This window comes from Melanaphis sacchari, unplaced genomic scaffold (genome assembly GCF_002803265.2).
Source record: "Melanaphis sacchari strain LSU unplaced genomic scaffold, SCAv2.0 Contig36_pilon_pilon, whole genome shotgun sequence".
Classification (NCBI taxonomy): Eukaryota; Metazoa; Arthropoda; class Insecta; order Hemiptera; family Aphididae; genus Melanaphis; species Melanaphis sacchari.
Genome location: NW_020271232.1, coordinates 2,610,938 through 2,683,026, shown reverse-complemented (window position 1 = coordinate 2,683,026; position 72,089 = coordinate 2,610,938). Strand labels below are relative to the sequence as shown.

General features: G+C 27.1%; 6 protein-coding genes, 1 long non-coding RNA gene and 1 pseudogene across 8 annotated transcripts in view; 3 read left to right on the top strand and 5 right to left on the bottom strand.

Annotated features, from left to right (window-relative positions):
- The window catches only part of LOC112597036, a 16,969-nt pseudogene extending 10,200 nt beyond the window's left edge, over positions 1-6,769 (top strand).
- Positions 6,770-10,279: 3,510 nt separating this feature from the next.
- Positions 10,280-25,597, top strand: LOC112596923 (synaptosomal-associated protein 25-like). Its single transcript, XM_025342795.1, has 7 exons — positions 10,280-10,881; positions 11,002-11,043; positions 17,593-17,641; positions 18,512-18,629; positions 23,580-23,705; positions 23,775-23,919; positions 24,729-25,597. The coding sequence occupies exons 1-7, from the start codon at positions 10,816-10,818 to the stop codon at positions 24,789-24,791; spliced, it is 609 nt and encodes a 202-aa protein (XP_025198580.1). The 5' UTR covers positions 10,280-10,815; the 3' UTR covers positions 24,792-25,597.
- Positions 25,598-34,048: 8,451 nt separating this feature from the next.
- Positions 34,049-42,624, top strand: LOC112596976 (the record flags this gene model as incomplete). The annotated part of the gene is given in 11 exon segments (XM_025342868.1): positions 34,049-34,374; positions 34,454-34,522; positions 37,102-38,569; positions 38,765-39,370; positions 39,455-39,578; positions 39,660-39,745; positions 39,803-40,054; positions 41,640-41,862; positions 41,939-42,150; positions 42,223-42,608; positions 42,610-42,624. Coding segments are annotated over 9 exon segments (3,348 nt in total), but the record flags the coding sequence as incomplete, so codon positions are not given.
- A 1,731-nt stretch (positions 42,625-44,355) lies between these two features.
- On the bottom strand, positions 44,356-46,640 carry LOC112596929 (alpha-tubulin N-acetyltransferase 1-like). The gene is made up of 8 exons (XM_025342805.1): positions 46,546-46,640; positions 46,103-46,249; positions 45,760-45,928; positions 45,496-45,640; positions 45,127-45,160; positions 44,985-45,057; positions 44,855-44,916; positions 44,356-44,788 (listed from the first exon to the last, which is right to left on the bottom strand). Exons 1-8 carry the CDS (start codon positions 46,638-46,640, stop codon positions 44,668-44,670), a joined length of 846 nt encoding a protein of 281 aa, XP_025198590.1. The 3' UTR covers positions 44,356-44,667.
- Positions 46,641-51,341: 4,701 nt separating this feature from the next.
- LOC112596994 lies at positions 51,342-52,803 on the bottom strand. The gene is made up of 4 exons (XM_025342893.1): positions 52,706-52,803; positions 52,022-52,088; positions 51,535-51,590; positions 51,342-51,462 (listed from the first exon to the last, which is right to left on the bottom strand). The coding sequence occupies exons 1-4, from the start codon at positions 52,801-52,803 to the stop codon at positions 51,342-51,344; spliced, it is 342 nt and encodes a 113-aa protein (XP_025198678.1).
- Positions 52,804-55,287: 2,484 nt separating this feature from the next.
- LOC112596993 (alpha-tubulin N-acetyltransferase 1-like) lies at positions 55,288-59,124 on the bottom strand. Of its 2 annotated transcripts, none has more exons than XM_025342891.1 (8): positions 58,271-59,124; positions 56,420-56,566; positions 56,160-56,361; positions 55,927-56,071; positions 55,824-55,860; positions 55,679-55,751; positions 55,543-55,604; positions 55,288-55,470 (listed from the first exon to the last, which is right to left on the bottom strand). In XM_025342891.1, the coding sequence occupies exons 1-8, from the start codon at positions 58,363-58,365 to the stop codon at positions 55,350-55,352; spliced, it is 882 nt and encodes a 293-aa protein (XP_025198676.1). In that variant the 5' UTR covers positions 58,366-59,124; the 3' UTR covers positions 55,288-55,349. The 2 variants fall into 2 exon arrangements, with proteins under 2 accessions (XP_025198676.1, XP_025198677.1); XM_025342892.1 differs by having other exon boundaries at positions 55,350-55,470; positions 56,160-56,328; positions 58,271-58,365.
- Positions 59,125-63,960: 4,836 nt separating this feature from the next.
- LOC112596985 lies at positions 63,961-65,514 on the bottom strand. The gene is made up of 4 exons (XM_025342877.1): positions 65,216-65,514; positions 64,341-64,413; positions 64,215-64,273; positions 63,961-64,151 (listed from the first exon to the last, which is right to left on the bottom strand). Exons 1-4 carry the CDS (start codon positions 65,239-65,241, stop codon positions 64,034-64,036), a joined length of 276 nt encoding a protein of 91 aa, XP_025198662.1. The 5' UTR covers positions 65,242-65,514; the 3' UTR covers positions 63,961-64,033.
- A 4,367-nt stretch (positions 65,515-69,881) lies between these two features.
- The window catches only part of LOC112596986, a 2,824-nt gene continuing 616 nt past the window's right edge, over positions 69,882-72,089 (bottom strand). Inside the window, exons 2-4 of the long non-coding RNA XR_003114815.1 lie at positions 71,341-71,476; positions 70,167-70,236; positions 69,882-70,104 (exon numbers count right to left, since the gene is read on the bottom strand). This is a non-coding gene — a long non-coding RNA (uncharacterized LOC112596986). The remainder of the gene's footprint in view (positions 70,105-70,166; positions 70,237-71,340; positions 71,477-72,089) is intronic.

Below are 72,089 nucleotides of genomic sequence, written 5' to 3'. Positions count from 1 at the left end.
TGGTATGTTTTATCGCAGTCACCCTAATATATATCAATTTATCGAGGCCATAAATGAAGTACAGACTGGTAGCTATACTAAAATGAACTATACTGCTGTAAGAAATTTAAAACGAGCCAAAAGAACTGTCGAAAAAGAGGATATTATTAGTAAACAAATGTTGCAATATTCAAATGGTGAAATCAGTAGATTATCATTTATACATGCTGTTTCAAAAAAATTTTTGCCACAAAAACTATAAAAATGAAAAAGTGGTGAAGGGAAATATTTGTGTCCGCAACTTACGTGATTTTTATTTAAAAAAAACTTTGTACGCAACTAGTACTATGATAACGAAAAACGTGTCCGCAATTGTTATGTTACAATATTGACCTGAATAATTTCGTCCGCAACTAGTATGCGTCCGATAAAATATTATTCCGGCATTTAGGTATTTTTCTGTCTATTTTTGATTTGTCGATGTAATAGGATAATAGGTTATATCTTGTAGTAGGTATTCGATTAAGTCATATCATATCTAATAAGTAATTACTAAATAACTTCAAAACTAAAATATAATACATTACATAATAAATATTTTTGTAATATTACGTGATGTGAGGAATTAACATAATTTACACTCGTAAGTTGGCGTCACTGAATAAAACAAATTATTTTAATCAGTATCAAAAAGTTCTAACTTATTCAATAATATATTTTTTTAGAATGAAAAGATTCTAATTTAATAAATAATTTTTATTTTCAGAATGAAAAAGTTCTACACGTATAACCTTTTAATTCTAAAACTATATCTTAGTTTTTTTATTATCAACTTAATCAATAATTGCGGTAAAATAAAATTTCAAGTTAAGTAGTGTTTTTTGGAACTTTATTGATACTGTATAAAATGTTCGTAATTTAGTATTTACGATGAAAAAAGTTATTCCATTTATAACTTAAAAAACGTTCCCCCCGAACAATTACAACGTTAGAACCTTTTAATTCTGAGCGACGACTTCTTATCAAGTCACAACTATTATCACGATAATTGGATCGACAAGTTAGACGTAGTTTCGTATATTATATAGGTACAGTATACACTATATTGAAGTTCAAGTGGAGTCCGACGAATGTTTATAGTCAGATTGAAATAGTATCGGTAATAACCGATATAGTATATTACATTATGTGTATAGTATACTTACAGTAGTAAATCTATTTGTTTTTTAAACGATCGTAACCGGTTAACTGCACGTGGACACATCGTACGTACTACAAATGGATTATAAGTTTTAAGTTTCCGTCTAGTAGCTGTAGTATAAATCTCAGTGAACCATCGTCAAAAATGTCCGATGACTGTTTTATTTGACATGACTACAGAATGGAATCGCAGTTTATGCGAATCAAGTGATACTTGAATAATATATATAAGTTTAAATATAGGTACTTGCACCCTATTGATCACTTATAGTGACGCGTATGAAAAAAGTTTTAAAAAATTGTAACTCATCTCCATCACACATAAATATATAATAATAATATTACACGCTGTACTGTACATGTTCTAACCACCATTGTAATTTAGTGATCGAAGTGTCACTATATGCCAAAATATATTTTTCGTATTATTAGCTATGACCACGTCATGTATACTAAACTGATGGTGTAAACGAGTGGAAAATCATAATCTTCCGTCTCTGAAATGACGTCTTTCTTTATGATAACTGTAACTAAGTTTTACGATTCAACTGTTTTAAGCATTCCCCCCCCCCCCACTAGAAAATCATATATTTGAAAATGTACCTTACATCATATTAATAAACTGTATATAATATACATTAACATATATTCAAAGGATTGACAATTTAAGTAGTAGATGAAATGAACAATTTTAACTGTGCGGTCTCATCGAGATTGGTTTGTGTGTCACGTATAGAATAGAAATTTGAATATAGAATGACGGCAAGATATCGATCAAATTAGTGACGTTAAAGTTGTACCAATATAGTCCAAGTGTCCAATGTACATTATATATTATATCATGACGTTTCTGTTGTACGTGCGTAGACTAACGTCAGTTTTCAATAAAATTAAATGTCATGTATCACTGTATTTGTGTGTCTCCCTACACCACATACCATTAGTATTTATTACAAGAAAAGTATACATTATAAGTTTTTTATATAAATACTTATTGCCTATAATAGATATTTATAAAATCATGTATTGAAATTGTTAGTAATTATTAGAAGAAAAATAGTTTATTATAACTATAATAGTTCATTTCACCACAATAGGTTCATTATGGTAATAAAAAAGTATTATAATATAATGTGTAATTCATAACACATAAGTTCCTTAAAATGCATATTATGATGAACCTTTAATATTTATTAGTGGTAATATAAAAAATTATGAAAGTTGCATATGTATTTTCAACAGACTTAGATAAAATACCTTTAAAAAGTATTTAATAAGTAGGTACTCAAATATTTGTAAAAATAGTATTTCGAATGAAGTATTTACACAAATATTAAATTATTCAAATAATTGATAATTTGTGTTGTACATATAATTATTATATGTATGTTAATTAATAAACTTTAGTGTGAAAACCTTTCAATTGTGCCTCAATCTATTATAATTTACTAATAATGAAAACTGATAATAAAGAAAAATATTTTTCAAATACTATATTAGCTGTCTTACTAAAATGTTATCAAAATATTTGTTACCTTTTTACGATGTTAAATAGAAAAAATATTTAACGTTTAAAACTTAATAAATATCTATGTATAAATATAATATTAATATATAGAATTAAAAAAATAACATTTTCTTTTTTGATTATTTTTTTTTTTTAATGATTTTCATTTTAAGGCTTGTTAAATTAATAAATCCAAAAGATATGTACTTTAAATAAAATTCTTACTATCCAAGTCTAATTTTCAAAAAATACCTTTTTTGATTTAAAAACAATTGAAAAATTAAACAATTGTTATTTATACTCATTAAACATTACATTAATCGTAGCTTAAAATTATCAAAAACATACATGAAATATATTATACATTAATATTATGTCAATTAATATTATGCGCGTACCTTTTTGTACTTACACGTATGACATCTTGTATTATTAATTTTTTTTAGACTTTGATGTTAGTAGTCAGTATGTTCTCGACAAATGCAATGCACCTTGTTTGAAAATGTTATTATGCGGTGATATGTGTTCTGGTACATGTGGAAAATGTAAACAAGGTCGACTGCACGTACCGTGTGAAAAAATATGTAACAAAATCAATCCTTGTAATCACTCGTGAGTGTCACTGCACAATACATGATATTTATACAATAAATATTTACATATCAATCATAAAAAATTATGATTTCAAGATAACTAAATAATCGACCATTGTCCTTTTTTTCTGATTTTTATTTATACATAGATGCCATTATCCATGTAAAGAAGCGTGTCCTCCGTGCGGAAGTAAATGTGCTTACACTTGTATCCGTTCTAAATGTCCACTTCCGTGTAGTGCCCCGTGCGTACCGTGTCAGGTATGGTAAATGAAGTTCTTCTCAATATATTTTCATACCTATACTCTTTTTCAACAGCAATAATAAATACACGTATTGTTCTGTTTTACAATATTATACAGTATTCAAACTAAATATAATAAAATTAATTTTTCCATACAATTTTTTTTTGCTTTATTTCATCACACATAGTACGGTTGGCTACCGTCGTGTTTTCTCATATTTTGCGCGTCAACTTGATCTAAATGACATTGTATAATGTATAAAATATCCTAAGCAGAGGGAAATACCGTTATTTGGATATACGAGTAGGTACCAACTATCCTATTTATATAGATGTTAAATATATATCTTTGATAATATAATAATACAAAAATTCATCAAAAATTGTTGATTTATTATTATTATTCTTTACCAGGAATCATGTTTTTGGAAGTGTAAACATTTTAAGTGCACTAAAGTATGCGGTGATAATTGTAATCGACCGTCTTGCTACGAACCGTGTCCAGAAAAGCTGAAATGTAAACACGAGTGCATTGGATTTTGTGGTGAAAAATGCCCTCCTCTTTGTCGCAATTGTCGCATATGTGATGAGGCCAAAGTAACAAATATTTTATTTGGATATAAAGACGAACCAAACGCAAGGTATATACAATAATATATATTATAATATTCACCACACGTATAATATAGTATATACTAACCACGACATCGACTGTATTATATATTATGAGACATAGCCCTTTTCCGCCAAAAATATTAAAGATAAGATTCCCGTTCCCGCTAAATATTAATAATACGAGTATATCATGTATAAACGTAATAACCACCTGTGTATCTATACAAAAATAAAACAATATTCTAATTATTACATGATTGCATATCGCGTGTACATTATGATTATATTTAAATATTTTAAAATGTCATAAAAATATAATAGAAGTAATAACAATTAAATTATAAATTTAAAAAAAAAATACATAAATGATCATAGACTCAACAATTTAATTTTAACAATGTGAACTAAATTTACTATAAAATTTTTTATTGCTGAATAATATCTATTATTTTTCTATGTGTACGGCAAATATCTTGATGCGATGTGGTTTATATTTTCACCATCGACAATTATCACTTTATAGTGTGTGTATTATTGTGCAGTCTTCGTGGTTATTTACAAATTATAATAGGGTATGTTAAACTATTATATGAGTACATCGGATAAAAATAAAATTGTTGTAACCCATAAACGCAAAATATGACCCAAACGCAACCCAAAGGCGCAAAAAATAAATAAATATCTTTTAAACAAACTATAAACGCAAATAAATTTTACAAAAATAAAGCGTATTTTAAAAATTAAATACGATAAGTATAATAGTTTATATACTGTATATAATATATATTTATCTTAAATAATTATCAACCTTCACCATAGTTTATTACGATAATACTAAACTTCAACTGAACTCGATCACTGTTGATATACTTTTGAATTATAAAAATATTATATATTTAATTAAAATAAATAATAAAAATTTAATAATCAATAATTTTAAAACGAAACTTATAGTGTAACGGGTACAATATTTATTTTTGTGCTTTTGATCTATCGAAAAAAATCGACGATTTGCGCTTTTGGGTTTTACCAAATAAAAAACATTGTTTACAAAACTGTGTTTGGAGTAAATGTCATTTGAAAACAGGAATCATACCTTTTTTTTTTTTCTAAAGAAAACGGGTAACACCCGTATTTCTTTTATTATATTAATAATAACAATAACTGCCTCATGGTGGCTAGGGCCATTGGCTACAATAATATTAACTTAATTTTTACAATTGAAGAATCATTTTAAAATATTAAAATATTATAAAAACAGATGAAAAATTGACATAAAGATATGAAAATACAATTCTAAATTTTTATATGTAGTTCAGTATCCTCTAGGAAATCGAATACATTCAAGGTACCCGAGTTTAAATTTTTTAACGGATGTTGCGTTGTAGCTTGTACTTAGAGCATTCGATTAAAATGTGTTTGATTGTCAGATAATAATTGCGAGTAAGGCATTTTGTAAGATCTTCTTACCCATATTATAAGTTCAACATATTACACGTACGCACACGCACACACACACACACACACACACATATATAATATATATCTTGTAGATTCGTTTACTTGGAAGACTGCCAACATACGGCGGAGTCGAGAGGTTTGGAACAGTGGATAAATCAAAACAGCGAAGAGATAGTCCAGAAACAGTGTCCCATATGCAAAATTCCTATTCTGAATACGTTGAGGTTCAAGAACCACTACGTGAAATCCGTGCAGAAGGACATTTGCGAGATCGAGACCAGACTGTTGGACGGCCGCGATTGGTCGGCCGTCGACCGGAAGAAGGCAACACTCGAGCGGTCGGTGAAAAAGTTGAACCGTCGATTCGATAGAATCGAGACGACGAGCGCGCGATTCGCGGTCGTGAAAAATCTGTGGTTCCGCTCGTCAGACCGGCTGTTGCAACGCGTGCGCAGAATCACGTTGGGCGACGAGACCCCCGTCGACGTCGACTCACGGACGTCCGCCGCCCGACTGGTCGAGTCGTTTTTTTCGTATCTAGAAAACGGCCGACGGAGACGCGAAAAACGTTGTGATCGACCACTTCATTTGGCTAATGACCGCGACGGTGGTTCGCGCGGGTCATCTGTCCGAGCAGCAGACGGCCGACGTTAACTCGGAAATGGCTCGCGGCGCCCGTCTCGCGGGTCTGGCCGAGGCGAAGACCAATCCCGACTTTCGGTTGGCCGCCATCAACCTGCAGGCCGCCTCCGCGTCATCCTGCAATACTACAGCATGGAGGCACTGTTGACGGTCACCGGACCGTACCGCCGAGACGCGGACAGCGAGGTGCAACGGTTCACCGATCGGATACGGACGGTCGTCAAGGGTGCGGTGACCGCGACGGACGCCGAACGGAAGACGATCCGCGCGGCCACGTCGGTGAACTCCCTGCACAAGCGCGGGAGATCTCGAGGCCACTGGCTCAAGTGCGCCAACGGCCACATCTACTGCGTGACCGAGTCCGGCGGGCCAATGCAGCCGGCCAAGTGTCCGGTGTGCGAGGCGGACATCGGTGGCGTCGATCACTGCAGGTACGTCGAGGGTACGACGGTGGCGACGGAGATGGACCGCGCGACAAGTGTCGCGTGGAGCGCCGCCGACGACATGGACGACTATGCATTCGACTGATCGGACAAACCGTTTTTTACCCCACATAATATTATATTATATATTATCTGCAGATAATAATTAACTTTTTATAATGACTAATAAATTGTGTATCATAATATACGTTTAAAGTTTAAAATGAGTAAATACGTAATGTGACGTAGGAAATATTTATATAGGTACCACCTACATCATACACTTATAATAGTTTCGCTTTATTAAATTTCATTAAATCAATCGATTACTATACATAATAAACGTAATTCGAAATATAACGCCAAACGGAGTGTCCTTGAAATACCGAGAAAACGAAACCTCTACGCCGTTGCCCCTGGACTGCATTATCCACGACACCGATTTAGGACATTGTACTTATGTAAGCGCAGAAACATCCCTTATTGGCTGGTGTGTAAATGTCATAATATCGTATAATATATAGCCCCACTGTTGTTCAGGTGTGCTGTGTATTATAATGTGCAGACGACCACAACGAAACATAATTTTATTGTGAAAATTTATTATGTCATCGTTATGAAATAATGACCCGGAACAGGTTGATTACGTGTTTTCAACTTTTGAATTATTCGTTCAACGCCCACTACTGTGCTGCAGGCATAAACGATTAAGTAACAATTCACTACTAATTAATAATAATGATAATAATAATAATGACTCGTTTTCGAATAATTTATCGCAATGTTTTACACGACCGAAAATTATAAACTTTCAGTTTGTTTTAGAGTTTCAAATATCAACATTCAACACACGAGCGTGTGCGACGTGCGTTTGTGTTTATCAACACGCAAACACGACAATGTTTTACGACGACTCGTATAGAATATGGTTTTTACGACAGATTTTGTTTTTTATTATCGCCCTTTCGACAATATAATATGTTTTCAGCTACACAATAAATTCGAATTATTAATCTGATCACATAACATTGTATTCAATATGATATTTCATATTGACTTATGATCCACTCCGACAATAGTAAAATCAAGAACTAAACCAATTTCACGCGTGTTATAATCCATATGATATTATATTTATATCCACAGTCATAAATCTAATACCGGGACTATACATAAAACATAACTATTCGTGCGACTCTCGTCTCTGACAGCGATTATAGATCACACTATTAGATGAATATAGAAAAAATATCTCTAGAAATTGTGTACAGCTGCAGGTGCAGCTTAACGGTTACTAGCCGCAACATAGTGACATTTTAAAACGAAACGCTTAAATTTTGATTTATGTAAAAAAGCATATAATATATTTCCGAATCGCCTGTAAGCGAAACGAAATTGAGACTTTACTCAGCCGTGCGTCTACGCTCTACAGCTATGAATACGCTAAAACTCTAAACTTTAAACTTATTTGAATCGTGCGCTTTTCGAACAAGGGCATTTAAAGGACATTTATTCGGTCAAATGCTTTGGACGTATACTCATGTGTAAAGGTCCTTGAAATGTTCGGCAGGCTGTGCAGATATGGAGACGAAAACGAATCAACTGATTTGCACTTGTACGCGAATCAATCTTAATGATTCCGTTGGTTTTTTAAAGATTGTCGTATCGTATCCTCGTGTCAATTCCGACAACTGTTTTAACGGATGAAGACAAAACTGAAAACAAAAACGGTTTGTGCGCGTTTTATAATTATCACGTACACATCGGGGTATGCGTCGATTCCGGTAAAATGTCTGTTTTATTTAAAATAATAATTTTTCGATTATTGTGTGTGTATATTGGTTATGTTTAGTACTCGACGTTCAGACATTATTATTAAGGTCATAAAAAGTGTGTTACCACCCACAGTGACAAGCGTGTGTGTTATAATATCCGTTCAAAAATATCATGCTAGGAGTTTATTATTCTCTTTCTAGCGATTTCCGTCAATTATATTTTCATCGCCGTATTCGTTTGCTAGAAATCCGTATTATGTAGGTATGATTTTATGCGCAGACGACACGACCTTTGTAAGCTATAACTTTTATACGACATGATACACGTTACACAGACGCGACCCATAGTGTTTGTTTAAAAAACATATCATTCCGTCAACTCATGCACTATTTACACTATTAATACTTCTATAATAGTGGGAGCATTAAAAAAACCACAAGGAAAAACTTACTAATCTATCATGCGCGCCCCAGAGTGACACCCACCAGAGGAAAAACAATTTTTTTTTTTTATTTTATCTATACCTATTTAAATAAAATTTGTATTCTAGTAACATTTTATGACACGTATAGACAACATCGTTGGTGGGCCACACGCGCGATATTATAAATCATACAGTTTAAAAGAATAATGTGTAAAGGGAAATGACTTGTTTGGCACCCCTCCCCCCCCTACGGGCGCTCTTGTACACAGCAATATTCACAAAGAAAAAATATATTCATCTATATATTTATGATTACAGGTTAGGACGGCTAAGTTATATATATATATATATGCTTAGATACACAAGCAATATAATATTATGTACACAAAACACATACACAATATAGTATATACGCGTATCGAACTTATCGGCGAATCGGTAATGGCCTAAAATAATAATAATAAACAGTAAACACGCGCTTGAGCAGTATATACGTATGGGCGGTAGATGTGTACCTATACCATGTGAACACAACATTATTATAATAACTATTTAATAATATATTTTATAATCGATCAATCGGTATAGACGATAATGCGTATCACGCATTATATGCTATATGCATAGTAATATACATATATATATATATATATATATAAACATTATGATTTAGTTATGTATTTTAACACGTTGACAAACTTGTGGTGTACAACTCTATATTACAAACTTTATAGTATAAATTATGAGAGCGAGTATAATATATATAGATAAGTCTTTATAATTATTCATTATTTAACCCGTCGTCACCAGTACACCTATCGCTTAAAGATAATATTATGTGGTATTTTGGATGGGGGGGGGGGGGGGGGGGGGGGGGGGGGGGGTTGGTTGAGAACGCGGATAATTTCTATACCGCGCAGAATTATGGTTTTAATTCGAAAACCCGGGAATGAAATGATACCTAAGTGCAGCATCAAACGGATACGTTGTTTTCTTGGCTTTATTTATGACCGTCGCAGTTATCGTTATATAACTCATAATAATATACAATAATACGTATATACGACATCGGAGTCTGACCGAAAATGCGCGCGAGAGCGGGAGGTAATCCGTACGCCAATTACTATACCTACATCGTAATACATACACTAATATCGTAATATTATCTAAAAGTAAGAACGTCATTCGGTTTATGTGGTTCTCATTATAAATAATTGTACGTTTAACGAGTAAAAACGCCGGGCTTTCCGCGGTCGCGGTCGAACCCGGGAAACGTCATTGTCGTCGTCGCGGTCGGCGGCGCTCGGGGATGCGCGCGAAATTTACGAACGGTAGGCGACGGAGGAGGCGGCGGCGGGCGCCCGGGCGAAAGAAAAAGCAACACTCACACACACACACACAGAGCTGATACTCGCGCGGTGGCGGTAAAAACGACGGTCTGTTGCGCTCCTAGTTTTCCGTTTTCACCCCGTCGGCGGCGCACGTACCCCGCGAGCGTTCGATTGTGTACAACAGTCATATCGTCCGCCGCGTAAATACACCGTGCGATCCGCACTTGTCGGCGAATGACGACGATTCGATAGATAAAATAACACAATATTATCGTCGTTGAGCTATACTAATACTGGAAAACGCTCGGTTACACCTGCGCGCGACGACAATCGCGGTCGATAACAATAACGGCGTAATATATATACTCGTATATAAGATATATATCGTAATAAAACAATCGTCAACGTCTGTATAATAACTGCAGTCGTCTACACCTATTATACGTTTTACGAGGACAAGACTGCAAGTCCGGAAGCCCGCACAGCAGCCGTGCAGAGTCTGTGTGCGCTCGTCAGCGGCGGAGACCGGACACCGACGAGATATTTCCGCGCCGGATCAACCGCACACGGCGATTTCCCGCGGCTGATTGTTGATAAGGAAACGAAATCATCGCCGCAACTATGCCAGCCATCGTAGCCAACGAGTTGCAAGACATGCAATTGCGATCGGCCCACGTAACGGACGAGGTAAGAGCGGTGCACCGGACGCACTTTATGTACCCTATACATACCTATACACATCACTTTCAAATTTCATTTCATTTGTTTTCTTCGTGTTTTTTTTTTTTTTTTTGTTTTTGCTTACAGTCTCTGGAGAGTACCCGTCGGATGATCGAACTCTGTGAAGGGGTACGTATTATAAAACAATATATAAATATATAGGTACGTTATATGTTTACAGCTGTGTACAACGCGTATATAACACGAGACGAAAATTTATATTTTTGTAATTGTTTTTTCCCCTTTGGAGACCGCCGACTCAACTCCCCACGTCAAAACCCCGATCGAATATATTTTTCAAACGGCGTGTAATGCTATATTAGTTATTTTATTATTTTTTTTTTTTTTTTGTTTGTTTACCGATTTCGGAGGGAACTTTTTACGTCATCAGTTGTTATAAGATATTAAATTATTATTACCGTGTTCTGATTTTGTTTCGTCGCACACCCAATCACTGCTCTCGGAAAACGATAATCAATCGTCGACAAAATCTCATATTAACTTTATATTATAATAGATACGACCAACATCATATTATAGTATAACATTATATATTTATCGTTCAAAATGCGTTTATACTCTACGCCGTCATCTGACACGTGCAATCATTCATATTAAATATAATATTATAGAAAACGCGCGTGTATGAAATTGAAAAAATTAATTAATTACATGGTTGAAGGATTTAAAAAAAAAAAAAAGTTTAATTTAATCAGATTATAGTCAGATTTGGTTCGCATTTTAATTATGTTGTGCTTAAGTGATCCGGATAACATTCTTCCTTCATTTATTTTGTATTTATTATACCATTAATCTGGAAATTGTATTTACATAAATTATTTTTTGGAGCGATACTACAAAAACATTTTAACATTATTACAAAGAAATAAGATTGGACTACAACGAGTCAAATGTCAATAGCATTCTTAACGATTTTAATAAATTACAATTATATTAAGGAAACGAACTTAAAAAATTCATACAAAAGAAATCAACTGTTAGGAAATTAATAGTTTTATTTTAATCAATTAATAAATAGTAGATTTTATAATGAAACTGGTAATTATTGAAAATTATAAAGCAACTGCATTTATAGATTTTATAATAATTTATATATAATGTTGCAGATTTTTAGCCTAATCTGTTATAAATGTACCTAAACATCTAATATTAAATTGATTAATATTTTATTCTATTACCCAATTTTTCAAAATTGATTGTGATTTTTAATTTATACACATAAAATTAATTTAATTATCTATAAATATAATACAATATTGGACTTAGCTACAATAATATATAATTACATAATAATTTTTATCATTTAAATTATATTCAGTAATTGTAAGTGACATAGATTCTAAATAAAACATTTATAATTTTTTTACTAGAATTTTTATTTTTATGCAGTGTCTTGTAATATGTACTTAATTGATAACATATTTTTAATACTATAAATTAATAAATTAATATTAATTATTTATTGATTATAATCAATTAATAAATAAATGTTAAAGTTAATTATAAAACTTAAAATATTCTATTTGATGTTAAAAACCAGCTAAAATATCATTTAAAGTGAAGAAATAAATTATTTCCCTTTAACGGCTTCAGACAACTTACAACAACTTTAATAATACCTATTATACATTTTTAATTTATTTTATTGAATATGTATAACGTATGCATAGCTTATTATTGTATGAGTTGTACTATAAATACCATCGGTTTCGTTGATGAATGATTGTTCACTTTAAAGTTATTACCTATAATTTTTTTATTTTTATTAATAACTCATATGTGATAAATAAAATTAATATAAATTTATAGTAAACTAGTCACATAAACTAATTGTATTCCTAAAGTATAGGTTGTTTATTTAAAATAATAAAAAAAATGTGTCATACTCATATATTTTATAAATAAATTCCTTTAAACACTATATTTGTGTAAATTAATTTTTAACAAAAATTTGATGTAAAATTTTTAAATCGCTCTTTTTTATTTAATTTTCTATAAAATAACAATGAACTTTAATAAAATCTAATTTTATACTTAACCATCAAAGATCACCTAAGGATATTATTTTATTTTTAATAATTTTTACACTACTCGTCTATCTTAATTGTTTTTAAGTTTTTCAATTATAATTTTAATATGTAATACATAAAATTCTATTGAATAATTAAATTAACAGAAAAAAAAAAATAATTATAACATTATAAAATACATACAATTTTGAGTGAAAGATAATCCCTCGAACTTACCAAAAACTCATTATAAATAATAATTAAATTATATTTCATGATACATTTATTTTATTTTTAATTAAATATTTTTCTGTAACTCACTGTAAGGAATACTAAACTTAAAGAATTATCGGTAAGCTCAATAATAATAACGAATTTAATATACGTAATAAAAATTTACATCTACATTTTACTTACAAGTCAAGGGAGTGAAAATTTATTTGATTGTTGTTTGTACATTTTAATATCCAATTCAATCATCCATATATATAGTAAATTTGTAAATGTATTAAATCGTTTAGGATTTAGTCAAAAAAATAGGAATACAAGTACCTAAAAATTGTATAAAAGCAATAATTAAATTATTGGTTAATATTTAAAGCTAAATAAACGTTGTATATGCACAATATATTTTTATATTTAGTCTAATGACGCATTATTGATTATTTTGGATGAAAATGTTATTATACAATATAGTGATATTTCGTTTCATAATAGCGCATGTCAGATATGGATATTGTCCGATTTTATACGATATAGGTACAGAGTATATAGGTATTCATCATAACTCAACAAAAGACACATTTACGTGACAACTATAGACCATTGGATGTTCATAATGGTGTCGAGATTATTTTGACAGTGACAGTTAGTTATATATAAATGTAATATAATCGCTAAACGATTTATTATTGTAAGTGTGTACAGTACAATATAGCTTTATATACTACCTCGTTATAAATACATCTTTGAAGCGAATACAAGTGATGATAGAAGATACATGAGGCATCCATTTAAAAACGGCTAGCACGCATTCGATTGGATGATCACTAAACAATAATTATGTGATCACAAAGTATAAACCACGTACATATGTACATAATATATACAATAAACAATTCATATTTATATAATATAATAAATTTTTCATACAGTTCTTTGAAATTATATAATAGTATATTATTTCATAAACCCAGTAAATATATATGTATATAGAAAAAGTCACTTGAGAACCACTTAAAAAGTTTATTTCAAAGTTGAATCTCACTTAATGAAAACGATTTTTTCGTGAATTACTTATTACAACGTTTACTCATAGTCGTGAACGACCATTTGTCAGGTAAATTAAATCGCACTTTAAATAATAACGTCTCATAAGTTTTTCAGACAATTTTCGTTTTCGTCAAATTCTACGCATCCAATCTGATTTAATAAACCGTAATATAGAGCGATGAACTATTTATTCATCCGAGTAATTAAATAGTTTTAATTTAAAGTTTAGAAAGGATGATGAAATACATGTCCACGTATTTTTGTTCATTTAATTTTACAAATTTGTCTAAAATTAAACTGATCATTTTTATAAAATTTAAAAAATAAATAAAGTGCTATATATACATAATATTATAGTGTATATACAATTTATAGTAATTGAGTATTACACATATGTATACCTATACCTATCCTTATATTTTCACCCATTCAGACTTTAAACTAAAATTGCTATATATCTATATGTTAAAGGACACTACACCCGCATGCTCGATGTACCCGTCTTACAAACGCGCATAGCATAGCAAATTGATTATTCTGAATAATCCATTTAACCCTGGCATATTTAACAATAAATTTAACTATTATCAAATTTAAAAATGAGAATATAAACTAGTTAATCCCATAGGCTTTTTTTTATATTTTTATTTTAAAATAAGTTATGAACATTTTTAAATAAAAATATGAAAAATAACTTATAATTTTCACTAGTTTATATGCTTACTCATAGATTTAATTATAGGTTAATTCAGTGTAATATTACACATGACCGAGTTGAATGGATTTGAACAAATTTCTATGCTAATGCGTTTGTAAGATAGAGACACCATATGCGAGTGTAGCATACTCTTAAATTGAATGCCAATGTATTCATATATCTATAACATTATTAAATATATCAATTATTTTTTGAATACACATTTAATAATAATTTATAAAATATTTATGAATGAATAATCATTTGAGAAAAACTTGTTTATGTTTTATTTTTAATTTTAACAAGAAAAGCTTTTACTTAATACTGTAGCTAATTTTTAGTGAAATCCTAATTCCATTAACTGGCAAATAATAATAAGATGGCAATTAATAATTATCATATTATAATGAATAATCAAAAAGCAAATAAAATAAAATATTATTATTTAAATTATTAATATTTCTATTTCACAGCAGTAGCTAAATATAACTTTTATTAAACCTAAATTTTATAAAACGCTTATGAAATTTTAAATTTTATTTTAATAACAAAGTATTCATCTGATTATTATTTACTCCGTATGAAAATGAATAATGTCCAGAAATTCCAAAAAACTTATAAAAATTTAAGAAAATTATAAAAAAATTGAGAGAAAGAATAAAAGTTTTTTCGTCATACGGCTAAATCATGAGGTTTTTGATTTACATATTCAAGTATTTTGCTAAATTTTCATTTACAAAAACACTTCTACAGTTTTACTGCTTAAAAATATAAAACTAAAAATAAAGATTTCAATCAGGATATGTTTATTGTATACCTGTACTGGTATAATTTACACTAATTTATGATAATTTAAAAAATAAATTAGCCCTTTTCATTATATTTATTATTTAAACATTTTCGTACTCTACAACTCTCACTGCAGAGAGATGGCAAAAACTGGAGATACCAACGAAAGTTTATATAAATTTATAAATTATCAAATTATGTAATGTGAATTTATAATAACGAATTATAATTCTTGAACATATAGAAATTTCAATAAATATTTTCAAGATACGTTCATCCCAAGAGATCCTTAGAGATAAATACTTGTTCATATTAGAAATAGATTTTAACTATCAAATAGAGAAAATACATTAAGCCATTGGATGCTAGGTACTAGATATTTATACATGGACTATATATCATGTTAATATTTGTTGATGGAACTTGATGATAAGAATTTCAATAAATAAACAAAAAATCATTTGTGATTTTTTAAATATTTTCCTCGTTTATTTTCAGAAAGTTTTAAATTAAAAACTATTTTAAAAAGTTTCATCGATACCTATAATAGCTAATTGAGTAGTTTACGAATATATTATGACTATGTAGGTACTTACTTAAAACAAAACTAAGTATTCTATATTTCTACTGAAAATAATTAGTTGTAACTAGTGATAAATAACTATCATCTATATTCTATACCAGTAATCTTCAACCGATGACTCACGACCAAATTTTGAAAGGCGTAAGCTTTAAAAATGGGTTGCGGCAGATCTTCTCTTTAAAAAAATAAAAAGAATAAAACTATAATAAATAACAATGAAAAAAATTTCACGTAGTATGTATGTAATATGTAATTTAATATGTTATAATAAATCATATTAAGAGGACGTCATACCTGCATGTGTTGTCTCCGTTTTACACACATACGATTTAGACAAAATGTGTTAACGCAGTCTGAGTAGAACTCACTCAATTTTGATTCTAGAATAAATATACCTACTATAAAATTAAAATATGACAATATTTCGAAGGGCAAGACGCTAAATTTTTTTTTCCATTATTCCCAATATAACGTTCATTATAATCGTTTAAAATTAGAGATAATTTCAAAGTTTTCAAATAACCTTTAACTTTTCAAAATTTAAATTTAAAAAAAAAAACTCAGCGTCTTGCCCTCCAACATATTGTCATTTTTTAATTTTATAGTAGGTTATTTACTCTAGAACTAATTTTAAGCGAGTTCTACTCAGACTGCGCAAACGGGTTTTATCTATGTAGAACTTGTGTAAGACGGAGACAACACATGCGGGTATGACATCCTCTTAATATACAATATATTATTATAAATTATAAATAATTTAATTGGTGTCAAATCATAGTATACTCGTTTAAGAAGTTAATTAATATTAATACTTAATAATTCACTTATACATGAAAACATTTTTTAATAAAAATATAAAATAGTCATAAAACCAAGTTTTTATTCTATAGAAATTGTTTTCCCCTAAATTAATATCATTACATTAATAAATTAAAAAGTCCAAGTGCAAAAATACCACTTAAAAATATTTTAAAAAAATATTCATATACCTATATCATAAGTTTCACAATAATTCCTCAAAAAAAACTTTTACTTTATAAAAATAAAGAAATAATATTCTACTCTTAGGTTTTGAAAAAATCTAACATCAACAAGCTAAGTTGTCAATTTATCTTGAAAAAACTTGAGTAATTAATTTCCGTATTACTGGATAGTAGATAGCTATGTTTAAAACTTTGTTTCAAAAGAAAACTGACTGTGAATCCAAACTATTAAAGATAATGTTATTATAAGTTGTAGCGTACTATGATCATTAATATTATATTAAATTTGTGAGCATAAAAATGACGAACGTAAAATTTTTGCAGACGAAGGAAGCAGCCATTAAAGCTCTAGTCGAATTAGATGATCAAGGCGGTAAGGATGAATTAATATTATTAAATATGTATTAGTATTTAATATACCCCAGAAAGTTTAAGATAAACTATACAACATGCGTAGTTATATATTACACAACGTTCAAAACCACGTCCACTAATAAAACTGCTATAATAGGTATCTAATTTATTAATATAATAAAATATCCTTAGTTAAATACGAACCCTAAACTTTTATTTGTAATTACTGAGACCTCTTATCGGCGACGTATACACAAAGAGGTGGAAAAGTGGTCGTGGAATAAAACATCTTTCATATTATATTCAATCCATCTTAATATGTCGAATAACCCGAATATTTCCATTTCAAATATATTTGCTGGAAAAATTATTATACGTATAATACGACTACTACAAGTGTACATAATTGATAATAGGCATGCAATTTTCAGAGCCATATTTTAATTATATGTGTACATAATTTATCTACACAATGAATCTAATATATATATATATCTCATATACATGCTCAATTAAAATAGATATATACCATCCATTCCTCTTCTCGAACAAATTCTGGATTCATCGCTGTATGTAGTATGATATATATTTGAACTAAATAATATAGTAGGTACTAAATTCTGTTACCTTTCATAAAATAATAATTACGGCTCAACAAAAATAATAATATTTACAAGATCTGACAGACTTCAAAGCATATTATAAACCGTAGTCAGTAATACTGCAATATTTGTATCTCGTCATTTCTTCCTGTATACCTGCAGCAGTTACATCAAAATAAATTTCGTAATATCTTCAAAAATACGTCGCGTGGCTTAAATAAGCATATTTACTAAGGACTTATACAATATACCACATAGATATGTATTATGGTCTGTGTGATTTTCAGAAAAAATGGACAGGATCGAGGAAGGAATGGATCAAATAAACGCGGACATGAAGGAAGCAGAGAAAAACCTTACGGGCATGGAAAAATGTTGTGGTATTTGCGTGCTGCCTTGCAACAAGTAAGTTCCTACCAATATTTTAGTGTAACAACACTTGGCTTGTAATCAAATAAACAGTTGTATACATAGTGTCTCGGTGGAAACTGTCGAACGAAGTACATAAAAAAAAAAAAAAAATACGAACCTCTCTCGACGACTAATGCGTTTTATCTTTTGTACATCCAGGAAAAAATATCATAAATTGAATGGTTCGGCAGTTCGACCTACAAGACGAAATCCTATTTCGAATCCGATCCGAAAAAAATACACTCGAGTGAATTTATCACTAATTTATATTTGATTTCAAATGAAGTAATACAATTTTCCGGTAAAAGTACGAATGATATTTCCTTTATATGGATTTTTTTATTTATTTTATTTTTTTTATTTTTGAAAACAATTAGTAGTTAAAAGTTGGTAACGAATAAGTAGCAATAATACATAACTTTTATGTAACGAGATGTTATTAGTTCGAAAGTAGGCATTTTCCAAAACACATCGACCTAATATAATATTAATTTACACTCTAGGTTAATATATATTATAATATTCCTTACTTAAATATCATATACTTCGCATTTATATTTTTATAACTAGCACACTAAAATTTCCATCTAAATTCTCAAAACTAGTGTACATTTATTATGTATTGAGAAAATTAAACACGAACGTGAGCTAAATTTACCATATGAAAATCAGAAGAGTTAAGCTTTTTGGATACACGTTACAAAAACTTACACAAATTCATATTCAAATAAAAACTGCATTACATTCTACAGTTACACGCAACACACATATAGGTTTATAATAATTGATTAGAATCCTCGACGAGAGTGAAAAAATGATTGACGACGGACTTCAATCAGACGGATGGCACTGAACATTATTGCCTCTTTACGCTCCTGCTGCAATGAACATTTTTTTACATAAATTTGATTTCAATTGCAATATAAAATATACCCATATGGCACTGAAGCATCAATAGCCTACTTTTTTCTGCTTTTCATTCTAAAATATACTCTATGGAAGATAATTAGAATTTTTATTGCTATTTCATCGGTCTGATTATTCATAAACAGATTTTTTATGACAAACCATTTTTCCAAGGCAAATTACCATTTTTGTATATTTTACTGTATGTTTTTATTCGTGTATTTAATTTTTCACAATAATATGCGTACAATATACATAAATTACACCTGCAATAAATTATGAATTTTAGCTTTCCGTAGTATGATTTAAAAAAAACAGTTTATTAAAAAAGAACTTAGATAATTAATTTTAAAAACATTTTAAATAAAAAAGTTAATGTTTTATTTTTTTATTATTATTATTTTTTTTTAATCGTATGGTAATAGTGAAACAAAAATTTTAAACAAATACATTTTATTGAAATGCTGTATTAGTTGACTATTATTAAGTTCAGTAGAAACTTTTAGATTTAATATGGGAGTGAATTGACCCATTATAAAGCTTAAAGTTTTCAACTTTATCTGTTTTATTGAATGTTGGCTTTTTATAACGCTGCCATTTTTTAAGTGAATTACGATTATATAATTATATTTAATCTAATGCATTTAAGCTAACAAGAGTACAAGACTAAAACAATACGTGTAGGTGTGACGTTTTGTTAAATTAAACATAAAAATAGATAAATTTTAATCATACTTACTACTTTTTAAAAATTTTACAAGATTAAACAAACAACTACCAGCTAAAGCATTATCATCAGACATTATTTATATGTGCTGGGAAATTTGTATGGTATTTTACCGACTTTAATAATAAGTATTTTGCTTTGAAGCTTTAGCTAAATATTCTGTATAGCAATATAGTCTTGACATTCTACCTGTCTAAAACATATAATTCAATTATATACACGTTTATAACATTCTGATGTACATCTATGCAAATTATTACTGTATTACTTTTTTTAAAGCTGACGTTTATGAAAACGTTTTAAAAATTAATTTAATAGGTGTAAATTTATTTTGTTTGAGTTACACTTAAAAGTTTTTTACACGCACAATATTTAAAATTCGTTAAACACTTAGTCAATTTACTTATAATTGTTTCATGTCAACATTAAATCATAATTCAAAACATTAACGACCCATCAGGCCACCATTTTTTCCAAGTAAATTCATTATAAGCTTAAAGTGGCTGATGACCAAACTAGCCCCTCTCTCTCTCACTCTCTCACTCTCTCTCTCTCTCTGAACCGTCTATTATTATGGGTATTATATATATATGCCATTAATTCGTCTTAATTATTCTTCCACCTGGCTCTTCACTCTCGTCGAGCACTCTAATCAACGATGATGCTGATACGATCTACCTACTACAAGGTAAGAAAATATCTCATCGTTAGTAATATTAAATTGATTTTGCATAAATTATTATTACACTAAATTTTGAAGAAACAATTACCACTTCGAAATGCGTAATTCCAATATTTGCCTTTATTTATTTATATTTTTTACTTTTAACAATACAAATAATCGTTGTCATACTATTTTATTTTTTGTATTTTATTAGTGTTGTTTCTTTTGAAGTAGCTTATTAAATTTTAAATTGTGTTTATAAATTATATCATTCAATAATTAAATGCGAAGTTCTATAAACCACCATTAACGCTGAAATCAGTATAAAACTTTTAATTATTTCATTCTATAAGACTAATAGAATAATAGGCTACACCATGGTACATGTGTAAATAAATTACATTAAAAATAACACGTCATTATTTCTTGTAAAATATTTGCGTATTGTTTGTATAGATTTTAAAATTATTATGTATTCGAAGATAATATAATAATATATAAGTTGTTTATAATCATTAAAATATATATTCTGATCTGTTGTTGTTTTTTTTTTATCAATAGTTTTGTATATTAAAATGATTTGATCACAACTTTATGAGTTTAGATTAGTTTATTGGTACTTTAGCCATTACTTGTCTGTTATCTCAACTACCAAGTTTTGTTCTAACAATTTAAAATCTAATAACTTATTCTCGACGTTATTCTAACGCGTGTGACTTAAAATACAAGACACGAATATAATATTAGAATACGACTCATGACTTTTTTTCACGTTATATAATATAATATTAAACCTTGCATTTTATATTTCATTATTACCTATTATTCCGACATAATTATCGCATTCATCTCGGAAAGCTAGTATTTTATCATTAAATATTTATATATTTACAATATTAATTGATTGCCGTCCATCAATATACGATATATACAGTTTAAACGATTTACGCGTATGACGTAGTTTAATTTATTCAATTCAATATGCATAACAACATTAATTATATATGTATATACGAGTATATATCATAGTATTATGTTGCGTTTACAAAACAAGGTGTATGGAAATGAATCAACTCGTAGATACTTTGGAACATCCTTTGGTTGAATATTAATTATGAAAAGAAAATACCAATGAACAACTGATTTCATAGTTACACACTAACAATACAATAGGGAAATCATATACAGGTGTCTTGTGTATAATACAAGTCGAAAAGTCATAGTTTTGATAGTCGAGATAACGATCAAGTAATTTTGTTTTGTATTCAGTCATACAAACGTCGAATACTTCTGTACATTTAAACTGTTAATATAGTTTATTTATGTGTATAATACGTCATACTATATCATCGTTATTATTTTAACCTAGGTACTGGTAAACTCTTTTTTATATAGGCTAGTCGGTAATTATTATATTTTTCTTAACTACTAAATTGCATGTAAAACTGTAGTACCATTTGTTTGAAGTGTTTTGTACACATTGTATTACACAATATCTATTGAGTAATGTACATAAGACTTATGAACTTTTAGAATTTTAGATTTGTTTCAATTTTTGAGATAGGAATTATTGGATTTTGCAAACAGTAATGTCCTCTTAAAATAAAATACTACATAGATATACACGGGACTATACTCGTATATTGTATACTATTATATAAAAATTAGTATGCAACTATTTATATGTAGCTCTCAGTTATCATTTTGTCATAAAATCGTCAGGATAAGACTGCTATATATATATCTTTAATTATGGTATATATTTATATAAACTAAACAATAACGCATAATTATAATGCAAAATAAAGAAATTAAATTTGGAAATATAATCGTCAAGTACCCATGTAACTTAAATATATTTAGTAATAACCTACCTAGGAAATAAAAATAAAATATAAAGATATTGAAAATGTGTTTATCCTAATAAATCATTATTAGTGTAGTGTAGACAAATAATTTAAAGTGATAAATAATAATAAACGATAGTAAACAAACAAAAACTAAAACATTACAGATTCGCTATGGAAAATTTTTTTTAATTATTGAACTTTTGAAGTTTGAACTAAGCATACATATAAGTTTAATACCATTTATAAAACTAATAAGTTATATATTTAAACACTTAATATCATATTTTTTAAATTCTAATTTTTTACGAAACATAGTTTTTTTATAATTGACGTTTTATAAAAATAACTTATAAGTAAAAGAATGATATAAAAAATATTTTAATATTTTAAATATTAAATCTCTTCAAACATTGTAAAAAAGTTCACGATGGATGAAATATTTTTTCTGCATATTATACGTATTATGAATACACGTTTCTTCTTTAAAAAAAAATTATATACACTGTATAAATATTAAATTAAAAAGAAAAGTTTTATATTCAAAGAAAATAGAAAATAGAAAAAATATTAAAATTGAATTTTTTTCTACAAAACCGTTGTTTAAAATTACTGAATTTAGATTTTTACCAGGAACATAATAAAATTCAAAATAGCGACGTTAGTGCGTTGGGAAATATTCTCACAGTAAAAAAAATCCATTGTCAACAAGTTCAACCCAAATGTTTTTTCTCCCCGAAAACACTTATATTCTCTGTTTTTCCTAAACAAATTATATAGTGTTACGCTATTATATTTAGGTCGACATCTTTCAAGGAAGACGAAGGCACGTGGAAAGGAAACGAAGATGGCAAAGTAATAAACAAACAACCCCAGCGTGTAATCGAGGGACCGAACGTCACGCCACAGGGTGGATATATTGTGAAGTAAATTGCTATTTAATTGAGAATTAATTAACAGAAAAAAAATATAAACGAAGATATGCGTTCATATAGGATTACAAACGATGCCAGAGAAACGGAAATGGATGAAAACTTGGGACAAGTAAACACGATGATTGGTAACTTGAGAAACATGGCGTTGGATATGGGTTCCGAGCTTGAAAATCAAAATCAACAGATCGAAAAAATCAGCACTAAGGTAAATGCTTCGACTATACAAACGATTTGTGTCTAAAAACGAAATTATGTCCCTATAGGTATTTTCAAAGTTACACGAGATGTGTCTCAATGAAAAAAATGTAGATACATGTACCTATAAGAATCTAGAACTTTATTCATTTTCAATTACGATAATATACCGTCATAAAAAAATTATACTTATTTTTGTTTCTATTAATAATAATAATCGTATAATATCGAATTACTTACTAGTTCTTCTATTATAGTAGTTCTATATTATATTATTTTATCAATTCTCACGTAAAATAGGAAAAGTGTTGTATTGAAATCGTTACGTTATATATAATATATTATTCGTTATCTTAATAATCTTCATCGTTAGTCGTCAATAATTAAGATAGATGGGTACAATCTAAAATATAACCTAGCTCTGCTACGTGATTTTAATTTACATTTACGATAATAACATATAATAAAGATAGTAAAATATCTAGCTACGTCACAGTATAATTTTTACGAAAACAGTGTACCTGAACATTATTCTTGCCATTGGAAATCGACTCGTCTATCTCTATTTTTTCGTTAGACACAACTCGTATACCAGTTATTTTGTCGGGACATAACTTGTTAACTGCGAATAGGTACTCATTTAGTATTGATTTCGGTTTTAACAATGATTTTATAATATACCTATAGCATAAAATAAAAATTATTAATACGCATATACATATTTAATGGCTAACATATACCTCCTACCCATGTATATTCTAAATATTTATGAAAATAACAACGCAAATTAAATGTAAAATATTATGTTCAATGTTTTAGACAAAATCAAACGATTTGCGGATTTCAGCGGCCAACCAAAGAACAAGAAATCTTCTTAAATAAACCACTAAACATTAACCTTATGCACGCGCGATTTATGGTTGTCAAAATCGAACATTATAAATGGATTTTTTTTTTACATACTCAAACTTCGTGAGTAAATATCGTGTCTTCCCTGCATGTCGTGTTAAACTTAATACAGCATTAAATAATATTATAGAAATAGGTTTATAAAATAATAATAATTTATAAATAGATGTATTACATGTGGTTTATAGTATCTATATAATAAATATATTGTGCGCTTCTGTTCAATAACTGGTGTAGACACTTTGAATACATACAAAATATCTAATAATATCGGTATTAACAAAATTCTCATTTACAACTTTCACCAACTCGTGACAAGTTTTCATATTAGCAAGCGTCAAAATTAATTTTTTGATGGACAGTCGGACAGTTTTGGATTTTTTTTCATAAACCTTTTAAAGGTCTCGTGTTTATTCTATTTGTATACATAGCATTTTATGTCTATCGACAAGTTACAAAAGACATCCTTTCACTTTTTATATGATAAATAATGCACGTTTCATAAAAATATAAAATACAAATAAATAATAATGCCGTTGAAATTCCAATTTAAACTTGCCGCCATAAACCGAACTATCGTGATTATAATTTAGTTATACTCAGTGACTATTACTATTTATAATTGGCACTTGCATTTGTGTACGAGTGTATAATACAGTAAAATATAAAACTTGAATATTATACAGATCCGTCCACTTCATAACTAAAAACAGAGTTCATTATTTTTGCTAAACAAACTCTGAATTTAATAATTACGAGTGCGTTGAAATTCTTCTTTTCAAAAAATGTAACTTATCATTATCAATCTCAAAAATATTATTGCTAACATACAGTTAATTATTAAACATATTATAGATATATATTTAAACACGTTTATACCGTATTTTGTCTCATTTATAAAATGTTCATCATGTATAAATGTATAATACTTTATGCGAAACTGTTGAGCTCAAATAATTCATCACAGTATATTATATTCTCAGCCAATTAAAAGTGAATTGTATTTAAAAGTCGTGAATAAACCTATTTTTATATTTACGACTGTAATAGGGTACTCGCTAAAAATACTTCAAACAATATTGATTATGCATTTGTCAAATATAGACCTATTCAAATTAGGTCATTCTTGCGGTAATTAAATGGATTACTAATTGAAAATGCTTTTAATTATTATTAATTGTATTGCCGTAAATTTCTAAAATGTTTAAAACGCTTTAAGTAATTTAACTACATCAAATCGTGTGTAATGAATAATGATTATACACATTTGAACATTTTACGTACAGTTTCTGTATTACTATAATGTTACTGATAAAATGTTCGATATTAGTAACTGCTTAAACTGAAAGATTAATGCAATTTCAATGATATTTCTAACATCGAAGTTTTTTCCGTTTATATACTTATAAATAATAACTATTAGTTATTACTTATAAATTATTATTTTATTAATATAAATTTTAATTAGAAAAAATTTATAACAAGTTATTTAAAAAAAATGTCTAATTTATTTTCTTTCTAATCATAATTATTATATTCAATGTTCTATGCGTACTAAAAATATATAACATAATTTCAGATTTATATATGCCTATGTAAAAAACAGTATAGAGTTACACAAGTATTCAAATTCTACCAGCTTGTCCACGGTTATTTCAAATATATAAGTAGCAATTGTTTTTACATTATTGAAAATCCTGACCTATCTTTAGTTAAAAATTTAAGTTGAGTTTACATGCCTAGCCATAATAACTCAAAAGATTCTGTACTCTAATAACCATAATAACATATTGATGTTTAATGCTTAAAATAAACTGAATACACTATAATCAATGCAAATTGTGATTGTATAATTTTTAAAACAAATACACGTATATTAAAAAATTTCGTTTAAAAATAAAATTATTGAAACAGATTATTAAATAAATAACTACATTTTTAAAATTTTTAACAATTTTTCATTAACATTATAGTAAAATGTATAGTTAGAATATAATTAATATACTTGAGATTTCTGTAGAATATAATAAATCATATTGTTCTCGAAATTTAGCATTTTGTTTGCATCGATCCGACACGTTTAAAATAGTTAATACCATTGTCCATTTGACCCTCTACATATAACAAATATCTAAAATCCTACTTGGCAATTTGTATAATACTCGCAAATAAATACCATGTACGTCTACACGTAATAAAGATATATTATTGTTACATTGAATGATAAGATATATTTAATATACCTATAGCTGAATATTTCGCTAAACCATAGATGATTTTATATCTGAACATTTTTAAGCTCACTACATAAATATTATTAAATCATATTGTGTTTATATTTTATTTTATATAGACATTTTTTTTTTTTTATAACTCATAAAAATATCCAAAAGCGACAGCAATCATTCAATGCTCTGTGATGTTTTATATATATCCTGTTCGTAAAAATACATATAAACGGAATAATCGTACGAAATCCGTTTCATGCATATATTATTTTTATGTACTTACCAATTATTATTTTTAAATTTTATCGATGTCAAAGCTTTTTTTTCTTCAGTTGTATGTACCCATCCAAATTGTTTATTTTTCATTATTATCTGTAAAATAAATAAATGTCAATTAGAAAGTAAATCGTATTTTTTTTTTATATATACCTATATTTCCTATTAAAAGATATTTTACTATAATACTTTACGTATAGATCTAAAGACTATTATGTAAGATTGCTAACATATACCTTTACCGAAGTATAAAATGTATGATATCATTTTAAATTATTTAATTTATTAATCTTAGTGACTCCGGCCAATATAAATACTTTATAGCAAAAGTGACCGATATAAAAATTTATAAAAATAAAAAATAGAAAACATCTAAGAAAATCTGAAATCAGCATACCTATTTAAATTTAAAACAAACGAGTTTTTAATACGCAACTATTTATTTTTACTGTCACTTTTATACCTCATTCAAAGATGTACAGCAACTGCTCTAATAAATCAGTAATGTATAATGGATCACAGGTCACCATCTGGTGACCTGTGGACAAATCATAATTTGACCAGCAGACAAGACATATAATTTTTAAATTAAACTCTTTTGTGGCGAATCAAATGACATTTTTATTCATTTCCATTTTACCTTTACTTTATTTTGGATAAACGTATTCATTACATTTTGATGGCTACTGAAAATACAATCGTCTAGATACCCAGGTAAATGTACAAATACACATACATACATAGGCAGGTTTTTTACGTTATTGGAATATTGGATTGCATTGCCTATCCTAGTATTATTAATCAATAGTACCGTAAAACAGGATGTGAGGTAGCAAAATTATTAGTTCAAGAGTGTACCTATCTTTATATAGTGAAGCAATTTAATTTTATAGATGTAGGAATTTACAATTTGTACTCTTATTTTTAAAATATTTAATTAGTATTTTAAATTTTTAAATAAGTCTAAAGTAAAAAAAAAAATAATGAATAAAATATTTTTTAAGTATTATGTATTCATTTATACGTGAGTCAAAGATTTGTAAAAAGTCGTAAAAAATATAGTTAGATTTTTTTAAGTGTTCGTAGTATTAATTTATCAAATTTATGATTTAAATCGTATTCATTTAAAAATTAAATTTAGATTTGACTAGCTTAAACTAAAATGCAAGACCATTTCTATGACTCTATTATAAAATAACTATGAATTGACGAATATACATATTTTACACTTTTACAAATATTTAATCGCTTAAAAAAAAAGTAATTTGAAAATTTAGAAGAAATAACGAATTATTATTTTGTGAAAAATATCTGCACATGTTCACAAACTATGGTAAATCTCTGCCCCTCCCCCTTAGGCCTTAATTAGGTATGTTTTCTAAGTACCACCACACAAACACAATTAAAATGAGCAGCTGTACCCGTGTAAAATATCTCGTTATTACATGGTATGTAAATAACTATAATATATGTTTTAATAAATATTGTATATTTTTCAAACGAGCCCTTAATTCTGAGTTGACTGCAATTTTGTTCTGTTGCGTTCATTAATTTTCCATTAATAGAATTTCCGTTGATCCTATAATAAATCCGGGCGTGTATTTACTAGGTTTTACTCTTCGCATCCATATTTATAGGCGTGGTCTCATCGAACACACTGAAAACGCGATGGCGCCCAGCAGCACTCGGAAAAACTTAACATTGCATGTAGACACTCAGTGGCCGCGACGTCGGAAAAGGCCCAGCGTCACGGGCAGCGGGAATGTTGTCGTCAAAAATCGCTATTGCGCCCAGAAAATTCCAGCATCGTGCGGAGATGTCTAGCATCTTTCACTGTCGCCAGTAGTTACTCACGATTTATCTATTTTGATTCTACTGGTGCCTCGTTGATTGATCACGATTTATAACCACCTGGTTTGTGCATATTAAAAACCCGGCAAGTGAAGTTTTATCTCATATCGACACTTGATATTTTTACGTGCATAACGACATTTCGATAAAATAATTTTTATTACCGAAATGCGCATTTGGGATCACCATGAATAAATCGATTGGGCAAGTGCTTTTATTACAACCACGAACCGGTGCATGCCACGGGTCAGATCCTCGCACCTCATTATACGTACCTTATTATAGCTACGGTCACACATCCGACGCGATGTTAGTACGCTTTCCGACGTCAAACGTATCGTGCAGAGTTCATTTGTGACGATCAGCGTGCTAGGATTGAGACCGACTATGTCCAGAAAGCTCATGACGCACATGTATTGTGCAGCAAATAATTGCCGAAAACCCAAGAAAAAAATGTAATAGATAAAATATGCTAGTATATATAACTACAAGGATTTATAAAATGAAGCAAAGCACATTTTACACACAAAAAACATACTTCGAGTGGCGATAACATATATTACAATGTATACATCATACATAAAATAACACGACGTATTACCAGTAAAAAATGAGACCAGTGCTCGCTACACTAGTAGAGTGTAAAATATTACACGACTTCTATGGTCTAGATATTGTTAGGTATCAATACTGCGCAAAACTGAGACTTAATCATTTATTTCTACTGTATTCAAAACCGATACTGCAAATGAAGTAAATAACTACACATTTATTTGAAAATTTCAATTCTACAAAACATATTTTAAACAATTAAATTACTCCAATTTATCAACACATTTTAAGAAATATGCAACATAGATTATGGGGGGAGGCTATAGTAGCAGATCAACAATAACAAATTTATGTGTATTTAAAAAAAACATATTTAATTCTTTTAAAACAAAAATCAAACGGATTTACGAATAATATATTATACAGATATGGAAAAATTATTTGATGAAATAAATCATACCTATTGACACCTTATCGGTTTCAAAACCTAATGAATACAGATTTGAAAATCCTCTTTTACATAAGTAATTACTTTGATTAATTTTTATCAAATCTTATTCATATAATAAAATATGATAATTTATTTTCAAACACAATAAGTGTTAATTCTAGAATTTCACAAGGTGAGAACTTGTCTTGCATTTATTTATTTTTCAGTTTCTAATAATATTTCAAAAATAGTCATTCATTCAATGGTGTTTAAATACGGAAATACAAAATGCATTGTATTTATTTAAATAACACTTACGGAAATTCCATTTATCAAAATTAAAGAATACAATTTATTTTAGAGTTTTCTAAGATAAATGTGTTAATATTTAATTTTCACTGAAAAAAAATCGTATTAGGTACACAAAATATTATTTAAATGATTTAGCCGTATAAAATGCAAATTACCAACTATTAACGATATAAGAACTACATTATTTACATTTGATTCTAAATTATCTTTCAGTAACTATAATGAATTTATTAGAAATAAAGATTTACAAATACTAGAATAATTTATTAATACATACCTGCAGTCGTGCGGAGATTTTCAAGATGACAGTATTTTTAAACCATTATTTGTTTATTAATTTTATCATAGTTGGAACACCTATTGGCTATTGATCCTTTATATTATATGTATATAATACATAACTATAAAAGACACTCAAAGCTGTTACAAATAGTTTCCTCTTTCCTTAGATTCCTTTCATTCCAATTTCATGAGCATAGGATCCTATATTCCAGCTACTTACATAGTGAAAGAATTTTAATTTAGCCAAGCTATAACTATATAATTTAACAGAAATTCCTCTTCAAATTATTAAATACGTAGTTAAATGAATTCTTTGAAAAAATTACTAAAATATATCGACATTGAAATAAGTGCAATAAAGGGATTAAACGTAATTTTATTCAAAGAATATAAAAAATATTTAACTATATAGATGATCCATTTAATACTATGTTAAAATACTATGCTTTGTTAATTATATAGCTGTAAGAAACACTATATAAACTATTGATTTTTTAATTTATCTCTTGATAATTTTTAGTTAAAATTATAACTATTAGACATATTAATTAAATTATTTTTGTTAGATATTAACTATTGACATTGTTATTAATATATTACTACAATTTACTACTACGTACGAGTATGTTATATCATATTAACTTTGCTGTTTTAGATATATATTAATAAATTATGTTATTCTTACATCAAGTTGAACAGTTATGAGACACCATAAACTTCGAATAACTATATTGTCATTGTAATCATTTTGTGTATTATATTGTAAATTTAAATCAATTTTCATCAATTAAGTTTATTTTTATTATTATATATATGTAAATTTTCTATATTAATAAAAGACAAATCATTTAAGTGTGTGATAGATTCAGCAAAGTATCTACTTACTTTTTACTTTACAAAATGAGGTTGTCAATTATAGTTATTGATGTATATCGTTGACATTGGTCCCCCTTAAGACCTTCATCCAACCATTCCATAAAATGCATATAAGAGAAGAGCTCGACCGACAACCCCCCTATCAGTGTTATTCCTTTTTTTTTACTCTTCAGCTAGGCCCCTAGTACCTATAAATAAATATTATTTTAAAATAAATTAAAAATTTTATTTTGGATAGTATAAAATTTATAATAATATAAAATATATAATAGTTAAAGTTCCCACGAATAATATTTTTAAATTATAACAAAATAATTAATATATCGCTATTTATCGTTTAAATAAGTAATTTCATCAAAATTGGAACTTGTCTATAAAAAATAATCGTTTTGATACAAAATAGTTTGTTATTTTTTTTATTTTTTACTTCAAATTTATATTAAAAAAATGTATGTCTATGTATTTTTAATATGTTTGTATAAATATACGAATATCTTTTGTAGGATCTTGTATTAAAATTTCGAGCATTTCATCCAGCAAATAATTTTTAATCGATATTTGAAGAAAAAAAATAAAATTGAAAATTTCTTGTGCCTATAAATAACTCAAAAAAAGTTGTCAATTATGTTAAAAAAAATCATCAAATATATCTTTCCAGCACTCGTCTGGGAACACTTTAGCGGTGAACAGTCCGGCGCAGCTAAACGACCACACAAATCATGAAAAATATTTATAATTATTTTATAACATATTATTTACATTTTAACCGACTTACCACTTGCGGTACATAGTTCATACGTTTCTATCTGTGGTTAATACAAATGGTATGCTAGCGTCATGAAGGTGGTCGGTGACGGTGCAACTTTTTCTGTACATCGGACGTCCAGATGGCCGACTGCCGGTCCTTCAAAAGGGCATAGATCTAAAGATATTAAAATAAGATATTTTTTTATATACATATATATATATATATATATATAATACCGTATTATACTGTATAGAACCTTTTAGTACTTTAAATTATCGGAAATTTAACACAGGTTATAAAACCATTGTTAATTATGAAATATGAATCATTTTAAAATTAATTAATTGAAAAATGGCTAAAAGGTCAGAAAACATTTTAAAAACACATAATACAAGAATTACTTTAGAGCAAATTCACTAAATTAATATTTAGTCATGCTACCGCAATTATGATGTACCTACGATGTACCCCATACATACCTAGTGACTAGAAATGATTTAAGTTTAAAATACTTTAATTACAATTCATTTTTCATAGTAAATTATATTTTTTAAATATCAAATACATTCTCTTAATAAATTTTAAAATAAATTAGGATTTGAGTTACCTTATTATATTCTACCAATTAATATATAAATATATCTACTAAATTTTTGGTTTCACATTTTTACTTCTTATAAATACTAAGTAGTAAGTACTTATATTTAATATGAGAAATTTAATAAAAAACGTATTTTATCTTTAAAGAGTGTAAATAAATAAAAGTATTAGGGTACCTATTTGTTTTTTTACATTAAACTTTTAAATAGAAATAAATCGAAAACCATAATTAATACTTACCTGTATTCTACCTCATCCGTGTGTACCGGTGTACCTATATATTTTACAATAATATAACAGTCGTACAATTGATTTGAGTCATTTCTAATGCACGAATGATAAATAAACATGTTACAATATCATAAATGATAATAATAAATAATAAAAATATTATTTATGACAATAACGACTAAAAGTAACGCCTTAACTTTTTTTTTCTAGGTATATCATACGTTTTCAGTCGGGGACACGAAAAATGGCGTGCGACAGCCGCGATCCTAACGGTAAAATCGTCTAACGTGTTCTCAAAACTCTAAAATCAATTGGCTCGCCGTTTAAAAGTACTCGTTTTGTAATGGCGCAAAAATAACGCCGCAAATTGAGAACCATTGTTTGCAGACAGAGTGAAGGTCGGTGTACAACGAAGATCACACGCCAGTTTTCGTGTCTTCGACTATAATATTTCGTATAACACAGTTTTATACCGTTGTATAATACAAACCCTTAACCCACGTCTCTGCGATCATAGACCAGTAACGGCCTGGCGAAATTAAATATTTTTCAACTTGTATCCACAACTATTATGAAAATAATTCTTAATTAAAAATCCTCATAATATCTATGCTTGTACCGCGGCGACAATACGCTTTTCGGTGGATTGATTCGAATCGATTCCACGGTTCCGCCATTGATTGCCGTACCATCATACCGCACAACATTATCAGTCTTATGGTTACTGACGCGCGAAATAAGTTTATCGTCTATGATAAAAATAATATATAAATAGACATTTTTTTATCAAAATACGAACACGGAACACTAGCGCTCATTACAGTCATACTGTCACAATGACACCTCGGACTTCTACCGTTTTCAAAGCATTAAGACTTTTTCCGTGTTTCTATCGTTCTGGTAATCAAATTAATATCCTTAATCGCGGTGAAATGAATTATTGTACTTATGAGATTGTTGTTAAAAGATTGGCGATACGAGATCAGCAACGAGCACTTCAATAACGACTTAGGATCAATGTCTTACCACAAAACATGTTGACTTACCGTAGAATTTACGTCGTGACTAGCGGTGATAAGACAGCAACTGTAACTTCGACGCACGTTAATTGCAAGGCATCTGTAGTTCTTGACTGTTATGCGGTACCCGTCTACTGTCTAATACGATGTAGTATGTTTAATTTCAATTATAATAATTAATCAGATAATTAAAATAAACAATTTTTCCTGCCTGTTGGTTTGTATCGTAGACGATAAAGATCTTTATTATTGAGTCGGCGAATTGTACCTTGGAACACTGATACTTCATCCTGTGACTGGTAAGTACTAGTATTATTTAACTTATTTAAAATTAAATGTAATATTTAGAGACGCCAATCTTAGCTATTCGTTAGAGCGTAATTTTTTTTTTTTAAATAAGACATCGGTCACTCTAGTATTGAAATTACAGAACTATGTTCATGTTCAGAAAACTTTTAATTTATTATTTTACACTTGTGCAGAAGAATTGAAATCCCCTTAAGTACCTATTTAAAACATTTTTGTTTATTGATATGTCATACTATAAGATTGTAGACATTGTCAAAATTGGAGCATTATTTGTATAATGTTTTATTTAGATAAAATATACTAAAATTAATTAAAGCATAAATGGTCTTATTAAAAGTTTTACAGGCAATGTTCACATTTTGATTAGTGACATGCCTGGAAGCCCCTTACCCCTTGCATTGTCTGTATTAAAATGTAAAAATATTTTGAATAAACACTGAAGCAGTTGAAAACTTTTAATAAAATTTGTGTAAGGAACTTAACCATCTTCATTTACTCAATATTAACAATAAGGAACTACTGAGTTAGGCTAAAGTAATCAAACAATTTTCCAAAAGAGCATAGAATAATTCGCTATCTAATAATTAAAAGAAATAATAAAGTTAAATTGATAACAAACATTATTAATATAATTTAACATATCATATTGGTAATAAAACAGTATCTACCACTTAAATATACTTACATAATATGCTGTAATAGAAATTAAGTATACAAATGGTACATTATAATAATTTATGATGAAAAAATTGTATTAAATTACCTAATTTGTACTTACAATTTTCAACCATAATGACCTCTCCCCATGAATAAATCATAAGTATGACATTGACTTAGACTATTAAACAACTGTGGAGTATAATTATATTTTTAAATCTTTTATAAAAAATGTCTTTGTGTTTAAATTGTGCAGCTAGATAAATATACCATTAATATAAAGATTATAAAGTATTAATTAGATTGCAATTAAAACTAACTATCTACTTAATAATATAAAGTTTATACAATAAAGAATAATTATTTTATTTTATTTTTTTCAATTATTAATTTAATTTTAGTCATTACTTATTCATATAATATTATATTAATATTTCAGAATAGTGTATGCTTCTAATTAAAAAAATAATTTTATTATTCCAAGATTTCTTTTATTAATTCATTTTCATGAATTAACTTAAATATCATGAATTTTCAAATTATTTCAACCTGTATTAGAAATTTATTGATCTAAACTGGTGTAACATTATCCTGCGCTAGGATAACAAACCATATCAATGAAAAGGTGTAAACATCCCAAACATATTTTTTTTTATTTACCAGTTTAGACGAATGCATTTCCATTTAACCATAGACCTTATTAGTATGAGCCCTATAAAGTTTATGCACATTGCACAGAATATTCTGTGGTTTATGCTTCTAATGGTCATAAACTTATCAATGTTATGCTGATAAGTGATATCAGTTAATTAATATAATTTTGTAATGATCACTAATCAATTTAAAAATGTCAATAAATTATTGATTTACTTAAAAAAAAACATTTCAATTAAATGATTATTACATTTATCTATTTAATTTAGATAAAATAATAAGTAAAATGAATAATTGATTTAGTTCAGTTCAGTTATTTTATTTTATAACACCTACTTGTTTTGTATTTAAATACAGTTAAAAAATTTTTTAAGAACAACTATAATAAATATCCAAACTTATTCAATTCTTTAAAACATGGTAATGCATAACTTGAATTATTTTTAGTAACTAGCTGATTCTAAGGTTAAGTAGATAGGGATACAACATTTTGTTTTAAGATAGCTATGGGTTACTGAGGTTAGTTTAATCAAAACAAAATTTGTCTATGGTACATTCTTTAAATGAATTTGATTTTGAAAATTATTCAAATAAATGAAGCTAAATTATTAATTTTTATTATTATTATAACATAATTTTATTGTTGGTATTATGATCAAACTTTACTTTGATGTTTAAATCCTATTATTAAAAAAAAAAAAAATGTTTTACCTATAGATTTAATTTTATATATCTCATATTAATCAATCATTATAAAGTTTGAGTATTTTTCAATTATACAGTTAAATCATAGATATAATACTATACAAAAATTAGACTATTATTTAACAATTCTTATAATAAAACTTATAAAAATACCTAATAAATAGTTTTTCATTATAATTATTTTGTCAAAAATATATTCAAGTCATTTTACAAATAAGAAATGATCAGATTTACAAATAAATACCAATACAATTGGTATAAATCATAATTAAATCAAAAATAAAATATATTTATAATAACAAACATCATACGCTTAATCCATGTTTAGACATTGTTTTATATATATATATATATATATATATAGTATTGTTTAACTTTTATAATAATTTATTTTTGTTATTGATGATTATACTAAATGTATGTTAGTTAAATATTATATTACAACCAATAATCTAATAACTTAATATAAAGATTTAATAAAGTTAAAATGCAAAATTCAGTTTCTTTGGAATAATTTATCATATTATTAATTTGTGGATTTCTTTTTTTTCAGATAATATTACTATCATAATTTAGAATGGCTAAAACAATAGATGATCTTGAAGTATTGATTAAATTACCTCCAATATTGCTGAAAGCATTTTCTATCAATATTAACTATGCCAAGTGTATGAAATGTAATCTTTCATGTGCATCTGTAGAGGATGATATTCTTTTCCATCTGTCGGTATGTAATGGAATGCTCATTGACGAAAATATCCAATCTGTATTTAAATTCACTTGTTTGAAGTGTTGTTTTATAACTGATAGTATTGATCAATGGAAATGTCATTTATTTAAACTTGATCATATTTCTATTGATTTTGATTCAGATATAAAAAAATATTCATATGATTGTAATTTGTGTAAAACTCATTTTTACGGATTTAAATATAGTATACTACAACATCAATGCAAACCTAAATGTATTTCATCATTATCAAAAGTGATGGCCTATGTGTATGCAAAATATACTGTTGAGGATAAACAAACCATGCTACATTATTGTACAGATTGCTTTCATTTCACTTATGATACAACAATAAATGATTTTTGCACTCAGTGCCATAGTGAAGCTGCCAATAAATCTGTATGCAATTCGTGTTGGATAACATTTTATGGTTCTAATAATGAAGAATTTTTAAACCACAAACATTCATTTGAACATATAGTTTTGTGGTGTTTAAACGGAGCTCGAAGTGTACCAAAACTGTCAACTCTTGCGATTCAGAAATTGCCTTACTACATAACAAAATATTTTGTTATAAGTTCACTGTTAGAAAAATTTTGTTGTATTGTCTGCAATAAAAAAAACATATTGACATATGAATGTATTTATGATCATTTTATTGAATGTATTTCATCCAAAGAAATTTCTTGTATTGACAACTGCATTACATTGCTAACGGTAAATTGTAATGTATGTGATTATTTATGTTCCGCAGTTAATGAAAATTTGTACGAATGTTGGGTGGACCATGTAATAAGTTTTGATCATTTGAGTAAAACAATGGTTGGAAAAAAATACACACAAAAATTGTTTTCGTATTACTGTTATGTAAGTGAAACTGTATTTTATGGAACTGATTCTTTTATTTTAAATTTAATATTGAAAACGAATAATGATATTGGACGTCAATTATTTATACCAGATTTAATGGCTCAAGTGTACAAAAACGTCACTAATGCACATTTTAGTTGTAATATTTTATTTTGTTGTGGAATTTGTCAAAACTATAAGGACAAACAGTTATTTGATTGTGTACATAAAGATAACGATTCTAGACAATCACTTTTTTGTTCCACTTGTTTAGTAAAGTTCAATGTCCATTCTGACTACTGCGAACATCTTGTTAGTAGTGAGCATATTATTTTGAAATATTTTAAACCTAACCAAATAGGCGAGCTCAAGATTCTTGATCGTTCTATGGAAACAATGAAGATTTATTTAACTAATTCTATTAAAAGTGATGATGATGATGATGATGATGATGAAAATAATGATTGTATCAATGATGAGAATGATGATTGTATTGATGATGAGAATGATAATTGTATTGATGGTGAGAATGATGATCGTATTGATGATGAGAATAATGATCGTATTGATGATGAGAATGATGATCATATTGATGATAATGATGATGCCTCTAATAATGTTCATGACATTGAAAACAATGATGATGATGATGATGATGATAATAACGACAACTCTTACAAGACTAAATATGAGGACAATAATGAAATGATTACTTCTATACAAAATATAAAAACCCATGATCTAGAAGAAAACATTTTGAATTTAATAGAAAAACTATCTGCACAACCAAAAAAATCAGCTTTTAACAATTACTTAAGAATGAATTTTGAATTAATAATCCAAATGCCACAAGCAACTAATGTTTTCATCGAATCTATTACATATATCTGTGACACTTGTAATCTGGTTGTTGGTAATCGTGATGATTGGATTAAACATGACGAAAAATTTCATAGGAAAAATGATGATTTATCAATTGTATACTGTGATATTTGTCGTGTTTACTATGTGAATATTTCTTCTATTTTTATTGGTAATCATTTGGTGACTGATGAACATTTAATAATGAAAGAATTTCAAGAGTACATGAAAACAATTTTGGTCATACCTTCAATAAATAATATTGATAATTGTAATAACTCAAATCCCATCAATAATGACAAAGGTTCTGATATAAAAATTGAAAAAATCCAAACTTTAAAAAAACACAAAAAAAACAAATTCGTTCATATAGAAATTAAAGGTGAACATTATTTTATACTCTACGAGTATTTTCTAAAACTTAAAACATTCAAATTCAATAATTTTAATACTTTTGATTTTTTAGACGTCAATATTAATTTAAAAAGAAACAATTATTGTTCACTAAACAAAATAATTCAAGAAAGCTATGGCAATTTCAAACAGATTAAGAACGTAGACAATTCTTTCATAATTTTTTTCGAAAATATGTAGGTTTACTATTTAATTTGTCTATTATAATGATAATTGTAGTTTGGTTTTTTTTTTTTTTAATTATAATTTTCATTTAGAGACCAAGTTAAATGTTTAGTTGAGGATAAAAATAAACTGGAAGAACAGTATGGCTTTACAATACAAGTAATAGGAAATAATCAAGGTGATAATTTTTAATAAACTAAATACAAAATTATTAATACTTTGTTTTTCTTTGTAGAAAAAGTTATATCATTGAAGACAATAGATTTATTTAAAGATTGGAGCTTGTTGTGCGATACAATTTCCAGTGATTTGGAGATTATGAATAAGACATTAACCAGTTCAAAAATACAATCTTATATTCAACAACTGTGTGATTCGATAAATAGCCTTCAAATCGGAACAAATTCAAAAAAGATTCACATTTTCGGTTCCCGGATTTATGGACTAGCTACAAATATGACTGATATAGATATATATTTGGAGACAGGTGTTTTAACTTACATTAATTATTAAACTTCAAGAATATACTATAAATATTAGATTGCAACTTTTTATAAGTTAAGAATAATTTAGAGTAAATATTTTATAATATATTACATAGACATTTGTTTGTATTTATTAGATAGGAGCAAAAAGTTGAAATTAATATTTAGGCTTAAAAAAAATAACTATGATGAAGTTATTTTACTTTAAAAACATTCAATGTTTCTAGTGTCATTGAATTTAATTAAAGTGTATATTATACAATTTGAATTCAATGATAAATTATTGAATATGATAAATGATTTTTAAGTGGCTATCGTTACTAACCTCTTTTTCTAAGAACATTTTTACTAATATTTACCAAAAAAATTGTATATATTATATTATAACCATTCTATATAATAATATTAGTTATATAATGTAATTAATTTATTATTAGTAACTTATCAGTTAAGGTCAATGTGGTGACATACTTAAAGACAATGTGAAGACATAAAAGTAACTAAAAATTAGTCTTGATAATTTGTAATTCTCATATTCAAAATTTTTTGAATCCATGAATATGCCATTAGTATTGTCTAGCAATATTGTGTTATACTATTTGAAAAATTGCATTGTGTATAAAATGTAATAATGTACATAAAAATAAAAAGTTTCTACTCCATAATTAATATTCCTTGAATTCCAACAAATTATACGCTTTATGAGTTTTTAACTGCAAAATAAATTGAAAATTTTTATAATTTTTATAAATATTGAACTTTAAAAACATATAAAACAAAATTATACCCATGTATTTTCAATACTTTTAACACATTGACGGACAGTTTTCATTTATCTAAATTCCCATAACCTACTTTTAAAACGCGCTTTTTTATTGCTGATATAGCAGTAACAAAATTATTACTGCTATAGCAGTGGTGCTGTACGTACATTGAAAAGTCAATGTAAGTTGACATTACTGCTATAGCTGTAATCATTTTTTTGATTATAATACATCAAAATCATAAATAACTATTAAAATCATAACTTGGATCGATATCAGAATCGTCCCCATAAGAAAGCAAATTAGAACCACTATCACTCTCATCCAAATAATTTTGAATTTCATTAATCTGTTTTCGGTTCATATTTGAAAACGGCGAAAATATACAAAAGACGTATTAGATACTAAGCAACTAGCAACTGCACAGTGCGTATAATACTGCTGTGTACTAGTTCGTCTGGTTTGACGTATTAAATTTCTACATTAATAGCTTTTGAAAAGCATTGTAAACTGTTGTATTACATTTAAAAAATGTTTAGTTTAAAAACAATATATTTTTTAAATTGATTAAAAACTACTAAATTACAAATGTTTTAAAATGTAATAAAAATAGCTAAAAATATAATTTTTATTTTATTTTATCTAGAAAATACTATTATGAATATTAGTGAGGATTTCAAATCATGATTTGTTAATATTTTAATCTCATATTGAATGTTAAATATTTTGTTTTTTTAAAATCTGTGAGCTTTCTGATGATCTGAAAAATGTATAGTGGATGATGTTGAGAAATATTGATAATAACAGTGATCTTAATTTACAGATGACACGTTTAACGGAAATATATCAAATGATATTGACATTCAAGTGGAACTGGTTAAAACATTAGCTAATCGTTGTCTAGAGAAACCAAAAATCTTTGAAAATGTTGAAGAAATTTGCAATGCTCGTGTACCTATTGTTAAATTTTATCACATACCATCAAAACTCATCTGCGATGTATCCTTTAAAAGTGGTCTGAGTGTGTATAACACAAAACTTATCAAGTATGTGACACCACAGTTACGTATTTATCAAAAAGTTGTCACATGATTATACATTTTTTATTTGTCTTTGGCGTAGGTTGTATTTGTCGGAGAGCTCTGTTGTGAAGTGGCTGGTCTGCGTCATTGTAAAGCATTGGGCTCTCCAAAATGGTTTAAAAGATAGACATTTATTCACCAGCTATGCCTTAATATGGCTGGTATTATTTTACTTGATGACTGAAAATGTTATTCCGTCAGTGATGGGACTCAGAAATAAAGCCTTAAAAACTGATCGCAAAGTTATTGAAGGTACCTGCATAATGTTATATCCTTTTCTATTAAAATTATACCCAAATATTTTCATTATTTTTTTTTTTTTAGGGTGGGACTGTACATTTGGAGAATGGTCAAACAAATTCGTTCACTTTAGAAATGATAAACTGTTATTAGGTTTTTTTAAATTCTATGCCAACAAAAGAAGACTTAAGGACTATGTATTATCTACTTGCTATGGCCAGTGCATGAAAAAGCATACATTTTATGAAAAATTTAGCAAATTGACTGCACTAAGTAAAATACAGAGAACCAAGTTTAAAACCTTGCAATCCAAAGTTGATTCGAATTTTGAAAAATGTTATGGACTTGTTCTACAAGATCCATTCGAGCTATCATTCAACCTAACCAAAAATATACAAAAACAAGTTTTGACTGACTTTTGTGATTTGTGTAGCCAAAGTTCGACCCTTTTAATTAATATGAAGAAGGATAAAAAAAATGTTTTCTAATACTTTTTTTTAGTACTTAATATTGTTTATAATTGTGTACATCTCTTATGCTCCTTAACAAATGTTTTAGACTTAAGTAACATACACATTATATAACGTGTTAATTTAAACTTCATAACAGCTATCAAGTGAAAACTGTATAAATATTTTGAAATAGAAATAATAAACATTAATGAGATGCTTTAAAATATTATGACATTTTTAAGTTATTTTAACAGAAATTTACAAGTTAGTTTTAATGTGTTGTATATAAATGTAGTATTTAAACAACAATATCGAAATTTCTGATTTTTTAGATGAATCCCATTTTATAGCTATAACAATAAATTGCAATTTTGATTATAAACACAACTATACATACTCGTACATGACAGTCTTTACGTAATTGTACGTTCAAAACAAAAACCTTTGTAACTTTAATTGTATTAATAAAGTTTATTCTGGTGTAAATACAAGTTCTAAAATTTGAATTGAAAAATTTTTCTATTTTAGAGAAAAGTTTTATAATATAATGCAATTTGTACTGGCAAATTTATATAATTTAAGTTATTAAAGAACAACCATTTAAAAAAAAAAAAAAATCACAAAATCTAGTAAAGTAATAATAAAGAATAACAAAATTATTTAAAGCTAATAGTAGTCGAGTAGAAGTTAACGCTTATAAATATTAAAAAAAATTTTAATAACAGTAATATAATGTATAATAAATGTTGTTATTCGTTTATAATTTATTTGATGTCATTAAAGTAATTATATCACATTTACATAAACTATCAAACTTTAAAATCTAACAATATGAAAATTATTTTATCTTTTTAACTTCTAATCATTACTACTCTTATTATTATTTTTATGTGTAAAAACTTATTACAACTTATTATTACAATCGCTTTAAAAACTGCTTAAAAAAATTCATGAAATCCAATTTCTTACTAATATACTTGTAGCTCATTGTAAAACAAACTTTAAAGTTTTTAAATTATTAAGTGAGATATTAAAATACAGACGCATTTAAGAAGAAAGAAATAAAATCTGTTTTGTCCAAAGTTAACTAATCTAACAATCATATAATTTTTTAATCACCAATAAGTTTCAGAACATTTTGTTGACTGTCTTTGATTATCACTCGAATTTCACTCATCTAAGCCTGAGCGGCTGAGCTGGTTCTCTATCACAGCCTATAGCGATAAACCAGATCTTATACCACATTTGGTTGCAAACCACAACTGTTAGGTTGTACACTAACATAAGTTTTTCATTTACTTCCAAATATGTTATAATGTTATAGCTATAATTATGATAATTGTTCATTATTTAAGTAACAATAAATTATTTTTAACTATAATTCTATAGTCTTCTCACATTATCACAGTTTTCAATTTTTACAACTTGATATAAGTTAACGAAACTTTTATAAAACAGCTAAATAAAAAACTTATTTCACTTCTCGGAAAATCTGACAAATAAAATAAAATTAGTTAACTTCATCTAATTATACTCCATCCTCTAACTTAAGGAAGTAACTGTCATTAACTCTGAATGTCGATTTACAAAATTCAATAATATATCTTTTACAACACTGACACAAGATGTATACAACATTTTGAGTACAACAATGATCTAGTACATAGATAATGTCAATTAAAAATTAAATAAATTATGACTAATATAATTATCAAAAGTAAAAATATATTTATTTAAAATGCTGTTTTGTCTGTAAACATATATAACAGCTCAATACAAAAAAAAAAAAGAAGAAAATTAAACAATATAATCAGCCTTGTTAGAATGTAGAACTCAAAATAGTTAGTAGCATCATAGTTAGCAGTAAATAGACTATTACATAAATAAAATAAAAATAAGTTCTCACAAAAAATATTAATGATTATTATTAAAGTATAGTATGTGAGAGTATAATATTTGGAAGTTGCCTTTAGGTTAAGCTGTTAAAACAAAAATATCTATATATTCGTATTTCTGCATGTGCATGTGAATTGGAACAGAGTACAATAATTATGTTAGGATACATTGTTAGTTTTGATTACCATAGAGAGTTATGATGAAATTTAAGATCACGTTTTACGGAATTTCCATCGCTGTCAGTTTTGAATACATTAGCATTTTCAGGATGTGGATTCACTTCTTTGAACTGATTATCCACACTAAATTAATTTAAAACATTTAAAATTAAAATTAAAATCTAGATTATTAACATTTTAAATACTAACAAATCAGTGTCATGATTGTACTTGAACTTCACAAATGCAGCATCACCTTCACCTTGTACTATCTATAAATAATAACAATCATTTTTAATTTTTATAAATAATATATGTGAGTTGTTGATTCAACACTTACCTCGCCCATCGTATCGTGATGCTTATGAGCACCATGTCGTCCAAACATTGGCTGTTGCTTATAAGATACAGCTCTAAAAACAAAAAAATAATAATTTAAAATAATAACTTTTTTTTAATTCATTATTAGAATAAAAATTTACCTATATCCACTATCGTCATGATTCTTTTCATCGGCTATAAATTAATCAAATCATTAATAATATAGAAAAACTTAAGTTAAAGTATATTTTGGATTTTAATGTTTATATACGTATTAGAGTAGATACATGTAAGATGCAACTTCTCGATGAGGTTAAGAAATGAATACTCTATTCAGCAAGTATATGCCACAGTTTAACAAAAATTGGTTCTAACAATTTAAAATACACATGAAAAAGTTTTGTTCTGTAAAAAAGGAATATTTTCATATGTAATTTAGTATTTAGGTAAATAAGTAGTAAGTATTAACTTAAAAGCTTTTAAAAATATTTAAATCCAGACTATACATTAAATTATTATGAAATACTTACATGTGTCATCAAAGAATTCCTCATATATTACAAAATTATTTCCTTGGTTTACCAATTTAGATAATTGGAAATGCTTCCACATAAACTGCAATAATTTCTTAGTTGGCTTGTCAATAGCTAAATGTTTGGCTGCTAAATTTATATCCTAAAAATTTGATATCAGTTTTTGTTAAAACAACTATTTAATTATGTCAAAATTATATTATTTTAACTTTAATATATTCAGAAATTCAGAATTATTTAGTAGAGTTAAAAGTTTATTACCTGTAACATGCATAGTAATAAACGTTTTCCATAACCTTTACGCTGTTTTGACTCATGTATGTAGAAATCTAACAAACAGTAGACCATCGCTTCTGACCGCGAACCCGCTTTGTTATAAAGGTACAATTTTTTCCATCCCATCTTTAAAATCCCAACAACACTGAAATGTCTGAAACACACAACAAATACAAATAATGAACAAGCCTGAATAAAATATAAATATTTTAAAGAGCTTGGTTTTTTAAAAACAGATTAATGCTTAATGGAGTTCATTTAATCAAAAATTTGAAATTAAGTTGGTATAAATAGAAACCAATAAATACAATATATGTGTAAATCCTACTCTGGTTTATTGTGTTCAGTCATCATGTAGAGGATGTGATCAGAATTGGCCAGCTTGTTGGCGCTGGTGACAGGCGACTTCAACTCTTGAGCGACAGCTGAAGCTTTGCCCATCTCATCGATGATCAGTTTAATTTTGTCTTTCAACCTATACACAAAAATCAATAATAAGTATAAGTACTTATTTAATAATACAATAGCAATAGCAATAACTATACCCCTTAGATAAAAAAAATTTTAAAAAATTCACCTAGAACAATTTCTTATTCACTATACTTCTACCTACACACAAACACTAACTTCACTTAGTACTTACCCAAGCTAACATAAAATTAAATTTCGAATACACTGTAATCTCTTTCGCCCTCACGCCCTTGTAGTTACCTATTGTATAAAGTAACGTAAAAACTTAATAAATAATAATAATAATAAGTTGGCATTTACTCGTCATTTTGTTCGTGTCCCAAAGGTGTCAGCGTGTTGTCAATCTTCAGCACCTCTTCAGTAGCCACATCTTTTATATTAAATTCGAACTCCATGATGCGAACGTATCGGGTAAAACTACGAATATTTTTAATACTCTGCGAAGAGACGGCGATACCAGACTGATAGTAAGATCGTTGTAAATTGTTCACACGAAGAACAAAAACTGATAAAAAATTGTTATTCCTTTAGCCCCCGTGTAACTGTGATGGTCGTCGCGTAGGCGTGAAATGTGAATTAAATTAGGGCATAGAAGGCGCCGTCAACCTTGGAAAGGAACTAGGAAGTACAGCTGCACACCCGCAGATCCCAGTCAGCAGTTGGGCAGGCTGTCGAACCGGCTGATAATAAATAAAATCGGCCGTGGACAATTCAGAGTTCGTGGTTTTAGGTAGGTAACAGTGCTTGTGTAAAGGCAGGAGTAGGAAAAGAACGTACAAAAAATATAATGGTCAATTGATAAGACGACTTTTGCCGCCGAAAATTTTGTACACGTACAATGATAACACGCTATTGCACAACCGGGTGTCAACGCGCCATTATACTAAGTATAACAACTTTCGAGTACAAGAAGTAAATAGTATTTACTGAATACTTAGCAGTTAATTGTAATCCGTATTTAGCTCGGACGTTAAACGATAATATTCCGCATCGTGTGATCATTATTCATTGAACAGTGTGGTTCAACTGCTCATGAACTCTTCTAAAGGTGGTACGCTGCCAGATTTTGGAACACATGTGACATGGGCTTCAGGATTGGATTGGTGGGTCGCAAATAAACGTACAATGACAAAAGAAAATTGTGTATCACACAAGCGAAAGCAGCTATCCTGCTATCCACGCGACTGTGGATAAGTACATTCTAAAACTCTACACAACTTATTGGAAAAGTAATTATCAATCGGCACCTCAAACACACAATTTATCCCAGTTCAACCATATGTATTTACGAGTTACGACAAATCGATTATCATGTCACTCGAGGTATTATAGGTAATTGCAAACGATTATGCACTACCTATATACACTATAATGTGCAGACCACGGTTTTCTTAACTTACAGAGTCGGTGATTGGGAGGTGCTTGGAGGGCTTAACCCCCTTCCTCAAAAAAAAAATTGAAAGCCTCCCAAAATTATTGAACATTTTTCAAAGTTTTAAATTTATACCTATATTGTAACAATGCAAAGAAAGATTTAAGCCCCCCCCCTAAAATCCAATCATATATCCACCTATGCTACCGACGATTACTACAAGATTAGATACCTACTCGACACTCGTGTAAATACGATAAACTTAAAAAAAATAACAGTATGTTATAAAACTAGCATTATTGTGTTGTGATAATAATACAAAATGTTGAGTTAACATTAAGAATATGGATATGAAACCAATAATTTATCCAAGTAACCATCGTGTATTATTTTCAACGCCGCGTACTAAGCTCAGCTCAAAGCTCCCTAACTTCTCGGTTTTGAAATTATTAACAGTTTCAAAATCTAAATTGTTGAACATTTAAAAAAAAGGTTCCTACCTTATAAGTGTACTTGTTAACTTAACAAGTTAAAGTTACCTATTGTTAACTGTTATTATTGTCATTACTCATTTCAAAATGATTGCACATTTGCACTTTATAGAATCAGCAACCGTCTTCACCTCGTACAATCTATGAATAAATAATAACACTATAAAGGCATACATTTTTTTTTATCATATCCGTGTTCAAATCGTTGAATTAACCAAATTCGCCGCATATCATACTGCGATGCACTGATTCATAGTGACGTTCTTTGTCCGCACGTACAGAATCCGTAAAATGATCAATTCTAAAGGTTTGTCACAAATATACTCATATAAAAAAAATATATCATGTAAGCGCACGTTATAAATAACTTTCTTACAAACTATTAAATGAATGTTGAATATTTAAAATTTTTCAGACGCATATATTTGTTAAAAATTAAACCATTTAGTTAGTTGTAATTTAATTATCATACCTATGTGTACAAGTAACAATAACACATACCCAGTACCGAATTTAGAATAGGTGCCGCCCTAGAACCTTTTAAATATGCCGCCCTAACTCCAAGAAAAATTTATTTCTATTTATTTCTTAAATTCATGAATTTACTTCTATGTTTTTTAAATATTATATAATACCTATTAATTTACGCAGTTTCATAATTGCATAAAATATTTATATGATTTTTCTTTCATTTCTTACAAAATTTCCAAAAGGCCAAGCCGTTTCATGCAATAAATTTATTGACAGCCATCTTGAGTTAAAGATGGCAAAATATTAATGCATCAATAATTTTTTATCTAAAAAATAATATGATTTGATGTGAGTACCTGTAGGAATAGCGTCTAGTACGTGCTTGAAAGATTTGTCGAACTATCAACAATTATTGTAGATATAATGCTGTCCAAATGACCCTGAAATGATTTTAGCAGCAAGAAGTCCAAGGCATAATTGTAGTTTTTCGTCCTCTAGAAATGGTAAAAATTAAGATGTTATAAAAAAATTATGTCACTGTCAGCAATGTCCTACCCATTGTTAGTTGTTTGACTAACGTGTAAATTCTCAACAGCCTAAGACTGATTCGGTCAAGACTTTCCAAGTTATTGTTCTTAGGATCTGTTGACGACTCTTTTAGGTTTAGGAATAGACTACCTATTTAATATTACCTATATTATAATTGTTAAAATTAAACTATTATTATTATTTAAGTTATTATTTTTACTCAATTCCTTGATTTATGTTTATATGGTAAGTACTTAATAATGTAGGAATATTAATTACATTTTATTTCTGTTATTTCATACTTTATAATTCGATACACTTTTTTTAAATTCTTATATTTGAGTTATACAATGTGTACACATTGTTAGCATAAAAATGATGCTTACTTAAATGTATCAATTTGCACTGATGAAACAATAGTACTGAAATACTAAAAATACTATTAAATTAGGCCAACGCTCAGAACGATTTTAGACTTCAATTATGTTATATTTTAATAATGAAAAATAAAACTAAAAAAATCTAAAAATATATTGATATGTTTCTGAACGATAAATCGTCAAATCGTTATTCAGTTTTTATACTTATAAAGGTTGAAAACAATTTTGCCATCCCTAGTCCTAGTAGTGCACTAGCGTGGGTTTGTGACATAAGTTATATTAAGTGGTAAAAAATAAGATGAGTTATGCTAGAAGAATAATAATTAATAAATAATAAAAATAACTCGAATTTTATTGTTATAATAAATTAATTGTTATCTGTATTCTGTTGTATTATTAGAATTATTTAAAACGAAAATTTATATTTATAAATAAATATATTACAATATATTTTGCTATAAATTATGACATGCCTAAAATATGCCATCGCCTAGTAATAACTAATTATTTTTAAATTGTTCATGCATTATAAAATAAAAGTACTAAATGAGTCGCTAAATATTCAAATATCGTATAATGTTTATCATTTTTACTAAGGATCCATGAACTATTGCCTTAAAATAACAACCGCTTTATTAGAAGCATAGTTATATTATATAGACCAGAGGTCTCCAAACTACGGCCCGCGGGCCGGATGCGGCCCCCGAATAAGTTTTCACCGACCCGCCAACGGAAAATATTCTAAAAATATATATACCTAGTTTTCATAGTCGTTATCGCGCGCACTAGCAATTATCAGCTGTATTAGCTGTAATTTATAAATTATATACGAAAATTAAATGTATTCATACATTTTGGCCCGCTAAGAGCTTTTTTTATTTTATGTGGCCCTCGGATAAAAAAAGTTTGGAGACCTCTGATATAGACAATTAGAACAATATTCTACGAAACGAAACATTTTCAATCATATTAAACAGTAATAGGTAGCAGTGTATGGACTACGGGCATTGATCACAATATTTTCAAATGTTTAATACATTAACATTCAGTATTACAGTAAAGTGAAGCATTTTCAATTATTTTATTATATCAATAATCAATATAGTAAACAAAATAAGACAAAGGGATAAAGATCTATGCACATATTGCACATATCGACCATATCATTCTCCTCCACCATAAATACGCCACTGGTCAACTACCTGGTATAATAAATACCTAGTTACAAATTACAATCAACTCCAATCACAAAACTCTAACATATCTTCTTCATCTTTAATGAAGTGTCGATAATATACTAACAATATAACTTATACAAATAATAAAACAAACTTCTGTAAATTTTAACAGTCAAGTCTATAATACCTAAGTACTTGTTTTACTATCTATAAACTGAATAGAGTTTAATTATGCAAAAAATGTATCTATATCATATATATAAATGTATAATATAATTATCAAAAGTATAAAATATAAATAAACTATTTAGCTTTTATACTACAAGTGTAATAGGTATTGTAGTATTGTATTTATTATTAAAATGAGTTTTAAACATGTTTCTTTTTATTTGATTTAAAAGTACAAATTGATAAGTAGAAATTACCTAAAATATAATAAAAAGAATTAAAATTCAATACAGTTAACTATAACTTAACCATATTATAAAAATTATAGTTATGAAAGTACTAGTTATTCAGTAAAAATAATGATACATTACTTTCAAAAATAATTAGTTACTTAAAATTAACTTTTAAGGCTTGAGGTTTTGTATTGTTTTTAAAACATATGACATGAATTAAGTGAGAGTCAAATAATTATTAAACATAGATTTTTGCTAATTTCTAAGTCTATTTATTACCATAAAGTGCTATGGTGGAATTTTAGATCTCGCTTCACAGAATTTCCATACTTATCAGTCTGAATTACACCAACAACTTCAGGATGTGGGATCAATTCTTTGAATCGACTATCAACACTAGATATAAGTTTTAAAAAAATACAATTAATACAAATCTAAACAACTGAAAATTATAATTGGTATACTTACAAATCATTGTCAATATTGTACTTAAATTTCATAGTATCAGTACAGTTTTGAACAATCTACAAACAGCAACAATTATTTTATTTTATTTTATTATTATTAAAAAAAAATACAATCTGTATATAATAATAAACACTAAAAATGTGTAGTACTTTAATGTAGTAATTTAATAATTATGCACAGATAATATCTAATTGTACAAACATTTATTTTAAATATTTAATGGTTAACTAAAATGTAGGTAATGGAATAATTATTATGAGTCATTAAATCATGTTTAAAAAATTATTTTTTTAAATTTAATAGTGTGAGCTTCACCATTTTACGTGTAAATTAATTAAATGTATATTCCAATAATTTTTGAGATATTATAAAATTCTAATTAAAATCTCATAAAAAAAATAAAATAATAAATAAATATTTATTTACTCATTGTTGATGCATTCTTATATCCTACATAATTTTACAACATATTTATTAAATAACTCACTTCACCCATAGTATCTTGACGTTTATGAGCTTCGTGTCGTCCAAATCTTGGTTTATACTCCGATATGCTAAAAAAATTTAAAAAGTTAACTTTTAAAAAAAAACACATAATTTTTGATTTCACGCTTATAAAATAAATGTTTTCAACAAATCCATTACTTATATGTCTTAATCTAGTGAATGTCATAAAAAAACATGGTGATATGTTTCAAACGGAGAATAATAGAAATTTAGCGATACCTAGGTACCTAATTGTATAAAATCGCGAACTTAATCTATATAATATATACGTAAATACATAATTGAAAATGACAGGAATTCAAATTAAAGTCGAACAACTAATCAACGGAAAATGTCATAATGGCCGCTGTAAAACGAAACAACAATAAAAACATTAAAAACGTTAACAGTAAAAGAGCGATTGTTAGTAAGTGATGCTACACATAGAAAAAAAATTTGTAACGGTTGAAAAAAATTAAGAGAATAATTTTTTTGAAAATCATATTATTTCATGGCCAAGCGTAACTCGATGGATTCTTATACCCAAAATCATAATTATTGATTTATTGTCAAGTAGAGTATACTTGTAAATTGTATTATCTACTTGAAATTTCAATTAAAAATATTATAATTAAGAAGTAATAACGCATTAATGTGTTAATATAAAAGTCAATGAATAATTAACTCGGCGACTTCCACGCGTTCCACGGCAGTTGGCGACGCGTCATGGTCCTCTGTCTTCTGTACTTCATTATAGTGGTTATTGTCGTTATTGAAGTCCATTATTAATAATTATACGATATAATTATCAATATAATCCTCCAAGTACCGTTCAAGTATATAACTATTTAGGTCTGTAATCGAAAAATTCAATAGATTTAAAAAGTTATATCTAATAATCATAAATATAATGTTTATTACTTATATAAATTAAATGGAATATATGATGTAGGTCTGCAACTAGTGCGCGTTCAAGTTTCAGCGTTAGTCGGTTATAAATTATAATAAGTGGTTCCGAGGGGTGGTAGTAGTAGATGTCGTTAACGTAACCTTGAATAAATTCTTACGTTTTTCCCCTATAGCCTATACACATAGCGTTCCTGCGGGAGATGCATAAATGTCAACATGTACAGTACACTACAGTATATTATTATGCCAGCAATCTGACTGTAATAAAAACGGTAAAAAAAATAAACACGATGAAAGCCAAATAATTATTGGATTTTCTTGAGAAAATTTTCATTACCTAGAATCCAAAAATGGTTTGAGCTTTTATTTCATTAAATATAGGTAATTTATGAAAATTATTTCTAGTTACTTACTTTCAATTGTTTTCAATAGGTATTAGGAACAATTGCAATGTATTAGCTAATAGTTAGTACCTATTGAGTATACTTACCTACCTCTTTAATAGTTATATAACTATAAAGTTATTTATGTATCTTGACTGACAACATTTTTATTGTAATAATACTTAAACTTAATGTTCTAGTTGTCATTAAAAAAAAAAAAAAACATCTACTTTATCTTTATAATTTTGAATTTAACTATAATATAATCTATATAAATATACAAATTATACTAAAAACTGCTTAGAATACACACCTATTTCTGATAGTTCTTCAAATGGTTTAATGTACCATAATTAAAATTTGCATCTTGCATTAAATAATATTATTTGTATTTAGCTGCTTAATCATAATTTTGAAGGATAAGTACCAAATATCAATGATACACAATTCAAGTTGATCCATTTTAAGTATTGCTAATTTAATATAAATATACATATTATATTATGGTTTGGTATTTCAAGTACTTTTAAGTTATGACATGTCGTGAAAATAATATTTGTCTTAAAATTTTTGTATAGTGTAGAATGTAGAAATAAATAGAAATTCAAAAAAACTATTTTTGCTTATTTTCAGGAAAACAATTGGTTATTATCACATCTTGAAAACTACACTATAAACAATTTTTAACGCTCATTCTTCTGAAAAATGTAAAAGGCAACTATTAATTCTATTTAACATTGTTCTAATTCACTAAAAATAGTTCAGTTTTAACCAATTATAATTTATAAATAAATATAAGTGATTCAATTGCTTTAATTTCAATAAAATTTATAATTTATTTGGTTTTTTACAAGTACATAATGCACAATGTACCCACTAAATAGCATTATTCAACTCTAAAATCCTCACTCTTATTTTTAACTATCATATATTTTTTATTGGTTAACATCATATTCTATTTAGATACTTTTTATATAAAAGTATAATAGAGATATTTTGTCACTTAAGATTTTAAAAAATATATTAAAAATACAGTAAGTCTAAAAACCGTTTATACCAAGAACAATATTATTAAATGGTTACTTAAAACTACAAAAATGAAGTCAATAATGTTCAACCATGTCAATTGCAGGTAGATGGCTGACGTCCATGACATTATGCATAAAAAAAGCAATAATCATAAATTTCAGTAATTTAAAATCTGGACTTCAAGAACTGTAACCTAATATTATAAATTAATTGTTGTTGTTTAGTTACTTAAAGCAATGATGACGTGAATAGGTAACTGCAAAATACATTAAAAAATAATTTAAGATAATGTAGGTATGATAAGTAAGATACAGAACTATGCAAGTATGTTTATACATACTATACAAATTTAGTATATAAAAATAAAATTAAAATTTTTTCAATTTTATTAAGGGGTGGGGCAATGGAGATATTTGAAAACTTAAAAAGGATGTTAAGTAAAAAAAAGGTTAGGAAACACTGATATAAAGTACATATGGGTAAAAAGATTTCTATAGAAATCATCTCTATCGCATTATAATTTATATTAACATCATACAAACCAATTAAAAGAGTTAAGTTTTATTCTTAAATTTACATCATACAAGTATAATTATTTATATAAATACTAAATAGTTATAGTAACTACTCATTACAATAAACATTTTAGGGTTTAGTGAAGTAATTATATAAAAATTCAAGTCTATATCATTAGAATTATTAAAATTAATATTTGAACTTTGTGCTATAAGTTACTAAGGTAAAAAGACACAATACAAGTTATAATAAGAATAAAAATTGTTAAAAATGAATTAAAATGTAAAACTTTTTAAGTTAAATAACTGCATTTTGTAGAAAATTAAAAATTAAAATAATAAATAATTACTCTACAAATTATTTGTAATTTAAATTGTTTTAAGTATAAAAAAAGTTCATAATTGTAAAATTCGAAATATTCATTTGGATATGAAATTTATGCATAAGGACACAACACATAGTGCAATTATTTGGAAATGTTGTCAATTTAAGTTACCACAAAGAATTGTGATGGAATTTAAGATCTCGTTTTACTGAGTATCCATCCTTGTCAGTTTTAAATGCACCTTTACTTTCAGGATGTGGATTCACTTCCTTGAATTGATTATCAACACTAAATTAATCAAAAGAAATTTCATTTAAAAAATTTTATGAATTCAAAATAATAATTAATTTGAATACTAACACATCACTGTCATGGTTGTATTTAAACTTAACAAATGCAGCGTCACCTTCGCCCTGTAAAATCTAAAATTATAAACAATAACAATTTATAAGTATTATAAATAACTTTAATTAGTATAACTAAAATTAAAACTTACTTCGCCCATTGAATCATGATGTTTATGAGCTCCATGCCGTCCAAACATTGATTGACTCTTATATGCTTCAGCACTAAGAAAATAAAAAATTGGTTATTTTAAAATAAAATTTACTAAAATTTAGTTTTTTAAATAATATTTATACCGATTTCCAGTATGGTCATGGTTATTTTCTTCTTTGGCTGTAAATTAAAATATTAATTAACAGTAAAAAAAAATTATAGCTCTAAAATATTAAAATTTCTTACGTGTGTTTTGAAAAAACTCTTCAAAGATAACAAAATTATTTCCCTGGTTTACCAATTTAGATAATTGAAAATGCTTCCACATAAACTGCAATAATTTTTTTGTTGGCTTATCAATAGCTAAATGTTTGGCCTCTAAACCAACATCCTAAACATTTTGAATTGTTATTTTTAAAGGTCAATAAACATTTTTAGAATAATATGAAAATAATAATTATAAAAAAATTAAGTTATACCTGTAGCATACATTCCATTAAGCGAATTCCATAACCTTTACGCTGCCTGCGTTCATGTATGTAAAAATCCAACAAACAATAGACCTTGGCTTCTGACCGAGAAGCTTGTTTGTCATAAAGAAACAATTTCTTCCATCCCATCTTCAAAAATCCAACAACAGCAAAATGCCTAGTTAAGAAAATACAAATACAGTAATCATAGCTAGAAACCATAAATAAATTAATCGAAAACAAAATAATATATTATATATATATCCTACTCTGGCTTATTGTGTTCAGTCATCATATAAATTACATGATCAGAATTGATAAGTCTATTGGCGCTGGTGATTGGCAACTTTAACTCTTGTGATACAGCTGATGCTTTACCCATTTCGTCAATGATCAATTTCATTATGTTTTTTAATCTATAAAAATAAAAACATATAAATAAATATAAAATAACAATAATAGTAATATCTGAACATCTACTGTGATTTGGTTATATTTTTATGATTCTAGTTGGGATAATAATATATTAAACCTCTACTCAAGGTGAAAAAATAACAATTTTTTTTTCTCAAAAAATTGTAGAACCTACTATCTATCCTAAATAAAAATATTAACAGCTTTAGGATTCAAAACAATAACTATTGATTATACAATTTTTTTTTTTTTATCTATTATAGATACCTGAACTTCGGGAAAGTAAAAATACTTTGATTTTCAATTTTAAGGCCTAAGAAATGGTTTCTGTTTACGAATTTGGATCTAGTTGGCACTTTTAAGGGTTATAACTCACTGTAGAAACTTGAAATTTTCACGAAATGTTAATATTATAATTTTCTATAGATGGTATAATTTTCAAAATATTTTGACTTTTTGTGGTACTAAAAAGTAAAAACAATTGAAATTTTCGATTAAGTGTTTTTAAATAAATTTTGATAAAGAAATAATGAGTTAGAGTTAGGTTCTCTGTAAGTTATTTATAGAAATAAAAAATAAAGTTGAACGTAAATCCACAAATTCTAACAAATTTTGTCAAAATCGCGAAAATTAAAAAATTATTTTGAAGTTAAAAATTTATAAAACTTAAAATAATTATACCTAAGATTTGAAAACTTAAAACAAGTTTCTTTTTAAGATTTTTAACCTTCAGTAAAAGAAACTTTTTTTACCAAAGTCAAATTCATATTTTACAAGCGTTTGGAACAACATTTTAATGATATTGCATTTCGCCCGTAAAATAATTATTCTCCTCAAAAGATTTATATTATTTTGTCGTTGTTCAAAAACAATTAATAATTAACATTTGAAATTTATGCCAAATGTTTATATTACCATTTTATTATACGTCATAGTATAATTTTCAAAATATTTTGATTTTTTTTTTTTTTAGTTATTTATAAACAATTGAAATTTTCGATTTTTGTTTGATTTATTTCTTAATAACATATCAACAAAAAAAATTTTCTTTTGATTAAAAAAATTTAAAATGTAATACAAAATTCTACATAATTTATTGTTCTTTTATTTTTATTATACATATTATTAAAAAATAAAAATACGAACACGATTTTTTTTACATGCATTTAAAATAAATCAAGACGAAATTAGAAAAAAACTTGCAAACCATTTTGAAGTTTATAATTTATAAAAAATATCTTTTTATACCTTTTAAATATCTTTTCTTAAGTCATAAGAAATTATATTTGATGAAAAATTTAAAATATATATACACAATTATTTTAATAGATATTTTAAGATTAAATATTAATGAAATATTTAAATATTTAAAAATGAATGTGTTAATTATTTTGTTAAAATTCAAAAACATTATTCGCGTAAACTTTAACGCATATTACGAATTTTACTAATTAAATCAACCTACCATATTATTAATTGAAAAATTAATTATTTTAATATAAATATTAAAAAACGTATCTTTAAATTTACCTAATGATATAGTCATAACTCATAAAGACTAACAAAATCATTTTTCGTATACAATCATGTATCACTTAATTCAAATTACACTAAATCATTTCCTCGACACCTTCTGAACAACAAAATGATACCTACCACCGGCCTATCTTTTTTGATATGTTTTTAGTTTTTATGTAGATACTCACTCATCGTTTTTTTCATGTCCTTCGACCGTTAGTTTGTTGTTAATCTTCAGAACTTCATTGGTGACCACGGTTCCGATATTGAAATTAAACTCCATCTTTGTCTTGTTAGCTGTGAGACTAACGGATAAATTAAACCTTAAGGCGTGAATACAATTAATAATATAATGGAATAATCGTTTGAAATTTAAAGAAGGGCGCCAAATATTTTTTTCTGCGATAGTCGGTTTTGATTATTCGATATTCAGAAATGCTGATTGTTTCAAGACAGCGCAATTCACAATGAGCTGAATGATCACCGATCAACGTACGTTTAACTTAATGGCGGACATTGACGGTTAATCGTTATGGAGCTCGGGCAGGCTGTTGACGAGACCGACAAGAAAATATCAGGTAACCTCCACTCCAAATTGAGTACTCCAAACTATCAAGTACCAACTACCAACTACTAACGTCAAACACACCTCCGAATTGTTTAAACATTTTTATTTTTTGTGAAGAAAAAATGTGTTGTGTTGGGTAAAATCCCGAATCATTTTTTCCGTAGAAATGGGGTCTCGTTTTCCGCGTACCCATATCTTGAGCAGCGCAGCTCTGCAAGTACAGTGACACGAAGTACAGATGTGTAATAAATATTAATAAAATTAAACTGTCTTATATGGTGCAAAATAATCAAAATAACATCATTAATATAAGATTGTTATTATAATCTTTGTACCTTGAAAATTGCCTTTTCCCGACAAGACTATGAATTATATTTTATAATCTCGTAAATGCGTCGCACTATTGCATTATTGACGTTCAAGTCCTTTAACCGTACGGCGTACAAATGTACAATGGTCATTGTAAAATGGAAATTACATAACTAGTCAATTGTTTTGAGAAGAAAAAAATAAAATACATTTAATCCTAACTAGTACAAAAATTTGATGTGTAAATTACAAAGAACTGCAGAAAGTAGTTATCACCCTGGTAGTCCTCACTGGTATGCCAGCCGGTCGGAACTTACTCGGTTAGTGGGGTAGATTTGAAATGCGCTCAAGGTCAGCGTACGTTGTTGTCGTCCTATATGCTCAGTTATCGTCGTAAACAACTAAATAAGTGATGATAGCAAAGTACAAACCGAGAATTACAGAATTCGTCAGGAAATTGAAAAACTTCAAAATACTCATCAGTCATTTATATGCCCGTGGCTTTCTAAAACATCTACGACAATACGATAGAAAATCGAAGTAATAATACGTCTTACTGAGATTAAGATTTAAAAATTTTGTCAAAAAGACAATGGGAAGCATTGTAACATAAACTTCAGCCAGTAAACTGACGAGTGAGTTAACGAGTTGACCATTATACTACGAGATCAGTACGAGTATATTTCCTTATTTACCATAATATGATTATTATGAATCAATTGTCTGGCGGCCATTTTCTTGTCAAAGCCCTTTTCAAATTATAAATAATTATTAATTCATTATTATTTTTCTTTTTTCTCACATATGCTCATTGTAAATATTTTTACTGATTGTATATATTCATATAAATGAAAAAATAACAATAAAATTAATAATTATATCTAAAATCTATTAAGTAGGCTTGAAAAACGTAAAATAATGAGTATGATAATATTTAATTAAACCTAATAGATTTCAAATATTCTTTGATTAAAATTACTTTATATTGAAATTCCACAGTTTTATACTATTAAAATATAAATTTTTTTTTCTTTTGGTATTCTTACTAGTAGACAACAGAATATTGTTACAGATAAATTCCATTAACAAATTATGTTTTTTTATCATTATACCCATTATTAATCCACATAAAGTAATATTTTTTTATCAGTTCAATTATTAATTAATATGTTTTTTTTTTTTTTAATGATATCTTTTGACATTCAAGGATTTATTGTTTGAACAGAATGTATTGCTTCTTTTTTTTTTTTAATAAGCTACATTTTATACAAATTGTAACAAATATCTTTATATATTTTTTTTTGTTATTTAAAATGTATACAGGTTATTGTCAAACAAAAATGAGAGAAAGCATGGACAACATGATGCTCATAAACATCATGACACAATGGGTAAAGTAGTTTAATAATTTATAGATTTTAAATATTTATGAAAATAAAATATATTTTTCTATTAGATTGTACAAGCTTAAAGCAAGAGTTTCTTAATAATGTGAAGAACAATTGTATTGACTTGTTAGTAATTATTACATTTCAATAAATTGGTTTAGATTATTTATAATTATTGTTCTTTTTTTTATGTTAAGGATTGATGATTACATGAAAGAAGTAAATCCATATTCTGAAAGTTTGGGCATGTATCAAATAGACAAGCATGGAAACTGTGTGGAACAAGATCTTAAATATAATCACAGCTTCACTAAATATCTAACAATATACTCATAATATTACATTATTCATAATTCACTTTTCTTATTTCTTTAGCAAATTTAATACTATTTTTTTTCTAAAAGATATTTACAGTCTGTAGAAAATATTTAAATAACCGTTTAAATATTTTAACAAAATTAATTTTATTCATATGCCATAATAACCATGCATATTTATCATATTAAATTCTTGCTTTTAACTATAAAAAGTTGTTTATTATTTAATATTAATCTTACTTTTAAAGTTTAAAATAATCTAACTATAAATTTAATTTAAAAACCAAAAATAGAAGTCTTAAGACTTTTAAAATGTTTGTTGCAGTTTTCATTTATGTATCTGAAGTAAATCTGCAGTAAAAATAATTATTTTTTTGTGGAAATCGACAATAACATTCCCCTCTAAAATAGATATTTGTATTTTGCATGAGCTTTTCTCAAACTTGTATGAAATTATGTCAAGGCAACAGTTATAACTTGTTAAGCAATATCAGATTAAATTAGTGTTTGTAAAAAAAAAAGTAACGAATAACAATTATGTCTTATTTATATTATTTTAAGATCAAATACTAATTTTGAACCAAATTTAAACCTATTTACTCTATAGTACATAGGTACCTACAAACTGTGATCTATTTAATAAATAAACCATAAATTTATTCTAAATGAAATTAATTTGCTACTAATTAATTTAGTATAATAAAATATTTAAAACATACGATTATTAATTAATAATTATTATAATGATATCATGTCGATGTCATACAAATAATTTTATTAAATTCCAAATCCACAACAGTAAATAAAATTACAAAAAAATAATTTAACAATCCGTGTGATGAGTAAATAAGAAAGTTAAAAATAAAAGTACATAAATGAAAATGTAGTTAGTTATAAACTAAGGCATAATACAATTGGTACTGTGAAGTACAAGTACCCTTTATCATTAAAGTAGTTAACACAGATAGTGACTATATGCTGGAGAATGGTATGAGCTGCTATATATTAGTACTTAGTGACATAGCAAGGAGGGGTGTTGTAAGTCCCCTCTCATTGATTTTTATTTAATTATTCAGTAAATAAGTGATCACAACAAGAAGACTATGGTTAATTTTTTTTTTTTGTTTTCTATGTTCCAGCCTGCTACAATTTTGAGTTGTCTATCCCTGGTATATACCTTAACCTTAATCCCCCACCACCAATTAAAAATGTTGGCTAAATCACTGACAGTATTGAATTTAGTATTAAATAGATTAAGTTATGTTCTTAATAGCTACTTAATAGCTTAAAATTTCAAGTTTAAAAAAACATATAAAAGAGGATGCTGTGCACTTTGTTTTTTTCTCTGAACCACACTCAAAAACAAAATTTGTGTTCAATAGACCCAATCTTGAGTTGTTATCAATAATATAAAAGTAAATTAATCTATTATAAAACTAAATTTTAATACATTAGATTGTGCAAACAGTAAGTGAATTGATCTATTTTAAATGGTTATTTAATACCCACTCACTTGTACTGTACTGATTCTTCATCAAGTTAAGCATGTTAGTCACTAATCAAAAATTCCCAATTGTTTCAAAGTTATTGTGTCATCCATTTATATTTTAAAAATTCAGTTTATTTGCTTGCATAGTTGACGGGAGATGTTAAAAGCACAGTCTGTTAACTAAGGATCCGTATATTTTAGCTAATTGATAAAATGAAATTTTGTGTATACAAATTACAAACTGCACCTAGGGTACTAATAATAGAATACTAATGAAACATCTAGACTAATATCAGATTATTTATGTAAATTACGGTTCATACCCGATATACATAAAACCATAGTAGCAACATTCCACTTGAGCAACCGATTAGCAAAATACAAACCACAAATTCAATTTGGTGGAAAAAGACTTAAATTTGAATACGATACACCTCCGAAGTACCTAGGAATGACACTTGATGAACAGTGAAGTGTTAACTTTTATACAACACATCGAGATTACAGAACACTAACTACTTAGTACTTACTCAATATTACATAGTACATTACTAATGTCTACTGCTAAGCTCAAAACGAAAAATAACATTATCCATAAATTAGCTGACTCAACCTAGAAAGTAGCGATGCCTACACTGAAAACATCGATTTTAGCGCTACTACACTAGTCTCCTCTGCCGCAAAGTATGCCTCTGTCCTCTGCTTCTCCAGAATGCTGTCTACTCATACAGACAAATAGTATACGATACGGTTAAATTTTAAATTCAAATAGTATGTATTAATGCAATGCTTGCATTGTATTCAATACTATTCAGTATTCATTGTAATAAGATCGATGATCAATCTAATCACTCTACGTGTATTATCTCTGGATTCTGGTTCTGTCAGTGTCAAATTGTCGATGACAGAATAGCTTCCGGTTCTTTGCAGCTTTTTAACTCTATATATTCAACGTAAAAAAGCTGCATGCATTGACGGCATGGCTGATTGGGAACTAGAGTTGCTGAATTTTAGCATAGATATCTGCAGCCTTATTAAAAGCTTGGATGTTCCAATACCTGGACAACAGCTCAAAAAATGGTCAAAAATGGGTAATGCTTAACCATCTAAGTACGCTCAAGACGCATGGTCACTCGTGAAATATGTTCTATAAAAATGAGAGATCGTCCTTACTAACTACGCCCACTCATCACAGTCCATTTTCCACATAATAAGTGATTGCTTTCTATGCACCTTTAACGGAACAATAGAAGAAATCCAAAAAACTTCCAAACTACCAACAACACGAATAATAGATAAATTCACTTAGTGTCCAGCTGAAGACACCTTAACTGATAATAACATTGAGAAGTTGGCATTACCATTAATTTTAAACTTAATATTTAATATTGGTTTGTGAATTATACAACTTAAGAATCTGTAAAGATATGGTATATCATACCATATAATTATAATAATTTTAAAAATGTAATAATTGTAGTTTTATAATTAATAAATGTTCCTTTTTTTTGAATTTACAGATATAATTTTACCTTTAACAGAAATATGCATTTTATCCTAAGAGTATTCTGCAGCTTTTAGAAAATTGTTAATTTGTAGAAAAAATGTGCAAATCTTACATAATAAATTAAGTTTATATATCTAGATGGTTAAATTATCATAATTTAAAAAAAAAAAAAAATACTCTGTAAAAATATCAAAATCAAAAAGAAGGTTGGTTTTAATAGTAAATATATTTTATACTAAAAAAAAAAATTTTGATTAATAAAAGGTGCAATCAAAAAATTTAAAAAAAAAAATCCTTATATTGTGCATTTAGTTTTTTTTTCTATAATTTATCTGGAATAAAATATTAAAATATTGATAGATTGTTTAAGTTATTATGTAGAGCTGTGATGATACTTAAGATCTCGTTCTACACAGTTTCCATACTTGTCAATTTGATAAGTACCCAAGCTTTCAGAATGTGGATTTACTTCTTTCACGTGATTATCAACCCTAGATAAAAAATAAAAATAATTAAAATCTAAATCAATTAATAGAAATTTAATAGTTACTAACAAATCAACATGATTGTTTTTCACATTATTAGAAAGTTCTTGTCCTTGTCCTTGTACAATCTAATAAAAACAATACATTTTATTTTTATAAATATTTCAAATTTATAAATTGTTAAGCTTAACTTACTTCTCCCATTGTATCATGATGTTTGTGAGCATCATGCCGTCCATGCAATGCCTCATCTTTGTTTGGTGATACACTGTAAAAATTCAAAATAATAACTGTATAACATGATACCTAGATTATAAAAAAAAAACTAACTTAATTAATACCTAGGTACTTGTATTCAGTTTGGGGAAATACACTTTCAAATGACAAAAAAATATGGCAAAAAAGAACAAATAAGTAAATTAATGAACATGGTAGTTAAAAATAGTAATAAATATGTATTACCAGGTACATATCAACTAGGTAATATACTATTTTTTTTATACAATAAGTATTTATACTTCTTTAATTATATTGATTTTTAAGAAAAAAACCATTGTTAGCCAAATATTTCAATGTCAATTTTAAAGTATAAAACTTGTATATAATGTATAGTAAAACTTTTTCTAAAAATTAGCTCGAATTCAAATTTCAAGTAAAAGTTTGAAAATTAATTAATACAATATAATAAATTTAAACATCCAATTTATTTTAATCGATAAAACATCATAAAAATGCTACCTATAGATTAGGCATGTTTCCGTGTTGAGAAATTGTAGTTGATTTGCCTTTTTTTCACATTACTATAATAAGTAGGTGATAATATCTATCCTGTGTACAGTTTAAAATAAATAACAATACCCACCACCTATAGAAATGTTTTCGTAATATTTAACGATTCCACTGGACTTTAGCGGAAAATCGAAAATAGTCCAAACGAGAAAATGGCTACCGTTGGCTGGCCTACCACAATATTGAATATAGTAATGTAGAGTTATCAAATATCCGAATTATATAATTACAATAATACCTAATTAAATAAAACATATTGCATAATGAAATAAATAACTTACTTATCATTCTGCCCTCCGAAGTTCATGTTGCGATGATTGTTGTGTAGTTTGGAGAATACTAGATTTGACGTTAACAAGAAGTATTAACTTTAATATTTTACTCTTTATGAATTACAATTTGCAAATGGCGAAGGAATGCTGACTGTTGACTGGCTAATAGGTATTATGGTTATTGGAAAAGGGGAAACAGGGGCAGAATGCAGTGTAGCCGACAACCGTAAAAGAGTAAAAGACTAAAATAGTCCTAAACTGCAGTCACGAATTTTATTGTGATGGCCAATGGGAAAAATGGGCGTCTATGACCTTGACGTGTTTTTCCTGATGATGCTTAGGTGTCTGGTAGTTATAGTGCTTCATTTCATAGTTATTGCTTATTCACGATGAGCACCGAGGGCTGCCGACCTCGAATGCGTTCGATCTGCAGCGTTCCTGCGGTTTACAGGATGAGAAACCGGGATAGGTCACAGGTTGTCGAGGAAACAGAAAATAAAATAAACGGTGGGCGATCGGGTAACTCTGAAATTTCATATGTGATTTAGGTACTATGCACTCAATAATAAAATTTCCATAGACTAATCGTACGAATTCATATTAATTAGAAAATGACTGGTTCATTTTTCGCGGTCACTTTTAGAATGAAGCGGGTAGGTATGATAATTTATTTTATACCTGCAAATCTAGATGACTGTTTTTTAAAAACTATTTTGATTGAAATTTAAAATATTGACATGTATACCTTTTACAGTGGATCGAGTTTAATTATTTATTCTACTCGATTTCAAATGCAGCGGTAGGTACTTATGCAATTATTATATGGTTGGTTGGATTAAATGAGAAAAATTATTAATTATATATTTATATATTATAAAATGTAAATTATCTGATATTTTGACGTTTGTAATATATAATAGTCTCAATTGTTTCCACACTAACATACTTGATTTAATTAAAATTGTTATGATTTCCATATGCGCAGATTTTTTAACTTCTAAATTCTATTTCACAATATATATGCCCCCACGGCCCCATAACACACATAGGTATGTTACAAAATTAATTGTTTTAATTTTTATAATCATTGCACCCATTATATAATAGTTATTACAAGTGTCTAAGAAGTTTTCTTGATCTAGTCTGAAGTCTGAGGCTAACTGAAGACATAGGTATAGTGTCACTTAATTAATAAAGGGGCATAGTTTAATTTTTCTTTTTTAGTTTTTAAGCTTACCTATCATTGTGAACAACATTTTGACTGTATAAATTGCCAATTAATAGATTTATATATTTTATGATATTAAATAGGTAAATGTTATAGATACATTTATTCGAATTAAAAAATATATATAATATAATAAGTACTTAGTCGCCATGTGTTTAGTTTTTTGTTAACTTCTTTTATCATTATTGTAAATTAATAATTATATAATTAAAAACAATAATATACAAGCACTATTGAAATTATAAAGATATTTTGTTGATAGTTTGAACTTTGATTTGTATTTTTTATACTATTGTCTTATGTAAAAAAACTAAAAATTAATGTGTTATATCATATATACTTAACAGTTAACAGTATATTTATTATTAAGTACCGCTAACACCAAGAACGTAAATATATTATACATATTTTTTTTATTTGAACCAATTACCGAAGTTCCACAATCCAGATTATAATACTTAACAATTAATTTGCCCCCCTTTAAAAAAATATCCATAGCAGCATAGGCTCTCAAGTAAGTCGACGCGACGTTTCATCTTGGAAAACAGCACGACTAGAATCAACAATCCAAATGACTTATGCCTTATGGACGCGGAACAATGATTGTCATGTTGAGAGCTGCCGATAAATAACATAAAACTATAAACCTAATTAATCAGCTTTACATTTCATGTGACAAAAGTAATATAGATTTACAAGCTAGTCGGTCTCGTGTCAACATATTATTTTTTCTACTTACAAAAATATAATATTATTATTGTAATTTACTAATTTTTTTAACACCTTTTGCTTACCTAATTATTTTATGAAATGTTGTGTTTTTTTTTTTTTTATCTAACATTATGTAATACATCGTATATTTGTATTGTAATTGTGTGTACAAAAGCTCATGCCTTACGTAATATATCTCGACATATATTATAACTTATAAGCTATGTAAACTGAATAAATATACTGTGTTCAAGATAAGTACATTTTTTTTTAATTCGACAATAGATCATAGAGTACGACACATTATATGTGTACTGGTGTACTTAATACGAAATTAAAAAGTGTGTGTTGATATAGTGATAACACTAAGTACAATATTTTTATTTTATTAAACTAAAATTATATTATACGTATCTCAGACGTTTGTGCGATCTTACATTCATTCAGTTTTGATTACTTTTTTGGGCTTGCTACTGATGGGTGTGCAAAAGTATTTTCATTTTATTGGTTGCCCATGTATTCGTAGGTGGACATTTGATTGAATTTTTAGGGGGGCTATTATTATAATTCAGTGTAAAATGGCCCGCAAGGTCTTCGCCTATGCACCCCTTTCTATTTATAAATACAATATATTAGGTACTAATGAAATATATAAAAAAGTGTAACTAGTGTAAGTAATAAAAAACACTAAACAACATACATTTAAAAATAATTAATAACCAATTTTATGTTGATAACAAATATGTTTTTATCGGCAAAGGTATTATACGTTATTAGTATTATCATCGTTATTAATATTTTTGGACAAATCTTTTTCAATATATAATATAGAAAGATCACTGAACCTATTCTGAAGCATCGATGTCCTTAGCAAAGATTTTATTTTTTTATAGCACTAAAACTTCTTTTGCAAGTAGGTAGCTGAACTAATTGAAATTGTCAATGCTAATGTAAATAGTTTTTGTAAATTAGGGAATACTGTTTGATTTTCCGACAAAACTCTTAAATATTGGTTTAATAACATTATGTAGGTACAAATAGACAATAATCATTATTAAAATATATTATATATATATATGTGCAAATGTGCAATGTACATAGATACATGTTTTGCAATACAAATATGAATAATAGCATGTAAAATTGTACAACTAGTATTATTATAGAAATGCTATTATATTATAGTATAATAAATGTTATTGAATGTCATTTATTTGGAATCAAAATATGTTTAGTATAATAATAATTTACTTATAAACATTTATTAGCGGCATTTGTTGGTAAAATATTATTTTATAATTTTCAAAAAAATTAACAGATAATTATTGTATATTGTAATAATAACATTTCAAATAGTTTCAATTTTTGGGGACTAAGCCCCCCGATGTCTGCCTAAGCGTGCATTACTACCAAGTACCAGGTCATCGGTAGAGTAAAATATTTTATATAAATAATTTATTTGAATATACGCTAAATTGTTTTTGTCGTACCTACAAGTATTATGCCCAAGACGTCCAAGTATTGACATCAAAATCCTCTCGTATTTCCCTATTTAGCATTAATCTCACTACTACCACAGAATAAATTATTTTGTGCTACTACACCGTATTAGAGATAAACTACGTTTTAGAGTAACTATAAAAACATTAAACAATTGTTATTACCTATCATGCATAAGTAAATGATTATATTATGAAAAATCGTTTTATTAAAACAATTCTGGCAAGAGTTCCGAGTTGGTTTAGTGAAATTATTTTAAGTACAACTTTGTTAAGTACAAATCGATGCTAGCTGAGATATATACCCTATTATATGCAGACATTAAACATAAATAATATGTTAGATTACCCAGACTCCGTAATGTATTCTATGATACATGAATTGTAACTGAGCATAGCAAAGTTGTAACAAAAAAGTAGGTTGTAAATATTTATTATGAAGTAAATAAATTGCATTGTTTGTTTTACCTATCTATAAGATAAAAATTGAAAATATTACAGATATTATGAAATAAAAATTATTTAATTTATGAATGTTGAGCAAGTTAATGATAATAATAAATTTCAGCTGGTTAAATTAAATAAATATACATAATTATCAATGATGAATGTATAAGATACCTGTATACTATGCAGCAGTACATACTTTTCATAAGTATAATATTATAATGATTGTTTTGTTTCTCACTTTTAAAAAGCTTCTGCCAATCATTGTGACACATTCATCTTTTTAGTCCTGAATTGATACATGTTTTAAATATCATATAAATACATTTCTTTTCCAACAGAATAAATCTAGTTCAACAAATTTCTCGTGCAACAGTGTCATGTATAATTTATTATTTATATAAATCAATAAATAGAATATTTGAAAATGATAATGGAAGAAAAACATTGGGTGAATTTGAACACACAGAAAGTATATTATAGGTACATTAATTTATAGCGTATTATAGATATCTGCATAAATTTAGTATCTACTACTACATATAATAAATTTGGTGCATTCTACAACTTGAAATTTTTAATAAGTTTGAATTTTATCTTTTAAATGATATTTGTAATCTGATTCAATACCTACAATTAAGTATTAAAACAAGTAATGAAAAATAATTATTGTATTATTACTCTACTTTCTACAATGAAATGGATATTATATTCAAATTATTAATAGTTTTTCAGATACTGATATACAATTAAACAATATTTTTTTTTAGTTATAATATATAATCTGAAGTCAAATTAATAGTTTTTTACATCATGTTGAGTTTTGAAGGTATTTTTTTTTTTTTTTTAAGATCTAGTTCTACATAATCACTATACTTGTTGATTTGAAGTTTAAAGCTTCTTCAATATGTGGTTTTACTTTAATGGATTGGTCATAAACACTAAAGTAGGTACACATACAAATTATTATCATTGTTGTCTTTCACAGAAGAAGCTCCTGTATCTTGTATAATCTGTAAATAATATTAATAAATTAATTATTTTTATAAATATTTAAACTGCTAAATTCACTGACTTCGCCTATTGAATCGTGATGTTTACGATTATGATGTCCAATTATAGGTGGATGGTTATACCTTGATGTTCTAAATAGGTATAAAAAAAAATAAATAATTTCTATTTAAAATTTACATTGAATACAATTTTATCTATTTCCAGTAATGCCATAATTTTGATCAAAAATAAGTAATGTATATATAAATATAGAACTTTTACATTCATCAAGGAATTATTCATAAATAAAATAATTGCTTCCCTGGTCTACTAATTTTAAAAGTTGAAACATTTTCCACATAAACTGCAATAAATTAGTAGTAGGCTTGTCAATAGCCAATTGCTTGACACCCAGTTTGATATCTAATATAATTATATAAATATAAGATTATAATTTCAGTTTTATTAAAAAATAAGAAAATTAGTAATTGAATTATTATTATTTTTGATTTTCAATAACATAATAAGTTAGGATTATGTAACTTGTAATACATATTCAATCGTTTTCTATAACCTTGACGCTGTTTAGATTCATGGATGTAAAAATCCAACAAACAATAAGTCGTGGTTTGTGATTAAGTACCATTTTTGCTATAAAAGTTCTTTTCCATTATATTAAAATGCCAACAACAAAATTACTAATAAATAATAATATACTAATACAACAAAAAAATAAATTTGAGTTTAATTTAAATATCAAAGTAGCTGTTTAATAATATTATACTAAGAACCCTCTCAAATATCTAAACTATTGTACTACAAACATTGTCTTGAATCGGCCAATCTAAATAAAAAATCAGCACCAATGCTTGTGGATTTCTTTAATCAAAAACACATATTATAAATTAAATAAAAATATGTATTATATTTAATGATATTAATTTACTAAAAAAAAAAAATAAATTGATTTAATTTACTCTAATATATTATAATATAATCTTTTAGTTTATTTATATAAATAAATCAATGATTTTAAAATAGTGCTGTAATGTTTTACCAAAATAAATATTGTTTAAAGCACACTTTTAAATTTTGTACTACACACTTCACTTTTCTTAGTACACAAAGTGTATTCTATTACTTTTACTAAACACAGTTTTAGGGGCTGAACTTAAGTAAAAAAGAGTAGCTTAAAATTAAGTTAAAAATTTTCTCTGATAATTATAATTAACAAAAATTATCTTAAATTGGTGTACTTTATTCAGTCATCATATAATAATATGATTAGAATTGATAAGCTTGTTTGCACTGGTAATTGGCAACTCTAATTATTGAATCGCAGTCAACATTTTACTTATCTTGTCAATTATCAATTGTAACTTGTTTTTCAAACTGTCAAAATACACAAAAATCATAACACATTAAAATATATAATATTAAATGTATCACATTCACAGCTAGTTGGGTAATTGTAATCAAGCATTTCAGGAAATCAAATAATTGCCTTTTCAAAGGACAAGTATGTGCATTTATACCACATAGATGCTGTTTATATTTAATGGATTTGTTATTGGGTTCCGAGACATAGCAAAAATAAATTTTATTTTATATTAATTCTTTTATTTAATTAGATTATATCTTTTAGCTAGATAATTATATGTATTATTGAACATAATAAATAGCTACCTATCTTAAGCTATTTTCTGATTTTTTGCAAAATCATTTTTAATTTAAAAAAATATTTATAATGATTATTTAAATTTTTTAATATCTACAGGTTACATTTTATTAAAGAAAAAAAATAATTCATAAGCAGACATTGTACCAATATGTGTTACGTCTGTCTTACTGTAGTATAAATAAGAGTAAACTTTATGTTCAGAAAAATTAATTTGAATAATATTTTTAATATTTGAAAGAATTATTATTGTACTATTAAAAAATTTAAAAGAATTAAAAATATTATTAGAGCTCCATGTTGATTTTTTATGATATTCTTATTTTA

What these genes read in the sequence shown, in the direction of transcription:
- LOC112596923 (XM_025342795.1), top strand. Translation starts at nt 10,816, where the DNA reads ATGCCAGCCATCGTAGCCAACGAGTTGCAAGACATGCAATTGCGATCG. An exon ending in TGCGTGCTGCCTTGCAACAA is followed by an intron (nt 18,630 to 23,579) that starts GTAAGTTCCTAC and finishes TATTATATTTAG; the next exon opens with GTCGACATCTTTCAAGGAAG. An exon ending in CAGGGTGGATATATTGTGAA is followed by an intron (nt 23,706 to 23,774) that starts GTAAATTGCTAT and finishes GCGTTCATATAG; the next exon opens with GATTACAAACGATGCCAGAG.
- LOC112596929 (XM_025342805.1), bottom strand. Translation starts at nt 46,640, where the DNA reads ATGGAGTTCGAATTTAATATAAAAGATGTGGCTACTGAAGAGGTGCTG. An exon ending in GGAATTCTTTGATGACACAT is followed by an intron (nt 45,161 to 45,495) that starts GTAAGTATTTCA and finishes ATTAATTTATAG; the next exon opens with CCGATGAAAAGAATCATGAC. An exon ending in CATGACGATAGTGGATATAG is followed by an intron (nt 45,058 to 45,126) that starts GTAAATTTTTAT and finishes TTTTGTTTTTAG; the next exon opens with AGCTGTATCTTATAAGCAAC.
- LOC112596994 (XM_025342893.1), bottom strand. Translation starts at nt 52,803, where the DNA reads ATGGACTTCAATAACGACAATAACCACTATAATGAAGTACAGAAGACA. An exon ending in GTCAAGATACTATGGGTGAA is followed by an intron (nt 51,591 to 52,021) that starts GTGAGTTATTTA and finishes TGCTGTTTGTAG; the next exon opens with ATTGTTCAAAACTGTACTGA. An exon ending in TACAATATTGACAATGATTT is followed by an intron (nt 51,463 to 51,534) that starts GTAAGTATACCA and finishes ACTTATATCTAG; the next exon opens with TGTTGATAGTCGATTCAAAG.
- LOC112596993 (XM_025342891.1), bottom strand. Translation starts at nt 58,365, where the DNA reads ATGGAGTTTAATTTCAATATCGGAACCGTGGTCACCAATGAAGTTCTG. An exon ending in AGAGTTTTTTCAAAACACAC is followed by an intron (nt 55,861 to 55,926) that starts GTAAGAAATTTT and finishes TTTAATTTACAG; the next exon opens with CCAAAGAAGAAAATAACCAT. An exon ending in ATCATGATTCAATGGGCGAA is followed by an intron (nt 55,605 to 55,678) that starts GTAAGTTTTAAT and finishes TTATAATTTTAG; the next exon opens with ATTTTACAGGGCGAAGGTGA.
- LOC112596985 (XM_025342877.1), bottom strand. Translation starts at nt 65,241, where the DNA reads ATGAACTTCGGAGGGCAGAATGATAA. An exon ending in ATCATGATACAATGGGAGAA is followed by an intron (nt 64,274 to 64,340) that starts GTAAGTTAAGCT and finishes TGTTTTTATTAG; the next exon opens with ATTGTACAAGGACAAGGACA. An exon ending in AAAAACAATCATGTTGATTT is followed by an intron (nt 64,152 to 64,214) that starts GTTAGTAACTAT and finishes TTTTTTATCTAG; the next exon opens with GGTTGATAATCACGTGAAAG.